This window comes from Panthera pardus, unplaced genomic scaffold (genome assembly GCF_024362965.1).
Source record: "Panthera pardus isolate Hobbes unplaced genomic scaffold, ASM2436296v1 HiC_scaffold_25, whole genome shotgun sequence".
NCBI classification, from domain to species: domain Eukaryota; kingdom Metazoa; phylum Chordata; class Mammalia; order Carnivora; family Felidae; genus Panthera; species Panthera pardus.
The window spans coordinates 27,950,862-28,020,770 of NW_026526821.1; the positions used below are offsets into that span (position 1 = coordinate 27,950,862).

General features: G+C 55.6%; 1 protein-coding gene across 2 annotated transcripts; it reads right to left on the reverse strand.

Moving 5' to 3' along the window:
- Nucleotides 1-6,230: 6,230 nt before the first annotated feature.
- Nucleotides 6,231-47,048, reverse strand: ANGPT4 (angiopoietin 4). Of its 2 annotated transcripts, XM_019458921.2 has the most exons (9): nt 46,615-47,048; nt 23,637-23,792; nt 22,084-22,205; nt 19,064-19,296; nt 16,866-16,981; nt 14,180-14,281; nt 12,496-12,662; nt 7,909-8,039; nt 6,231-7,068 (listed from the first exon to the last, which is right to left on the reverse strand). In XM_019458921.2, the coding sequence occupies exons 1-9, from the start codon at nt 46,924-46,926 to the stop codon at nt 6,908-6,910; spliced, it is 1,500 nt and encodes a 499-aa protein (XP_019314466.2). In that variant the 5' UTR covers nt 46,927-47,048; the 3' UTR covers nt 6,231-6,907. The 2 variants fall into 2 exon arrangements, with proteins under 2 accessions (XP_019314466.2, XP_053746348.1); XM_053890373.1 differs by lacking the exon at nt 23,637-23,792.
- Nucleotides 47,049-69,909: the final 22,861 nt, after the last annotated feature.

The following is a 69,909-nucleotide window of genomic DNA, read 5'->3' on the forward strand; positions in this document are numbered from 1 at the left end:
TTACTCCACGGCACTGGCTTCCTGCTGTTTAGACCATTATCTTCTGTGTGGTCACCCGTTGTCTCCGTCTGGCCCTCAAGGGCCCACCTACCTCAGTCCCTACCAGACCTCTGGCTTCTTCCCCTTCCTGAATGCTCTGGAGCTTTCCCCTGGGCCACCCCCAGGGCCTTTGCATGTGCTGTTGCCTCTGCCTGGAACCTTCTTTTTCTTCTTCACCTAACTCTTCCTCGTCCTATAAGGATGCCTTCCCCAACTAGTTGGTGTCGTTTTAACCCACATTCATTGTACTTTAGGTTGGTTAATTTTTGTTGAAGTTCTGTCTCTTTCCACCCACCCCAGACTATAAGCACCTTAGAGCAAGTGTCGTTCTGTCTTGTTCATGGCTGTGTTCCCAGTGCCTGGCACATAGTAGTTACTAAATACTTGTTGAGGGAAGGGACCATCTTACTTGAATCTTATGGCAACTTTGTGAAGCAAGCAGGGCCGGGAGGCTCATTCCCATTTTATGGTTGAGGAGAGTGAGGTCCAGAGAGGACAAGTCTTCTGATTTGTGGACACAGGCAGACCTGAGCGGATGTGGTCCTGACACCTCTCCCAGACACCAAGGGGCAGGTGAAGGTGGAGGGAAGAGGCCTCAGCCCGCCAGGAGGCTTCCAGGCTGCTCAGATTAAAGTGGCCTGTCCCTGTCCCTCCCCTGCCCAGGCCACAGTGGGGAGGCCAGGGAGGTTGACAAGGAAGAAAGCGAAGTCCTACTCAGAAAAGATTTGGGGGCGGTGGGCCTGTGGCCAAGTGTTCGGAAGCCAGGACATGGAGTTGGGAAGTCAGAAGCAGGAAGGAAGGTCCTGTCCCGGCCCTGGAGGGGGTCGAGCAGGGACGGCGGGCCTTTATTGTCCCTGTGTTGGATTCAAGCACTGGCTGGCTTCAGCTTGGCAACTGCTTATGTTTTTATGAATTTTCCTTTAACCTTGGTCACAGGGACCATAAGATCCAGGTGAAGCATGTTGTGGGGCAGGTGATCTGGGTCCAAAGCTACCTCTGTAAAATCTTACTGTGTGACTCTGGCCAAGTGACTTTACTTCCCGGGTCTCCGTTCCCCAGTTTGGAAAAGGGAGAGATGATAATGATACCTATTGGTACTTAATGACCCATAAGGTCATTAAGGGGCTTCTTTGGATAATCTAAGGGGCCTGGTATAGGGAAATAATCAGAGACAACATCACAGACAACTTACCATGAACAGGCTCTGTCCTAGGTGCCTTGCAATGTACTAGGCCCTCACAGGGACTTTGGAGGCTCTTACATGATCCTTGTAAGGAGCAGAAGGGCCCGGCTCTCTGCAGAACCAGAGGGCTGAACCAATACGCTATGTGACTTATAGAGAGTAGCCACCACAAGCTGGGCCCTGAGTTCCAGGCCAGAGGGACGTAAAAGTCCACTGGACATGGGCGATTCCTCCAGGAAGACTGATGGCCACCTGAGACCCTTTGCTCAGAAGGAATTCATCAGGCCCAAAGCCTCCGAACGCCTAAGAACAGAGCAGAGGCAGAGCTGGAGAAGGACTGAGCTAGGGGGTGACCAGCCGTGAGCACAGGGTACCGGGGAGCTACCGAAGGTTTCAGGCAGGGGAAATGGCATGACTGTAGGCCAGGAGGAAGCAAACCCGGAGATGGAGCCCTATAGGGAGACCGCTGGGATATTCTGAGCAAAAGAGAAGTCTGGGGTGAGAGGGGGAGGTTCTGGAGGGGAAGCGGTGCTGCACAGATGGTTTCCCTCCCTGCACCTTTGGGTGAAGCTCCCCTGGCCTGAGAGGGAAGCTGTGGTTGAGGTTGGCAGAGCTGATCCCCGGCCATGGACTGATCAGCTCGACTCACAGGGAGGAAAAATATTTAACTCACTGAATTTTGGGGTCTTTCTGCTACATCAGCCTGGCTTGTACCCTAAGTCACCGTATGACCATAGGCAAGGCATTTTACTTCCATGGGTCTCTGTTTCCACATCTGTAAAATGGGGTAATACCAGAACCCACCAGGATTCAGAGATGGTGCACGTAAAACCAGCATGGGGGAGGCAGGCAGTCAGCGCCCTGTGCTCCCACCCAAGTTCCCCCTGGTTGACCCTGTGTGGGAGACACTCCCAAGTTCCCATCTAGCCTGAGGGCAAGTCCCTTATTTTCTCTTCCTTCTTCTGACTCCCCCACTGGCACCCCGTGCAGGGCAGTGGACACAACCAGACCCTTGACTCAGATTTATACAATAACTGGGTCTGGGTGACTTTCAGACAGAGGTGATCCCGCTCCTGTATTTCACAGACTGGGAAACTGAGGTCTAGAGAGAGGCAGGAATTTGCGCCAGCTCCACAGAGACTCAGGCAGAGTGGTGGCTGGGTTCAGTCCTTGGTGGGCACTGCGGGGAGGAGTGATCTCTGATGTAAGTGCCGGCGGGGGGGAACTCAGCCCCACCCCGCTCCCCCTTGCTCACTGCGGTCTCAGCCACCCTGGCTCCCTTGCAGTTCCTCATGGTCACCTCAGGGCCTTTGCAATGACTGTTCCCCCTAGTGAACTTACCGTTCCCTGGCTGCCTCTTTCTCACTGTGTTAGTTAGTCCCCACTTTAGGCACTACCTCTTCAGAGAGGGCTTTCCCTGATCGCCGGAAGCTGGACCCTCTGCGATCTGTTTCTGCCTCCTGTTTATTTTCTTTACTTGCCATCTATTGTCAATTTAGTTTTACAAACTAAAAAAAAAAAAATTTGGGTTTGGGCCTGTCTCTCTCTCTAGGCTGTTCAGTTCTGTGAGCACATGACTGTCTTGTTTGGTCCACCCCCATCACGCAGGCTGGCCTTGACCCATACACGCTGTGTGCATAAATGAATCTATACATGAATGGATAAATACGTGAGCGAATATTCCAGGCCTGGGTGTCCACCATCACATGGAATTTGCACGATTTCCCTGTGTACCCGACTCTACTCTCCCCACTGTGCAGATGGGAGAAAGGGAGGCTCCAGGAGATCTCACGGGGTAAGGCAGGAATGTGTCCGATGCTAAAGGCCATTGGACATCCCTGACCTCAGGACCCACGAGAACCTCAGTTGAGCAACTCCTTGTGAATCTAACACAGGGAAGTGACACATTTATCCTGGACGTGGCCTGGACCAGACTCCATTCTCCAAAGCACTGCTCCATCAAAAGATGCCCATGCCGTTGTTGCCAACGCAATGCCGTTAGCTTTCTGAAGCATCTTTAAATGCAAGAGGTGAAGACTCACACAGACACCGGGGCGGGGGGTGGGGGTGGGGATCTGGGAAATGGGGTCAGTCCCCCCAGCCACCAAGACAAGCCATCCTGATGCTAGCTGTTCCCTTCCTCCCTGCAAAGGGCCACCTTTTACCTCGGCCATGGCTGTCATCTCTGGGGTGCCCAGTCAACTCTCTCCCTCAGCGTGGAAACTGCTTTCGCCGGGGACATGCAGAGATCTTGGGAACAATGCAATCTGCCTGTCTGGCTCCACCGGGACCTATCAGGTACCAGTGATAAAAGCTCTTGTCTTGGAGAGCTTTCCAGAAAGTTCCTTTGGTGCTTGACATAAGTGGAGGGGACACTCCCCCAGCAGTTTTGTGGTTGGTGTCAGGATGCCTCAGAGAGGCCTGGATGAGGGAGGCAGCTCATAGATGGAAGGTGCACTGGAGGTGGTGATTGGCTGTGCCACCTTGGATGAAATCCTTTCCCTCTCTGGGCTCTAATTTACTCATGACTAAGATGGGGAGAATGCCGATCTGATATAGGAAGAGGTGATTCTGGATATGATTCTGCATAGGCTCAGAATCTGAATTCAAGGGCCCTATGAATGCAGATTCAGGTATCCCTGAAGCCAGTTCCTATGGGTGGTGGCCCCCAGGAGACCCAGCCAGGGCCAGGGCCACACCAGCCATGCCCCCATAGGGCCCTTGGGCTGCCCAGTGTCCTTCCATTGGTCCCGTCTGCAGGACAGGACACTGTGGGTCAGCATCGCTGTCAGGGGACTTCTAGAGGTCGGCAGGTCCTCTGTCCTTATTGTACAAATGGGAAACAGAGGCTCAGAGAGGGCCAGAGACTCTGCTCCAGGGACACAGCCGGGACAGCGAACCAGGGTCTGACAACCCCGGGCGGGACACAGCTGTGTCCTGGGCCAACCCGGGGATGAGATGGAGCCTGGGACCAGGCGTTGGGGGGAGGGGGGCCAGGAGGGGGGCAGAGATGGAGAGAAGGGAAATGGGAGTCAGAGAGATGGATGGTGGAAAAGTGATTGCTGGTTCTAGCCTGTCCAGCATTGCTGCTTCCGGAAACAGTGCCTGGAAACTGCTAGTCCACATGACTTGGGTGGCACTGACCCCAGCCCTGGTTCCAGGCCTGATTGGGTGCCCCAGGTCTGGTCAATCAGACTCACAGTGATAAGTACAAAGATGGGCACTAAAGGACCAGTCCTGGCTGGAGAAAATCATGCCCTTGCTGGAATCACGGGGACAGGGAAACTGTCTTAGGGATGCTCAGCTGGGAGGCCACCAGCCCAGGGCTGCTGGAGCCACCTGTCAGGAGAAAACCTGACTGAGAGTAAAGTCAACGTAGCAGGTGCAGGACTGAACGGTGAAGAGACATCATTTGAGCTCCTAGATCTAGCCCTGCCTGAATCCATCCCTAGACTTCCCGGTATGAGAGTCAATCCCTTCCTTAGGATAAGCTTTCTATCCCTTGTGCTGGAGAGTCCTGGCATGGAGGAGGGAGGAAGGTAGGAAGGAAGCATGACTATTTAAGAACAGGTATCTGAGGGTAACCTAAATCAGCCTGGCCTTTTTCAGAAAGCGAGTGTAGACGGCGATGTGGGCCTTCACCACCCCAGAGTCTGTCCGTGGGGCTCACAGCTTTGCCTCCACCCCATCTCCAGCACACCTAGCCGCTAAGCTCAGCAGTACACAAATAAATGCCATGGATTCAGGAACACATGCTCACCTTGCCTGGGCCCGGAAGGAGCGGGGGCCCGCCCTAGGGGTGGATTTCCTCACCCCGTTTACCTCTCTGGGAACTAACGTTTATTAGGCACCTGCTCGTGCCAGGCTCTGTTACAGAGTTGACGTACATCCTTTCATCGCCTCCTTGCCACAGCCCAGCCAGGAGGGAGCTTCATCTCTGTTTCACAGACAAGATAACCGAGGCCTCGAGAGGCTGAGCCACTGGCCTCAAGTCCAAGAGCTGGAGCAGGTCCCTCCCACTCCAGAGCCCTGCCCACAGCGGATGTTAAACAAAGGCCTACCGAGCAAATGCGGTGTAAGGCCACGTGAGGCTTCTGAGCAGCACCCTGCCCGCCGTCCTTTCCCACCCTCGCCTGAAATGCCCCCATTGGCAACCATATCCTTTGTTGTTTCTAAAGAGATGAGCTTGCATCTGCGCGGGGTTTGCTCAGGGGCTCGGCTGAGCGGGGACCCAAGGGCAGGGGGACAAGGTGGGTTTTCCACCACCCCAGCCCCATCCAGCAGAAGACCTTCTGAAGACAGAGCATACCCTTAAGGGAAGAGCAGGTTGGTCTGGGCTGGCCTGGGTGTTGGCCAAAGATGGCAGGACTATGATGGCCTCGTCAGAACTGAGGAGGGTGACACAGTGAGGGGGTGGGTGGCCCCTCTCTGACCCTGTCCTCCGAAGGAAGTTCACGAGGAGCCCCTGGTCTCTCGGACCCAGGCGAAGGCTTGCTCTGCCCCCCACCCCCACCTCCCGCAACCCCCTAGCTGCGGGTGGCAGCACTGTTGGATCAGGTGGGAGGAGAGGGTTAGGGTCTCAGCTTGGAGGCTGGAAGGATCTGGACCTGAAGATTGGGGTCCTGCTCGAGGCGGAGTGGACGGTCCCCAACAGCCTGTGAACGTGAGCTGAGGTGAGCTAGGGTGACAGGGAGTGCTGAGAGGGCAGCCTCCGGGCAGAAATCTGGCTTTTCAGATTTCTGAAAAGGCTCCAGACGGAGCCTGGCAGGACCCCGGCCCAGAGCACAGATCGGAAACTTCGTTCTAGACCCTTCTTGAGGGGTGGAGTGTGTCTTCTTTGACCCAAAGCTGCTTCCGGTTGTTTTTAAGGGCTGTTCGGGGCCATCGCTGTGGCTCTTGTAGCCAGAAAGAGTGGGTGCAGGCGGGGGTGTAGCGGTGGAGCTCGGGGTCCCCATCCTGTCACATTTGACCAACTTTTCCCAAGGGCATCTGCAGCCCCGAGAGATGCTCTGCGATCAACAAGGCCTGTTTTCAAATAAGGACATTTGGAGAAAGCTGCCCATTCTAACTCCTTCACAGGCAGTCAAAAGGCATATGACCACATTAAAGGCCCTGACAGGTCCTGCAGCTAAGAATGCCTGTTCACGTTGATTTAACTGGGTGTTTCCCTCCCTCACTTGACCCCAGGTACTTTTTGAGGGGCGCCTGAGATATTCTCTCTGGAACATATTCGAGGACATGCTGGCGGTAAAGGAATGCCCCTTAGATCTTCTGAAGCCCCCGAGAGGCCAGGTCTGGCCTTCAGATGCTGGGGCCTGGGAGAAGTGGACTGTACTCGTATATTTCTTTGAGGACCTAAGTTAAGTTTGCTCTCCGCTCATTCAGGGTATTGGGACCCTCAAGCTGGCAGGGGACCCCTGCCGGAGACAGAAGGGAAGAGGAAAGAGGGATACTATAGAGTCAGATCCCCCCCCCTCCCCCGCCACCCACCATCATGTCACAACTTGAGGAGAACAGGGAGGCAGCAGATCCTCTGGACTCCCGGGCAAGGAGGCCTGGCCCAGGGGGGGCCCGGGTGTCCAGGATCATACCCTGGCACTGTGTCCCGTGTTTGGATCCAGCTCGTTCAGGGAATACCGAGTCCCGGCTCTTCGTGTGGGTCCAGCGTCCGGGTGTCGCTGCTTATTAGACGCCCACGGGACGCACCATCATGCGGGTGGCCCGCAGCGAGTAGCTGGGGCCTTGGAAGTAGTGCCAGCGGATGCCGTTGAGCTTGCGCACGTGATGGTGAGCCGGGTAGTAGATACCATTGAGATTTGAGAGGCCGCAGGCATCAAACCACCATCCTGGTGGAGGGAGAGGAAGACGCTTTGGGGAGGTAGGGGCCAGCCAGGGGGCCGAGGGCAGCCCTCTACCCTGGGGACCGATCAGGGCTGCTGCCTCCTCCAGGGAGCCAGCTGGCAGGAGATGGACAGGGTGGGAGGGGCACCAGGATGGGAGGGAGAGTCCCGGACCTTCCGCTCAGCCCGTGGCCTCTGGGGGACGGCACCTTGATGGTCCCTGAGCTTGTGTCCGTCTCTCTGTGGGGCCCTGGTGCCTCTGTCTCTCCCTTTGGTCTCTGTTGCCCTGCCTTTCGGGGTCTGTCTCTCACACAATGTGTCCATCTGTCTTTCTGTGGTCTGCACATCGTCTCTCCATGTCTCCCTCTGGACTTCTGTTCCCGTGGGACTCTCTGTGTTCACTGCTCTGTGTCTCTATGTCCTGATGTCTCTCTTATCTCTGTCTCTGTGTCTCAGGAGGTCTCTCCTCCTATCTCTGCCCCTCCTACTCACCCCATCTCCTGCTTTCTGACCTGTGTCCCCCACGCCCAGGAGCACTGCCTGAGCCAGGCCTTGGTGGGGAGCTGCCCCTCTTGTCCCTCTGCCCACGTCTCCCCATCTTGGTCCTGCTCGGCCTGGGGGGGAGTGGGTTCTCAGGCCTGGGGTTAGGACCCCACCCCCCAGTCTCAGGCGAAAACTGGTGGTGCCTGTGTCAGGATGAGGCAAGACCCTGAGGGAACCTTGAGGACTTGGTGGGGGAAGGGGCGGATAGGGCACAGCCAGGCCCGCCCGGGGGTGGGGAGGAAATGGGGGTGTCCAGCCAAGTGAGCCTGTGGGTGAGCGGGGCTTGAGCCCACTGGCACCCACCTCCAGACAGCATCTGGGCACACTTGCAGAGGCAGTTGTCGTTGTCTGCATCACGGGTGCTGAAGTTGGTGCCTTGCAGGACCAGGCTGCTCTGGCGCCCTGCTGAGCCGCTGTATCCGCTCAGAGAAAGCCTGGAGGCCACCGGGAGGTGGTGATGGGAGAGGGGTCCAGAGTGAGGATGGGGCTGGTTAAAGAACGACCTCCCCAGGAGGCTTGGTCCTAGGCGGGGGCACCTCTCCGGTTGTTCTGGGGTGAGGGGCACCCCAGCCTAGGGTGCTTCGGCCATCCCTGCCCCTGGATTACCCTCCCTGCCTGCTGTCTCCCCGGGAACAGCACCCACTGTGGGCCAGGCCTCCCTCATCTCACCGACCCTGAGTCTCGGACAAGAGTGAGAGGGATCAAAATGACGAGAATGAAGGTGATGGCTAACGTTTTTTTGAACGGCTACTGTGCCCTGGGCATCGTTCCAAGCGCTTCATATGGGTTAACTCATTCTTGCTCAGTCCTCGCAACACCCTATTGGTTCCAGTTTGCAGACGAAGAAACAGAGCCCAAGAACCTGAGGAGCCTGCCCCGGGCCTCAGAACGGAAGAGGGTGAGAGCCAGATGCCAGCCCGGTGCATTTCCCTCGCCAGCTGACCGCCCTGCCACCTTCAGGAAGCCTTCCCTGACCACACCAGCCCACACGGCTCTGTGCCCCGGGGCAGCCCCAGCCCTGTGACTTGCACATCCGCAGCCCGCTGGGGAGGGTTTCTATTTCTCTGCCAGGCTGTGAGATCCTCTTGGGCATGTTCAGGCCTGCATGGTGATTACGACCATGAGCTCTGGGGGACAGAATGCCTAGGTTCGAATCCCCGCTCTGTCATTCTGCGGCGGCATGACCTCGGGCAGCCTGCGTCACCTGTCAGCTTCAGTTTCGTCATCTGCTAAAATGCTAATAACGGTAATATTAACAGTGGCGCCCTGGTCTGGTTATTGCGGTGGCAAGACTTCGGCGTGTGATGAGTGCAGAGCAGGGCGGGCATGCAGTAAATACTCAGCACGTTGAGGGCTGGCTGTCATGTGTCCCTGTGTTCCCAGCCCTTGGCATGTGGCTGGCACGGGCTCCTGCTCAGCCTGGTTGGAGAGAGTGTTTCGTGCTTGTAGCACAGGCAACGCAGGTGGGGACCTGGTCTGAGGACGATGAAGAAGGTCCTACGGGTGGAGGAAAATGGACACCAGAGGCGGCCAGGGAAGCTCAGGGAAGCTCTGGTTCCCCCAGGGCAGGGCCTGGGAGATGCCCCCTTGTGGGATCAGGAGGAAATGTGGGGCTTGGGCACGTGGCCTGGCTCGGTCCCTGCACTTCCCACCATGGGCTCTGCCTGTCTGTGGTGAGGCAGGGGCATGGCCCTCGGGGCCAGATGCTCTAACCGTGAAGCTCTAACTGTGCCCTTAAACATGCAACCCAGGGCTCGCCTGACTGGTGTTGTAGCCCCCCCACCCCGGAAAGAGGCCCATCTGGCCAGGGCTCTCGGGGGTGGGGACAGACAGGTTGGCCCATGGCTTCATATAGTCCCAGCTTCTCTTTGTGGCTATTATAGGCTCCCCTTGAGGCTTCAGCGATGTCAGTTCAAGGTCAGGCTTGGGGCTCTGGCTGAGGTTCGGGGTGACATTCAGTCTGAGCTGGGTAGAATCGGGGCTGGACAAAGCCGATGGGCCTCACGGGGGTTACTCCAGCAGCACTGGCCTCCCTACTGTCTCCAAGTCCTCAGCTCAGTCTCTGCCTCCCTTCCCCTCCCCCGTGGGCGCCAGAATGGGGATCTCGTGACCCCCGGGGAATTCTCAAGTCGGGGACCAGGATGCCCCACGTGACTCAGTGCTGAGACCCATCTCGAACATGTGCATGGCTCAAGCCTGGGGAACTCAAACACACAGGCCTCCGGGTATCCCCAAGTTAGGCACACAAGGTGTGTTTTCCACGTGTCCGTGGATCTGTGGGTGGGTCTGTGCATCTACAGTTGTGAGCGTTTGGATACCGTTGTGCGTGCCTGCGCGCATATGTGTGCGTGTGTTCTGAGTCTGTGTGTCAGTATCTATGGTGGAATCTGCCTTTGTGTCTGGAATTGCGCGCGTGTTACCTGTGAGGGCTTCTGCAAAGCACCGCTGCACGTGTCTGTGCTTGCTTGTGTAGCGATGCGCTTGTGTGAGTCTGTGCGCTCTGTAGGCCTACGTGTGTGCCCCAGAGGTGTGGTGAGCCCCTCCACATGTGCACGTGTGTCTGTGCCCGCCCTTGCGTATCTCTGTGTATCTCGCACTTGTAATCAGATCTGGGTGTGTGGGCACCTTTGGGGGGCATGTGCCTGTGCCTTGGCCGTGCCTCCTGCTTCCTCCCTCCCTGTGGGCCACTTTCTCTTGCAGGCTTACGCATGTGCCTTAGTCAGGCTCTAGAAGGCCCTCATTATTGTGTCTGACAAATAAGGGTGGCCTTCCCGCCCCTGATGCCTATGCTTCCCTGCCTCTGGGCTTCCCTGTGGGGATCCTCCCCACCTCAGCCGCCAGCTGACCCTACGGTGGGGGCACGGGGACCAGCATCTGTTCTGTCACTCTCCCCTTGGCTCTTCTCTGGCAGTTTCCACATCTCCCTCTGTTTTCTAGGATCTCCGTGCCACCCCTCCCCCCCCCCCCCCGCTGCCCCCTTCGCTCCCCCCCCCCCCCAGACTCCCAAGCCTTTCCTGAAAGAGCAGGGACTCTTCCTTATGATCTTAAAAGAGACTTGCTCAGGTTTGGGGTATCCGTGGCCAGCTGGATGGGAGGAACCCCCTCTCTGCCTTTTTTCAAAACATCCCCACTGCCTGGGGGTGCCCTTCCTATTCTCTCTTTGTCTGGAGGATGCCCACCCTTTATAGGCATTATCTCCTCCAAGGAGTCCTCCCTGTTCGCACAAGCATCTCTATGCCCCTGTGTGTTCCCCACAGGCAGCTAGTGTCTTCCCAGGAGTGTGGGACTGCCTGTGGACATGCTCACCCCCCAGACACACAGGACCCACGACTGTGAACGAAGCAATGGGGATAGGAATAGCAGTGAACTCACACAGAGCAGGCGAGCCAAGTGTGTGAACAGCTGCCTCGGGGTCAGCAATTATATTCTTTGCTGAGCATTTACTAAGTACCAGGCACTGTGTTAATGCTCGGTGTGCAGTATCTCATTTGAGCTTCATAGCACTTTGAATAAGGTAGGTACACCTAGGGCACCCATTTTACAGATGAGAAAGTGGAGGCATTTCTTCGGGATCACTGAGGGAGATAGGGATGGAGTCAGGACTTAAGCCTTGGCTTTAGTGGCTTGACTAGGAGTCGGCAGCGTTTTGTGGTTACTCCCTGGTCAGCTCGAGGAGTAGCGGGGAGAGGACCATCCAGCTTAGCCCTTGCCTCGCCCAGACCCAGGGCATGGTTCATTCAGCTCTGAACCTGGCTGTTTAAGGAGGACTATTATCAGATTGGGGTGGGTCCCGTAAGGAGGATGTCAGAACAACTTAGCTGAAGGATCCAGGGCGTCTAATAAGAAGAGAAAGGAGTGGGTGGAGCATAGTATTGAAAAGCTGCCTGAGATGGAATTAGACCTAAAGTGCAGGAAGACGGAGAATCATCCGATTCCTTTGGAGGAAGTGACTTCCCCTGTCAGTGGAGGCATCCCAGCCTGGCTGGCTGGTGGCTGGGGCATATGTGCTAGCATCACATGAAGCCCCAGGTGACAGGTGATGTCCTTTGCAGACTTGTGAGTGGGAGTCTATGATTTCAATCCTGTCCTGGTTCAAAGATAGCCAGGACCCAGTCGTATCTTCAAGAACCCTGAGTTTCTCAGAGAGGCAACATCATGTAGTAGAAACACCCTGGGTGTTGGTAGCAGAGAGACCTGAGTTCAAATCTAAGCTCTACCTAACTTGTAACTTGGGGCAGGATACTTAAGCTGTGTGCCTCAGTTTCCACATCAGTAAAGCAGGTGCGGCAATGCTTACCTTAGCGTGTTGTGGGAGGATTAAATGGAGTAATATGCCTGGAACAGAGTAGGTGCTCAGTAAGTGCTCATTTCTTTTCCGAAATAGAGCCAAGAACCGAGCCGAGGGAGGTGTGGGAGACCTTGATGATTTCACATTACGCTCATATTTAAGCCCATCCCGCAGTTAAGCAGCGGAAGTCCAGACAAGCCAGAACATTGACTTGCCCAAATTGACAAAGCGAGCTGGAACAGAGCCAGAAGGAGCTCAGGTTCCCTGTTTCGTAGCCCAGGGACCTTTCTACCTTACCCCACAGCATGGGACAGGCTGGGCTCCCCGCTCTGGGCCTCAGGAATATGGCTGCCTCGGGGTGACTGACCTGAGAAGGCCCTTTCCTGCTCCTGGGATGGCAGCGTCAGCGACAGTCTCTCCACCCCACCCAGTGGCCGGGACGTGCTGAGTGTTAACCGCCCGCCTCCAGATCCCGTGACGTGCGCCCAAATGGGGGACAGATGGTAGGAACAGGAGACGCCCAGGGATTGACCCTTGGTGCGGACTCTACAGCCACTAGCCCGGGACCCCAGCCCGCCCACCAGCCTGGGCCCCGAGCCCACCTGTACAGCTGCCCCTCGCTGCCCAGCTGGAAATGCTCATACTGAGCGTAGGCTTCGTTGCCTTCCCAGTCTTGCAGCTCCACACGCAGAGAGTAGGCTGTGCGTCCAGTGAGCTGGTGCATCACCTCATTGCCCAGCCAGTGCTCCCCTGCCGGGTCGCCGAAGCCCTGTGGGGAGTGAAGGGTGGGGGTGGGCTTCATGCTGCGATGGGAGGCCGTGCCCCTGGCCGAGGAGCTGGGCTGGGCCGGGCTCCAGGGCCACTTAATCCAAAACCACTTTGCCTAATGACCAAGTCCATAAAGTACAGTGTGGGCAGGCCTGGGGATGGGAGTTCTCCACCTCCTAGAGCAAAAAAAAAAAAAAAAAAAAAAAAAAAACCCAAGATTTTTGTAAAACTGGGTAAATTCTGTTAAAAATAACTGAAATCACATTTCTGTGGAGTTTCAGAACAGGCAAAATGAATCCGTCGTGCTAGAAGTCAGAATGGCAACTACCTTTTGGGGGAGTATTGACTGGGGCACGAGGAGGCACAGGGGGGCACCAGAGGGGCTTCTGTGGTGCTGGCAGTGCTGTATATCCAGCTTTGAATGGTGGGCACGTCGGTGAACACACAGGTAAAAACCCACTGAGTATCTTCCGCTTTTAAGATTTGTGCACTTAGCTGCATGTGTGTTGGACCGCAACAAAACATTAAAAGATTTTAATCGGGGGCATAAATTGTAGAGCGACCTTTGTTGGGTGGCATGGCAACTCCTGCAAAATTTCAACAACACAGAAATGCAAAGCTAAGCGCGTTAGTGTCCCAGGGTGATGAGAAACCTGTCCTCGGCCCGAATAATAATTCAGCACCAAGGACAGGGGCACACCTAAACCCCACTCCCCACTTCCGTCCTGCCTCGCTGCCGATTAGTCTGTTAGTATTCAGTGCTCTTGTGTATTTCTGTGTCTGAGCATCCCCTTTCTTTTTTGCCATTTTAATACTTGTTTAAAACTCAATTGGCTCAAGGACACTCATATCTTAATTTGGTATTTATTTTTAAGTGCTGGTCAAATGAACAGTACGCAGCCACAACTAATGATATTGTTGCATTTCCACATACCTTCTTCTATTTCTTTTGCTTGTGGAAACTTTAAGAGCTTTTAAGCCAGCTTGCCAAAAGTTCTTTACTCAAAAGTTAATTTACAACTTGGAAGACACTAGGGCACTACTTCTCATCTTGTAAAATGCACTGGGTCTTTGAGCCAGCAATTCCACATTAAAGAATCTCTCCTGAAAATGTGATTATATATATGTGCAAAGATAAGGACATTCATTTAAGCAACGCAGTCAGGGGTAGGCAGGGGAGACTACTTTTTTCTGTTCCATTTTTGTATTCTTAAAAAAATTTTTTTAAAGCAATATGTATGTATAATCTTTACACAAATAAAAAAAATAAAGTTAAACTTTTATTTTTAGGATAGATGTCAGAACCTGCAAAAAGAAGGTTCAATTTCAGGTGACGGAGTCCTTGACAGTGAATGTGCACTAGGAAAATCTGTTTGAAGGTGGTTGGTTTTAGGTGGGTTGATTCCCCCTCCCCCCCCCCCCCCCGCCCGCCCGGGGAGGGTTGAAGGCAAACCAGTGCCCTGCCTACAACCCCCTTGCCCCAGTTTCAGGGCTGAAAAGCCCCTTCAGCAGTGTTACCTGTTTGTAATCTCTCCAGTTCCGCTGGAAATTCACACTGCCATTCTCACGGCGCTGGATGAGAGTCCACCCGCCTCCATTGGCCTCCATGTCACAGAACACCTGGAAGGAATTGGGTGGTAGTGGTGGTGGTTGGGGGGGGGGAGTTGGAAGCCCTTGGAAGATGTCAGAAGCAGCTCTGGACCAGCCCCATTTTGATTTGGCTGACAGTTTCACAGAGCAACAGGTGAGCCTGGTGGTCAAGGGCATCAGAAATATCCAGGTTCACATTTCCCACTTAGTGTCATCATTTTTTCTAAAGTCGTGGACAAGTGATTGTCCTCTCAGAGCCTTCCTTTCCTCGTTTGTAAAATGTAAGTGTTAAAACCTTAACCTCTTTGTGCCTCAGTTTCTCACCTGCAAGTTGGCTTGATGCAAGAACTATGTATAATGAGTCATCCAAAGAAAAGAGTCTGGGCATATTGGGAACTAAGTAAACGGAGGCTTTTCCCCCGCTATTATTGCGAGGTTGTGGTAAGGATTAAATGCTGACAGGTGTAACATGCTTGGCACACGGCGTAGACTCAGGAAATGTTATTACATTCAGCGGGCAAATGTTTTCTGAGCATCTGCTATATACCAAGCTCCATTCAAAGTATGGGAGGTGCCAGTATGGATAAGACAGAAAGAGTCTTTCTCTCAAAGAGCTCACCATCCATCATAATCTCTTCTTTCAGCCTAATCTTTGTTCGTATTATTCTTCCAGCCAGTTCAGTACATGTTCAATGTTCAGTGAAGACACACTTGGTCCCTGGTCCCATACTAGGTGACAGAGACGCGTCAGAGATCAATCAACCCTCAGGGCTGGCTTGGTCTGGAGGATATGCCTGGCTGCTATGATGGGGCAGGCAGACTATCGGTTATGAACATTTGGGCAGCCACAAGAAGAGCTCCTAAGAAGGAGTCACTGGGCAAACCCGGAAGGCTTCTCAGAGGAGGTAGCATTGGAACAGGGCTTTGGACGATGATGTGACAGGCAGACAAGTGGAAATGGCAGTGAAGGGAGCGGCTCTTAGAAAGTAGAAGCCTGCTCAGGGAGAGGCGACAGTGGCATTTGTTGTGGGAGTAGCGGAGGGTACAGTAAGGGAAACTGAGGTCCAGAGAGGAGAAGGGGCTTTCTCGAGGCAAGTGAGACTAAATTACGCTGAGATCTGAGCCCAGCTCTTTTGCCTCACAGAATTTCACCATAGCTGAATTTCATATAGAATGAACCTAATTTCATATAGAATATTTACCTAAAAAGTAGTGTCCCTTAAAAAAAAAAAACTTAAATACTTAGATGAAATGTATTTCAGAAGGAAATCTTATCAGTACCACAAATCGAACACTAGTAACACTTGCTTTTAGTCAAATAATTGTAAAAATAAATGTAACGAAAACATGAAATTCTAGCTAGACATCGAGGGCCTGATCTCTTTGTTAAAAGAGGAGTTTAGCAGGTGTGTGTGAAGTGTTAAAGACGGCCCGGAAACAAACATATATAAATGTATATAATATATATATATTATAGGAAGTCAAAGAAAATTGAAAAGGGAATTAGGAAGTGCAAAGACTGACTACTTGTTCTCCATACTCTTTTACTTCTGGGCCTGGCTTCCAAACCCTCCCTCCTGATATCCACACTTCCCCTCGACCCCTCATCCATCTCATAAGTGGACCTCCAAAGCCCAGGGCAACATTCACTGAAGACACTCACTGGAGATGGTGGGGTCTCTATTGGCCCTGGTCCCTCATTTCCCACGTGCAGCAGAGCCCCCACACCTGCATTCAACTGGACTATATGTAAATTAGAAATAAGCCTCTTTGTGGGGCGCTTGGGTGACTCAGTCAGTTAAGCGCCCGACTTCTGCTCAGGTCATGATCTCACGGTTTGTGGGTTGGAGCCCCACCCCGGGCTCTGTGCGGACAGCTCAGAGCCTGGAGCCTGCTTCGGATTCTGTGTCTCCCTCTCTCTCTGCCCCTCCCCTACCCCTGCTCGCTCTCGCTCTCTCTCTCAAAAATAAACATTAAAAAAATTTTTTTTTAAACTAGAAATAAACTTCTTTGTGTTAAGCCCCTGGATTTTCAACGTTTGTTTGCGGTTTCAGCCAGCATTACCTTTTTTTTTCAATTAAAAATTTTTTTGATGTTTGTTTATTTTTGAGAGAGAGAGACAGAGAGAGAGAGAGAGGGACAGAGTGCGAACGGGGACGTGGCAGAGAGAGAGAGAAGGAGACACAGAGTCCGAAGCAGGCTCCAGGCTCCGAGCTGTCCGCACAGAGCCCGACGTGGGGCTTGAACTCAGAACTGTGAGATCGTGACCTGAGCTGAAGTCAGATGCTTATAACCAGCTGAGCCACCCAGGCGCCCCACAGCCAGCATGACCTTAACCAACACAGAACTGTTTTCTGCCATTCCAACTAAAAGCGTCTCTGGAGAAGATGCAGAAGGATGTACTTCCAGCTCTGGGAACTTCTGCTTTAACCCCCACATTCTGACCTCTGACTCCCTTGGAGGCTCCCGAAGGTAGGGTCATCCCACCTTCTCTGGTATCTCAGATGTTGGACAAGGCCTGAAGCTGACTGGGGCGGGGGGAGGCGGTGACCTGTCAGGGAGCCCCTTGGCTCAACACCCTCCGCTAACCTCAGCCCCCAGGGAGTCCCCTAACCTTCCTGGGCTCCGTCATATTGGCCACGTGGATGGTGTAGACGCCACTGGCGTTGGCCCCGAAGCGTTGGATCTCTGCACAGTCCTGGAACACCTGCTCAGCTGCCCTCACGGAGGCTGCAATGTGACAACGCAAAAGCAATTGGAGGTAAGCTAAGGAGAGAGGGAAGGGGCCAGGTGAGCCCTACTTCCTGCCGGGTTCCGGGTTGGGAGATGCTGGGGACAGGGAGAGGTATCAGACCTGAGAAAGTTTCCTAGAGGAGGGGAGCGAGCTGGGGTCTGGATAAGGAGCAGGATCACCTAGGAGAAGGGGAAAATGTTCCAGGCAGAGGGAACAGCGCGTGGGGGGGCTCCAAGGTGGGAACAGTCCTGGCGTGTGCCAGGGATGGGGTGATGTGGGAAGGTGGTGGAGGCCAGGGAGGCGAAATGACCCACACCATGAGACCAGAGCTGAGCCAGAGAGAGCTCTGGCTGTCTGACGAACTTGACGGGAGCAGGGCGAGGCTGGCACAGGGACGTTCAGAGAGGAACGAGAAATGCGGTTGAGTTTCAGCAGGCGCCAGGTCAGCCTCAGATGCCAGGGTGAGGAAGGAACCCAGACTGTGCGGAGGAAGAGGGCTCCGGCTAAAGCGTGGAACGGAGACTGCAGGGGATAAGACTCAAACCAGGGAGGCCGCAGATGAGGCTGCTAGGGTCTTCCGGGAGAGGTAACTGGGGTCGGAACCCCGGTGAGGCACGTCCCCCTCAACCGAGGGCTAAGGGAAAGGTAACTGGGTCAAGGGCACATAGCTGGGGGCATGGGCAGAGCCTTCCCTGTCTCTAGGTCTTACGAAGGAGTCCTTAGAGCGCCCTTCGGTAGGAGGCACAACCCCACGGTGCCCTTCTCTGGTGACAGCAGGGCAGGGGCACAGGGCGTTTGGGCAAAGGGTGCCTGAGGTCAGGCGCCCAGCACAACCTCCTACCCAGCCTGGCAAGCAGACACCGGATCACAGCTGGAGACTGGGTTAGCGGTGAGCCCGCGGGCAGAGGCGCCGGGCCCGGGCCTGTATCTGGGGCTGAGCTACAACAGACCCACACGTGGGACTAATTTAGGCAGTGTCACTGCCAGGGCTATGGCACAAGCCAGTGATGCGTTCGGGTCCCTCCACATCTCATGGTTTGGAAGGACTCCACTTCTGCCCGTGGCTTCCTTGGGGCCTCACATCCCTCAAACCCAGCAGGGCCTGCCCCACTTAGAGCCCTGGTGCCATCCTCTGGTCCTAAATCGCTGCCAGCCTTAGTGCCTGGAACGCGTCACTCCGGCTGGATTCCTTGTGCCTTAAAGGTTCCCCGGCCTCCTGCCGTGCTGATCCTGCAAGGAGTAGAAACACGTTCCTCCGTCTTTCCCTCCCACCCAGCCGTTCTCCACTGCCCGGTTCCAACTGAGCTTCCTAAAACATAGTCCCGCTGGGTGTAAAAACCTTCCCACGGCTCCTGACTGTCCTCAGGTTGGTGTTCTTTCTCCTCAGCCCTGCCTTTTAGGTTTTCTGTGGTCTGGAAATGTCAGCTGCATTGCTGGCACACAGTGGGTGCTCAGTTAGGGTTCTGCTGACTGAGTGACTCAAGCTGAAACCAGCAGGGTCTCGGCCACCCCAAGCGGGCCCCCTCAGAAGGAGTCAGTGAGAACCGACCCCGGCCTTGATCTCCCCTCTCAGCAGCCAGGGCCAGAGATGCCTCCTCACTTCTGTGGGGCTCTCCTGGGTTTAGGGACGAGGGCAACAGGGCGAGAGAAGGCCTTGGGGAACACTGAGTCCAATCTGTCCACTCTACAGATAGGGAAACTGAGGCTGGGGGAAGGGTGGGGCAAGCCGAAGCAAGTGAGGGTGTCGGGTGGATCCTGGAACCCAAACTTATGCGTCTGGGCTGGGGGAATCCTTATTATTGTTATCACTTTCACAAATAGATGGCGAAACTGAGGCCAAGAGAGGGACATGCCCAAGGTCACTCATGGAGTTAGGGGGTGGCATCTGCCTTGGCTCCTCCTAGGACTCTCGTGCTCCTCGTTCGTTGTTAGTCTTCGTTGTCATTTCTATCTCCCAGGTGCCGGGAGAGGGGACGGGCCTTGCCCGCAGTGGCTTCCAGCGAAGCGGGAGGGTAAGCAGGATCTCCCTCCCCTCCCCTGCCCTCCTCCCGCACCGCACCAGGCGCCCCCTCGCTCACCCGGGCCCTGGGCCACGACTCGCACCAGGCGCTGCACGGACTCCAGCAGTTGGCGCTGTTGGCGCTGCAGGAGGCTCGAGTTGCTGCTGGCGGCGCGCAGGCTGCGCTCCAGGCCCGCGAGGGCGCCGCTCTGGCGGCCCAGCAGCCGCCGCAGCCGCTCCTTCTCGCCGCGGAGAGAAGCCAGCTCCGCCTGCTGTTGCGTCTCCAGGGCCTGCACCCTCGTCTCCAGCGCGCTGCGGGGCGGGGGCGCACGCGCGTCAGCCCGCTGTCCCCGCCACGAGGTCACACTCGAGGGCTCGTCCCCGGGGCCCTGGGGGCGGGGGGCACTCCCCTAACAGATCGGTAAGGAGGCTCAGAGAGGTGGGGCGCCTGCCCAGAGTTACACAGCCCCGGGGAGGTGGGGGGGGGGGGCGTGCCCCCCCCCCCCCCCCCCCCCCCCCCCCCCCCCCCCCCCCCCCCGGCAGCAGAGAGCGAGGAGGGGAGGAAAGAGAGACCGGAGACCTGGCTCTGGAAGAAGATGGATGGATCGGGGTCCAGAGAAGAAAGGGGTGGTGGTGGCGGGGGCGCCTGGGTGGCTCAGTCCTTAAGCCCCTGACTCTTGATCTCTGCTCTGGTCACGATTACCGGGTTCCTGGGATCCAGCCCCTCGTGGGGCTCTGCACTGCGCTGGAGCCTGCTTGGGATTCCCTCTCTCTCCCTGTCTGTCTGCCCCTCCCCTGCTCTCTCTCTCAAAATAAAATACGAAATAAAATTGAAATAAAGAGAGAGAGAGAGAGAGGTGGGGGTGGAAGGAAGTGCCAGGAATGATAGCTTTGATATCAAAGCTTTTGATATCAATGCCAGCCTTGATAAGGATGTCCTTATCAAGTCCACAGTATGCCTGCCCTTTGACCTAGCAGTCCACTCCCAGGAGGTAACCTCTAGGGAGCATGGGCAGGAGTGCCCCTTGGGGGATCGGTTATAATAGAGAAAAACGAAGGGCCTGAATGCCCAGCAGCCAGGGCCGGCTGGGCCTGTGCTGTCTCCGTCCCTGGAAATGCTCTGGAGGCAGAGCGCATCTGGGCGGAATTGGAAAGATGCCCAGGACCTGAGCGGGACTGCGCTCTGGACACGAGTGCATCTCGTCCAGCCCCACGTGTGGGTGACCAAACAGAGGAAGGAAAAAGGTATTGCTGTAAATGCAGAGGGAGACCCGTGAACTTATAGGAAAAGGCTTAGAGAGGCACGTGGAAGGACACGGTGGTGCCTGTGTTTGCAGAGAAAGTGAAAGAAAATCCACGAAGCCTCGTTACTCCTGCCAAGCGAGAGAGCTAGCTGGAGCGGATGGTGATGGAGAGGAGGAAGAGAGGAGGCGGGTGGAGGGAACCGACTTTCCCTTTCATTTTATACGGGTCTCTATTGTCTGGCGATATAACAAGCGTGGAGCGTTTTTGGCACGGGTTTAAAAAAAAAAAGAAGAGTTTTAAAAAAATAAAAACGCTTTTGACTCAACTCTTCCACTTCTGGCATTTTCGCCTGCAGGCTGGCTCACGTGTGTGTGTGCAGCGAGGTACGGGGACATTATTCACCGCCTCACATTGAAGAGTAGAGAAAGACAGGAAACAACAACCTTACTGCCCATTCGCTGGGGATGCGGGAAAATTAGGGTGGGCACAGCCATGAGGTGGAACGTTATCCAGTTGGAGAAAAGAACGAGCAACATGCAATGAGGGAACGGTTTCCGGGATACTTGGAAAAAAGAGCTGGACGCTCCATTTGGGATCAAGAAGGATAAAAAAAAGGGATATATTTGTTTACATATCCATAAGAAACCCCCGAATGTCAGCTTACAGAATGTCCGCTGGGGGACAGGGATTTCTGTCTGGTGTTCACTTCTGTACCCCCCAGTGTCTGGAACAGTGTCTCACATGTGGTAAGAGCTCAAAAAATGACTGGTGATTGAATGAATGAAAGGATGCACACACACACACACACACACACACACACAAAGCCAGGGAGAGCGGTTACCTCTGCCATGGGTGGGTGGCTGGCTAAGGGATGGGGATAGGAGGGAGACATTCTCCTATCTGTAAGGTTATGCCAACCCATTCTCCAGACTAGCACAATGAGTCTAGCCGAGGCAGAAGGAATTCCCCCCCGCCGAACCCCAAAGTATGCCATAGGAAGAGAAAAAAACGGGGGCACACTCGGGTTCTAGAAATTTAGCTGTCTCCATGGGCCAATATAGCATATTGGTGATATCCTCCCTCTACACGGATTTCTAGACAGTGCCCATTCAGACTGTCCCAGTCCCTGGCCTGCCCCACCTTGGAGTGGCAGAGTAGGAATAAGAAAGTGGACAAACTAGCATTAGCTGTACGCAGATCAGAGAGACCCGGATGAGCCTTAGGTCCTTATTGTGACCGGCGTGCAAGCAACTGTAACACTGTAACATCTCCCCCTGTACAGAAGCGGGTGGCTGCGTCAGTGTGTGGGTTTTGCCTCCTCCGGCACCCTGACCTTGACAGTTTTTCTCCACTCAGTTCGAAACCAAGATGAAATCAGCCTCAGATGCCAGTTTCTCTGCCTAAGGAAGGAAGGAAGAAAGGAAGGGAGAAGGAAAGGAAAAAAAGGAAGGAATGGAGAAAGAATCAGGGCGTCCTGAGCCCCCAGGGAAATGCCTGTCTCCCGTCTCCACCCAGGGGTGCCTGCTGGGCCCCCAGCCCAACCTCAGCCCAGCCCCAGGGCCCAGCTTTTCTCCCAGCTTCAGTCTGGACTCCAACCCTGGTTTCCATCCTTACCCCAGCTCTGGCTCCAGCCTGAGCCGCCCAAGTGTTCCCTCATGTCAGTCCTAACCCCGGGGCCCCAGCTCTGGCCCCCGCCCCTGTCCAAGGTACTAGCCCAAGTCCAGCTTCCAACCCTGGCCCCCGCCCCGGCCCCGGCCCCGGCGCCCACCCTGGGTCCCAACCCCATGTGGGTCCCGGGCTGGCCCTCGCCCCCCAGCCCTGTCCCCCGCCCCGTGCCAGGATGCTGGTGCCCACTTGTTGCGGCCCTGCAGCCGGTGCAGCTCGTGACCCTGCAGTAGCAGCTGTTTCTCCAGCTTGTTGGTGGACAGCGAAGTCTCCAGGAGCTGGATCTCCATTCGCGACGTCTGGTTCAGGACCTGTCCCGGCAAACAGGAAGGGGTAGGGGGCTACGCGAGCCCTGCGGGAACGCGCCTCGGCCGCCGTCCACCTGCCCGGGGGCTCTGCCATTCCAGAAACTCGCTGACCTATTTCTATCCTCCCTGCAGTTAGTTTCTACGGTCGCTCACTTCGCTCACTCACAGGCCCTGAGTTTATGATCTGCCTTCTGAGTTTGCTCTTCCCCATCACTGCACATGACAGTTCCGTTCTTCTGGCTGCTCAGGGCCCAGGAGGAGTCGCCCTTGAGCACCCCCTCCCCACCCCAATCTAATCTATCACCAAGTCCTGTCAGATCCACCTTCCAGATGGCCATCTGACCATTCCCTGCCCCTCCACGGCCCCCACTCCGGTCTTGGCCTTTGTCGTCTCTCACCCTGCGTCCTGTGCCAACCTCCTCACAGGGCTCCCTGTTCCCACCCAATGTCCCATAGTGTCCTTTCTCTGCTGAGCAGCCCAAGGCGGCCTTTTAAAAATGCGACCCACCTGCTCCGAATCTTCCTGTGGCTCCCACAGCACACAGTGGAACAGTCCCAGTCCTCGCCATGGCCTTCAGTGCCCCGCGATGTCGTCTGCCCCCGGTGCCTCTCTCTGAACCCTTGCCCACCCCTCTCCCCCTGGTCGTTCCAGCCACACTGACCACCCTGATGTTCCTGGAGCTTGCCGGCCCCGTCCCCCCGCTGGGCCTTCTCTGAGTAAGCCTGGCTCCCATCCTACCTTCTCCGCAGTGCCTTCCTGGCTTCACCGTCTAAACTCGCAAGCCATCCCTGCACCCTAGCGCGCCCTCCCTCTCTCCTGCCCAGGCTGTTTTCTCCTGGACACGGTCACCCCCTGACACATGCAAGTTATTCTTCCTGTTCATTTCCCTGGTGGTCATTGGAAAGGGAGGTCCACAAGGGTCGGGATGCATGCCTGTTTCATTTACTGCTATAACCCGGAACCGGGCATCTCCAACAGTGCCTGCGCATAGTAGGGATTCAACGGACACATGCCTATTTGTCATTCGATCTTTTTATCCATTCACTTACTCTCCCGTTTATGTGTTTGCTCCCTCCCTCCCCTTCCTTTGCTCTTGAGGTTGAGTGAATTGTTTATTAGCCATCTCTCCCCGGAGCCCTCTGAGCCCCCTGAGGGCTCATCCCAGTGCCCAGCGCAGACCTGGAGTGTCCCTGGAGTCACAGAGGCAGAAGCACCACACCCGGTGTCTGCCCCCAGGGCTCGTGGCCTGGTGCTCAGAGTGTTTTGTAACCGGCTCATCAGGGAAGGGGCCCAGGGTGCTACAGGCCCAGAGGAGGCCCAGACCTGAGCCAGGGAAAGAGGCCGAGGCAAGATGACCTGGGCTGTGAGCCGGCCCGGCTGGCCACAGCCTCCCCCCTCCCCCTCCCCCCACGCCACCTGCTCGCCCTCCATACCTGAGCCTCCACATCAGTCAGCTTGCGGGTCTGGGCCGTGGTCTGGTTCAAGAGGCTGGTGCCTAGCTCCAGCATGGTGGCCGTCTGGTTCTGGACCATGTGCTGTTGGACCTGTGCCAGCTCTGACCTCAAGTTCATCTGGATGTACCTTTCTAGCTGTGGGGAGACCGTGGGCTGGGGTCATGGGTAAGGGCTGGAGGAAGGCTCCTGTCCCTTCCTGCGTCTCCGTGAAGGGCAAAGAGCAACCATGGGAGGCCTCTCTGCCAGGCCGGGCCACCCTAACCTCTCACCTGGACCATCCCAGGAGCTTCCTCCCTGGCCTCTCTGCCTCCATCCAGGTCCCATGCACAAGCCATCCTCTACTCAGCAGCCAGAGGGATCTTGTTAAACCTAAGTCAAGTCCAATTCCTCCTCTGCTAGAAAGAAACCCTCCCAGAATTCCTATCTTAGAGGAAAAGCCAAAGTCCTCCCTATGACTTCAGCTTCCTCCATGATCCAGCCTTCTGTTGCCGCTCTGATTTCGTCTCCCAGTCCTCTCCCTCACCCTGCTCCAGATCACTGGCCTCTGTGACATCCCTCCAACACAGCAAGCATACCACTGCCTCAGGGCCTTTGCACATGCTGTTCCCTCTGCCTGGAAACTCCCTCCATCTCATCCCCATCTACATGCCTCACTCCCTCGTGTCACTTCAGGTCTCTTCCTACCACTTATGACTCCCCGACTTTGTATTACATATTTATCTGTCAATTGTCTGCTTTACCCTTGGAATGTCAATTCCATGAAGCCGGAGACTTGGTCTTCCTCAACCATTATCTCTGTGTCTAGCACAATGCTTAGTGCACAGTAGGCACTCAATAAATATGTGTTCAATGAATTGGTAGAAAAAGGGGAGCTACAAGGGTCAGAGAATAGCCCCCAATGTCATGCCCATTACCCAGCCATCAGGGAGTGGGGATGTATCCTTCCCTGCAGGAGAGTTTGCAGGTCTATCCATCAAGTTGGACTTTTCTATTTTCTGCTCCCCTCCATCTGCCAAATGGACTGAACCGGACAGTCTCCAAGGGTTCTCTCAGCTAGGATGTTCTGGGATCCCACGGGCTAATCTCTTTCCCAAGAGCAGTTGAAGCTGGTCTGGCATGAGACCAGGATCAAGTTGCAAAGGTGAACAGCGTGTTCTCAGGGCTCGGTGCCCGCAGGCAGAGAGCTGGCGCCCCTCCTCTATTCTCTCTTCATTCTGCACACATCCTGGCCTCTGGCCATCATCCCTACCCCCTGGCCCTGGCTGCGTCCCTTGCCCTCTCACTTAGTCTTCCAGGAGGTCTGGCAGGGCAGCTCCCAGGATCCCTGGGAAGACAGGCATTCCCCAGGGAGGGGTGGTGACCTTGGCTGGAGTGGGGGCAGGCAGGCTCTGGCTGCTTCCTCCTCGGTCTCTTCTCCCCTCTTGCATCTTAACAGTCTGCCCCTTTCCCTGCCCCCAGCCCCCTGCCGCCCCCCTCTCCTGCTCTCCCCCCCTTCCCAATCCCCCCCTCCCCACTGTGATTTTGGAGTGCGTGCCCTTGTAGTGCAACATCAGATCCTGGAGGGGGCGCATGTGGGTGGTGCTGGTATTGACTACCGCAGGGGTTCTCAAAGTGTGGCCCTTGGAGCTTGTTAAAAATGCAAATTTCTAGGTCCCACCCCAGACCTACCGAGTCAGACATTCTGGGGTGGCGCCCAGCCGCCCAGGTGAATCTGCTGCTCAAGTGTGAGAACTGGGGTGGCAGTCACAAAAGGGACTGAGGACCAGGGAGACGGGCACATGGGAGCCTCTCAAGTCTTCGTCATATTGGCCCGTTCCTTCCTTCCCTGCATCATCAGCACCCCACCCCCACCCTGCCCCGCCCCACTGTTCCCTGTAACACACAAGCGTGATCCAACCGCTTCCATCTAAAAACAAATTCTTGACCCCACAGTCCCTCCAACTGCGTCTCCAATTTCTCCGGTCCCCTCAACAGCAAAACTTCTTCAACAAGCTCCTCCGTTTCCTTGCCTCCATGACCACCCTCGCCTCTAAAAACATTAACAATATTATTATGGTGTGCATACAAGAAAGCTTAAGGAATAATACAAGGCAGTCTGTGTATTTGCCATGTTCAAGAAAAACAAATATAACCCAGACTGTTGAATTCGGTGCTCTCTGCCCTCCCTCCCCCTTCCCTCCTTAACCCGCCTGGTCATCATCTCCTGGATGGAGGGACCCTTCCATGGCCTCTTACTCTCCCCCTCAGCAGCAGTTAGCCTAGATGGCCACACCCGCGTTCTGGAAACACTTTTCAGATGCTCCTTTCTTCTAGCTGTCCTATCCGTGGTCACCCCCGCTCTGCCCCCTCCTTTACCAGGCTTCTACATGCTGGGGGCTCTCAGCCCAGTTCTGGGCCTTAGTCTCTCTGCATGTTCTCTCCCTAGGTCAGGGGTCCTTAGTGGGGACCACAGGGTCTGCAAAGAGAATTCAGGGGGGCCCACGAACTTTGCTAACCTGTAAGTAAAATTTGGCATTTCCTTCGATGACAAACATGGGCCACAAACCATAGCACTCTTAGCTCATCCCGCCCCTCCATTAACCCCTAGAAATCACCAATATTTCCATACCACAGTGCAGGCGGTACAGTATCTTAAATTCTGTTTCTGCTCATTGGGACCTCAGAAAGACGGACATCCTCGGGCCCACCACTGGACAAAGCTACAACCGTAGCACAGATCTAATATTGAGTATTTTGACCGCAATGGCAAGATCGCTGGGCGTTCGGATGCTTTTATTTTATGCATTTAAAAGTATCGCTCTGGGGGCGCCTGGGTGGCTCAGTCGGTTGAGCGTCCGACTTCAGCACAGGTCATGACCTCACGGTCTGTGAGTTCGAGCCCCGCGTCGGGCTCTGTGCTGATGGCTCAGAGCCTGGAGCCTGCTTCGGAGTCTGTGTCTCCCTCTCTCTCTCTGCCCCTCCCCTGCTCATGCTCTGTCTCTGTCTCTCTCAAAACTAAATAAACATTAAAAAAAAATTAAAAATAAACAAACAAATAAATAAATAAATAAAAGTATCGCTCTGAAAAGGGATCCGTTAGCTTCACCCAAGACCGGATGTCAAAGCGGACGGGGGCCCAGGCGCCTCAGTGCCTGCTGCAGGTGCTCTGGCTGGGCCCGGGACGGTCACGTGCCGACGACACTGGCTCCGTCTCCCCCCCCAGACTTCTCCCCTCCGTGTGCCACCAGCTCACCGTCCCCACGTGGGCTTCTAACGAGCATCTCAAGCAAAAACACCCGCCATGGAACCCTCGGTCCCTCAACCCCCACTGCCCTGTCTCGGCATCCCCCACCACTCCCCTCTGCAAGCCAGCCTCCCTGCCCCCCACCCCCCTTCTCCATCTTTCCCATCTTGGCAGCTGGCCTCAAACCCAGACCTCCTCCTCCTCGCTTCTCTTTTTCTTGTCTGCTGCAGTCAGTCCCCTAGTGGGTTCTGGCTACCGAGATCCCGATGCGAGTTTGGAATCTGCTCACTTCCCCACCAGTCAGCTTCCCCGCCCTGCCTCTATCGCCTGGGATTGCTGATGCATGGCTGCTGGGGCACCCCAGGGTGCGTAGACGAGGCCGAGCTATCCTGAGGCTGCTCTCACACGCACTCTCCCATGAGTCACAGACCTCGGGGACCCTGGTTTCAAACGCAGACGACCAGACCCTGAGCTTCAGCTCCAGGCAGATAAAGAGCCCGTTCAGACTTTCTCGGGAGTCTCCCCTCAAGCCTCTCATTTGCAGACGGACAAACTGAGGCCCGGAACACTGGCCCAAGGTCACTACCTGGTGGTCTAGGTTCCCTGACTCCTGGCCCAGGGCCTTCTTCGGGCCTGCAGAGCTGAGCTGGGGACTCACGGTAGCTTGGGGTCATCTCAAGTGACAGGAGTTCCCTAAGTACCCGCACTGGTCCCACACTTGTCCTGTGGCTGCGAGTGGCTGGGTGGGGCAAAGGCCACCCACAGCTGGGGCCCATCACCCAATTTACCACACCCACCCACCAGCATGGGTCCTAGGATGGGTAATGTGGGCCAGATGGGCCCATTATGGCCATGCTGGACTCTGGTGAGTAATGTTGGCATGTGTGGTGGGGACAGCCCCTTTGCAGGCTGGAAGGATGGGGGAGGGGTCCCAATGAAGGAGTCCCCCACGTCCCCCCATAGGATTGGACCTGCCCCTTCCTTGTCACCCTCATGCTGCAGATTCTCAGGGTTGAGATGGGGGGGGGGCAGGGGCCTGACCTGCCACCACCTCTCCAGCCTGCAAAGGGGCTGATCTCTGGCCTTCGGGCTATCAACCCTCTCCCTTTGGCCCCGGGTTTGAGTTTTGGCTCTATGACACTCCGACTGTGGGTCTTTAGTACTCGAGGGCTACGTGCCTCTGAGCCTCACTTTATTGATCTGTGACACGAGGACAGGAAACCTTGCTCCTTGTTGGGGAGAGGGCGGCTGAAAAGGGACTCGAGGGAAAGGAAAGGAGTTTAGACGGGCAGTGGGCCGGTTGAGGAAGGAGGGTATTCTGGACAGACCACAGATGAGCATCGAAAGGGATGAACAGTCTTCGTGGCCCAGGAGGTCCCCTCAAGCCTGCTTTTCTCCCACATCATTTACATAAAAAAAGACTGCAGCTGGGGAATGGATAAGCAACCATGGTCCGTCCATCCAGTGGACTCTACTCAACAAAGAAAAGAAAGGAGTTAGTGATCCACACAATAATAAGACGCTAAGAGAGTCTGCAGGATTCCATTTATGTGACCATCTGGAAAAGCCAGAACCCATGGTTTGCCAAGGACTGGGTCTGTGGTGGGAATGGACAGCGAAGGGTCATAGGGGAACTTTCTGAGGGTGTTGGCAATGTTCTGTGTCATGACTGAGCGTGTATATTTGTCAGTGTTCACAGAAACGCCCCGGGTGGCTCAGTCCATTGAGCGCCTGACTCTCGGTTTCAGCCCGGGTCATGATCTCAGGGTTCACGAGATCGAGCCCCACATCGGGCTCTGGGCTGGCAGCGTGGAGCCTGCTTGGGATTCTCCCTCTCCCTCTCTCCGCCCCTCCCCTGCTCAATCTCTCTCTTGCTCTCGCGCTCCTCTCTCTCTCTCTCTCTCAAAATAAATAAATAACAAGCGTAAATAAACGTTAACAAAACAAAACCAAACCTGTAGATTAGAGGTAAAAAACACACACAGTAAAAAACAAACCCGCCAAAACCAGATTCTATAAAATAGCCCATATAAAAGTATGTATTATAACGACAAATATATTTTCTTACGCTAATCCCTCACCCTCGGAGTGTCATTTGTGTATCCACTCAGGGTTTTCTTTTCTTTTTTTTTAAGTTTATTTTTATTTATTTTGAGAGAGAGAGACAGAGAGAGTGTGCTGACTGGGGAGGGGCAGAGAGAGAGGGAGAGAAGAGAGAGAATTCCAAGCAAGCTCTGGGCTGTCACTCTAGAGCTTGGCCCGGGGCTTGATCTCATGACCTGTGAGATCATGACCTGAGCTGAAATCAAGAGTTGGACGCTTCACTGACTGAGCCACCCAGGCGCGCCTCACCCCCACCCCACTCAGGAATTTCTTGAGCACCTATTATGTGCTAGGCGCTCTACTAGGGACTGGGAAATCAAGAGTGAACAAAATTGGCAAGTTTTCTGATTCCAGGGCAGTTCCACGAACTCATTAGTTAAATCCCAATAGTGATGAGTGCCATGCAGGGAAATGAGACACGGTAGTGAGTGGGGTCAGAGGCAAGTGTGGCCAGAGTGGCAGGGAAACCCTCACCGGAGGGAGCTGCCTGAGCTGAGAGGGTGCGAAGGAGCCAGCTGTGGGAAAGACAGGAGGACGGGAGTTCTAGACAAAGGGAAAGGCAAATGCAAACGCTCTAAGACGTGAGTGTGTCTGGTGTATTTGAGAATCAGGGAGAAGATCAATACCGGTGATAGGCCCTGCCTGTCTCTTCCTTGGAAAATGGTGCGTATAGTTCATATTTGGAAAGAGCGTTTTGTCAACTACGGATAGAAACCAACGAGGAAAGAGTAGTTAGTGTCTTGTATCGGACGAGCCTGGGTTCACATCAAAACTCTTAGCTTAGGGGCTGTGTGACCTTGGGCAGATACCTCTGCCTGTCTGGGCCTGTCCTCTAGAAAGGGGGTGATCATGGCTCCTATCTCTGGGTCGCAGGGAAGATTCCTGGCGCTATCTACGTAAAGCGCCTGAGATGCTGTTATTTAATGTATTAACGCAGGAGCACTATGCGATTGCATCGCAAATCTGTTTTTAAAAAAACTCGGTATCTAGGGGCGCCTGGGTGGCTCAGTCGGTTAAACGTCTGTCTTCGGCTCGGGTCATGATCTTGCGGTCCGTGAGTTCGAGCCCCATGTCTGGGTCTGTGCTCAAGGCGTTAGCTTCCTTTGCAAATCCGTGCATTTAATTCCGTGTTTGAAATCATCTTTTTTCTGAGAGAGGCTCCAGAGCTTTGACGGATGCCGGAGAGACCGAGGGCGCAGGCCTCTGAAAATCCCTCCTCACTGGTGCTCCCTCGGTGAACCATCCGCTCCAAGAGGGCGGGGGCCTCGCCTGCCTTTTCTTCTGGAGCCTGGAAGGGTGTCTGGCAATTCTCGGGTGCTCCGTGGATATTCGTTTCGTTGAACGAACGGACGGATTCGAACACCTCCCCTCCTGGAAGAATTAGCTTTGAGATACAGGACACCAGATGGTTCTATGCTGCAGCCACTGGGAAACGGAGCAACAGGTGAGGAAAGAAACGCGCTTACAAAAAAATGAAGTCCAGCCCAAGCTGCCGAGTGGGCTTGTCACTTCCAGCCTTTGTGCCTCCGTTTCCCCCATCTACAGGTGGGGGTGACGGTGCCACTCTGTGGGGTTGAGGTGAGAAGGGGTGGAGGTGGAGGTGCTTGGAGCATGTCCGGTCAAGGATGCTGGGGGAGGTGGGGAGGCCAGCAGGGCAGAGCCCACGGTCATGACCCCCGTTGGCTGGAGCCACACTGGAGAGGGTGGCTGGGGTCCCCACCACATTTGTGGGACCCTCTGGGAGTCAAGGGCATGTCTTCACAGCGTCTAGCTCTGGATCACTGCAGGTGGGACCTCATCAAGAGGGTGCGGGCCTGGCCCCCCTGGGTGGGAAGAACGAACACCGGAGGAGAAAGAGACTTGGCGGGAATCCCCCCAGAGGCTGGCAAGGCTTCTAGCACAAGAACTCGAGGCTCTGGGTTTAAATCCCAACGTCTCCACTAACCGGCCGCAGGACCCGAGTCCGACATCTTTGCTCCAAGCCTCGATTTCCTTAGCTGTCAGATGGGGCCCCAGGGGCCCCAGGGCACATGAACCCACTCTTTTGGGATTAGTGCGAAGGACACTTGGATAAAGATCCAGAGGGGGCGCCTGGCACGGAGCAGGTGTCCCCTGCATCACCCCTGAAGAGGTTCTGGAAAGTTCATCTGGCTTTAACGGTACCTGTTTTCTGGGGGCCTGGAGAGGGCCTCTGTTTTATACCCAGCTGTGAGGCCTCCTGGAGGTGTGGTCTCTCAGAGTGTCCGTTTCCCCAGCTGTAAGATGGGCACAGTAGTAGGGACTAGACCCACCGTTAGTCAGATTTTGTTACTTAATGCATGAATGCCACAGCAATACACGATTGTATTGCCAACCTGTTTGAAAAAAATTTGGTATCTGCAGCTCAAGGCATTTGCTCCTTGAGGTTGTCGCAGGGTTCAACGGGACCACGGCTGTTCAGTGAGGCCGTGCCTGGCGCATGCCGGGTGCACAGTAACTTTGGCAATTGTTATTGTTGTTGCTGCTGGGACGGCTGTAAGTTCTGCCACACAACTCCGCCTGCAGCGCAGGGCAGGGCTGGCACGCCTTGGAAAGCCGAGGCTCTGTCCTGGTGTAGAACGTTTGTCCTGGCCTCTGGTCCCTCTGTCCTTTGCTGGTGGGACTTTGCCAGGAGTGAGAGTGGGGGCAGACGTTGCGGGCCCTTGGGGGATGGCTGTTGTCCTGGTAACTCCTTATGGCACCCCATGATGGCCAGGTGTCCTTGGGTGCCTTAGAGAGAGCCTCTTAGCGGGGCGCCTGGGTGGCTCAGTCGGTTAAGCATCCGACTCTTGGTTTCGGCTCGGGTCACAATCTCGTGGTTCGTGAGTTCGAGCCCTGCACCGGGTTCTGCACTGATGGTGCAGAGCCTGTTTGGGATTCTCTCTCTTCTCTCTATGTCCTTCGCCACCCCCCCCCCCCACTAAATAAATACATAACACTTAAGAAAAGAAAAGAAAAAAAGAAATAGCCACTTATCCCCTGCATGGAGGCTCTGCCATTGATCCCATTTTATGGATAAGCAAATGAAGGCTCAGACACAGAGTGGCTTCCCTGAGGTCCCTCATCAAGCTGGCAGATCCTAGATTCCTACCCAGGTCTGCTGATTTTGGAGACCAGAAGGTCAGGTCCAGTGGGCACAGGAGGGTCAGGGCAGGAGCTAAGCAGGTGGAAACCGTGTCCCCCTCACCCCACGCGGGACAGGGTTTCAGCCTTCCAGCCCGTGAGCCCAGAGACCGAGTGAGCCCAGGTGAGCCCTCATGTTGGCTTCTACCTGTTGCTTGCATTTCTGGGTCCCCTGCCCAGGCTTGTGCCTGAATCAGACCGAAGGAGAACCAGGGGTTTCCGCAAGCTGGGGTGGTGTCGAGGTACAGAAAGGCCAAGGATTCCCCCCAAAACAACCCCCATGAAACCGCAACGAGGCAGCGGGGAGCACGGTTTCTGGTCTCTGCTCCCCAGCTCCGAGCTCTGTGGCTTTGGGTAAATGATTTCATCTCTGAGCTAACACCATCCTTCTAATGGCTCAGGCCCAAACTCTTGGAAACCTTCTTCCCTCCCCCTTCACCCCTCCCCCACATCCAATCTGTGGTCTCTACTCTGGGGCCATGTGCAGAATCCGACCACTTTCCCTCCCCCAGCCCCATCACTTCCACCCATCGAAGCCTCCCCAGCCCCCATCATCTCTTGTGGGCTTCCCAGATGCCCCCCACCTCCCCGCCACCCCCCCACCCCTGCTGTGCCTTCAGCTTCTGCACATGCTCCCCAGCCCCAGTCCGTGCCCCACACAGCAGCCAGAGAGAACCCAGCACACCTAAGCCCGGTCATAGCACCTTCTGCTCCAGACTCTGCTGTCACTTACAGCCCAGGCTTTTTGGTAAATTCCTTTCCAGGAGAGAAAAAACAAAGTCTTTGGAAATGGGCAAAACTGCCCCATAGAGCAGGGTCCAAACTGCGCCGCACTGGAGGTGGGGTGGGAATTAGGGCAAAGCCAGCCAGGCTGAAACCAGGCTCCAGGGTGCAGGGTGGGGGAAATCAGAGCCTGGCCTGATGATGAAGGGGAAAGCAGCCCCCCTCCCCCCCACAGGGACCCAAGCCTGGGCAGGAGGGATATGGGAGCTCAAAAGACCAGCAGGGACCACACAGCCAGCCCTGGTTCCCACAAGGGGAAACTGAGGCCCCGATCTGGAAAGCCATTTGTAGGAGGCTGCACACAGGAGCTGGTGGCCCAGTGTGGCCGGCCCCGTGAAAATCTGGAAGAACAGACCTCCGATAGCTTTGCGCGCGTGTTTCCATTTAGACGTAAATTTTTGTACTTTAAAATTTTTTGGGAACGGGTGACGCGAGCACATGGTTCGGAAGTCCAAGGAATCAAAGGCTGTGGAGCGCTAACCCAGACCTGCCCCGGTTCCCGTCCCCACGGGCCACTGAAGGATGTGCTGGGTTTACTTCCAGGGAAACGACGCGTGTGCCAGCAGTGAGTGTGCTCATACCCCCCCCTTCTCCCCCCAGCCCTTCTTTGGCAAACACAAGGTCAGCGCCCCATTCCGCACCTTGCTGCTTCTCGCGTAGCGTCAACTTTGGAGGTCACTCCACATTCAGCCCGACAGACCGGCCTCGCTGCTTTAATAGCCACATGGGATTCTGTCTGTGGCCGTCACTGTTTGCCCAGCGGGTCCCCAATAGCTGAGCTCATTTCCAGCTATGGCCATCACACCAGGGCTGCTGGGAATACGCTCGCCCACGTGTCACTTAGCTCTCCTGCAAGGCTGCGTCAGGGATAAACCTCTTGACGCAGAACTGCCTGGTTCAGGGGTGTGTACCCTCGTGATGTGTCTGCGGTTTCCACACTGGTTTGGGAGGAGGGGCCCTGGGGGCTGCAGCAGGGGCCACGGGAGCCAGAGCGCTGCCTACCCGAATCCTCCCCCCACACACCCACACCCCTGATCTCAGGACCACTTCATCGGCCTCTTTCTGACTTTTGGATCTCCCCACGAACGTCACCTCCCCCGGGAAGCGTTCCCTGGCCACCCCGCAGAGGGTAGACACCAAGCCCCCTGCCCTACTCCTCCCACTGTGACTGCCGGAGGTTTTGTTTTGTTTTGTTTTGTTTTTCCCACAGCCCTTCACCCATCTGAAACCTCCGTTTTCTCCCCAGGAGAAATGCAGGAATGCAGGGCCGCCATTCAGGAGCAGCTTAGCAAGGTAGCTCTGGGCCACCAAGTTCTCAGCCACGTCCTCCAGGCCTCGAGGCAGCGGTCCCAGGCGCAGGAGAGGTACTCAGGAAAGATTTGTTGAAACTGGGGTGTCTTCAGGAGAAACGTGCTAGAAATGACCACGACAGGGTCTCAGCACTCCTTCATCCACTCAACAGACTTGCTCAGATGTAGCCCGGCCCCCGGGGAGAGAGCAGGCCTCCGAAGGGGCATGGCCCTGAGGGCCTTACAAATGTAGCCCATTTAGTCCTTGGCTCGCTCATCATCCCCATTTTACAGATGAGGGAAAGAAGCACAGAGAAGCTGAGCCTGTTGCCCACGTCACACAGCTGGTGAGCACGACCGGCTTGGAACTCGGGCCTTCGGGCTCCCAAGACCACACCCTTCACCCTCAGTGGGCGCCTTGAGGCAGCCAGACTCCAAGATGGCCCCAAGGATCCCATCTCCTGGTCTGCATGCCACGCATAGTCTGTCCCCATAGTCTGTCCCTCGCTGGGCTGAGATCGGCCACCGTGACTGTGGCACATCGTAGAAATGTTGGAGTGTGACTCTCATGGCCACGTCATTACGTTTCGGCTCCTGCTTTGTCCCCTCTTGGCCCTCTTGCTTGACAGGAACTGGCCACCACGTCCTGAGGACCCTCGAGCAGCCCTGCAGAGGGGCCCATCGGGAAAGAAACGGAGCCCGTCACCCCCGCCGCCAGCCAGCACCTGCCTACCAGCCCCGGGAGCGGGTCGCCGAGAGGCTGATCCTTCAGCCCCGGGTGGAGCCTACAGACGACCACAGCCCCCGGCTGATATCCGAGAACAACCACGTGAGAAAACCCGAGTCAGAGCTACCTTGCTAAGCTGCTCCTGAATTCCGGACTCTCAGAAACTGAGACAGAATTGTTTGTGGCTATTAGAAGCTGCTAAATGTTCTGGGGTCATTTGTTATGCCACAGCAGATAAGACTTTTGTGGGGGTTACAGAGGCCAGACCCTCTTGCTTCCAGGTCCCGCCCCCCTCCCCCAGACACACCGCATCCCTGCCACACCCTCCCCATGCCTCAGTTTCCCCACCTCTCCAACGGGGCTGACTCTGTGGCCAAGGGTTGGCCCTGCCTCCTCTGCCTGGTCCCAGCCCCCTTCCCACCCGCTCCGGGCCCACCCAGGCCCTGACCCCGCGGCTCTGAGCTGCCAGGCCCAGCCTTCCTGGCTCTTTGCCCCGCTGTTGCTCTCCTTTTGGGTCAGTGCTCAGAGAGAGCCGAGCAAGTGGGCAGGGAGCCAGGGGTGGAGCGTGTCAGGGACCAGCGGGCTGTTGTGGAGGGGTGTGCCGTTCAGCTCTCAGCTCGGCCCACGATTCCCGGCACAGGCCGGGCTTCTCCCAACCTCAGCGGCAGCCCCGAGTCTAGCGGGGGCCTCGCGCACCGAGTCAGGCACTGGTTCGGTCACAGCTTCGCCACTCCCTTTCTGTGCCAGCGACGGGGCTTCTCTGGGCCTCGGGGGCCTCGATGGAAAAACGGGGCGCATTGGTTCCTCTTGGCACAGGGGCCAGGGGCATAAAGGAAGCGACTGCTGGAATCTGTGCTTCCCCGGAGGCTGGGATTCTTCCGTCTTGTTTACTGGCGTAGCCCCGGGGCCTAGCGCAGTGCCCGGCACATAGTAGGTGCACCGTTATCTGTGGAACGTTTGTGGCTGTCTTACCCTCTGAGCCTCACCTTGTCTGAGGGTGTGTGTGTGTGTGTGTGTGTGTGTTGGTATCGGGTGGCGGGTGTCTGTCCAAGGCAAAGAAGCCACAGGAAGATGAGGGGTATGGGGAATAGAGTGGGGGGAGCTAGGCCTGCATTTTCTGTCCGAATTTGGGGTGCTTCTCGGATGTGAACCGGCTACCAGGGCCTTCGGCCTCCCAAGGCCCTGCTATCCCTTTGTAGTCGTCTGCGTCTCAGCCTTGATCTTGGAAGGTGTGTCTGCAACGGGGCCTATGTGATGAGCCCTTATTCTCCCCCGGCGTAGAGATCGAGAAGCAAATCGGGAGAAAGTGAAGAAGAAGCACGTTTCTCGTGACGGCACACCTTCCTGCCACCTGCGTGCCGGCCCTCTCGCACGTGTGTCCCCGTTGCTTGGTGAATGTGTATTCAGCACCCGCGATGTGCTAGGCGCCGTTCTCGCCACTCTGCGCATGAAGGCTTTGTTGCCACTCTCTGTGGTAGGAGCTATCACCAGCCCATTTTACAGATGAGGCACAGAGTGGTTAAGCGACTCGTCCAAGGACAGGCCGCTCGTCACGGGCAAACCCAGGCTGTCCGGGAGCAGATCGACCAGGCCACGCTTCTGCCAAGTCTCCTTGGCTGATCATTTGACACCACCCCGCCTTGCCCCCCACCCCAGCTCTACCTCGGAGAATAGAGCCAAGCGCGTTCTGGACGGAGTGCGGCCTCGCCGTGCGGCACCAGGCTTTCCCGCCCGCGCGACTCTGGCGTGTAACCGCTCTTGTCTGATTTCTAGCAGTCTGGGGGAAAAGGGTGATTGTTCCCCACTTGACAACGGAGTCAACTGAGGCCTGGAGAGGCCAAGCATTGCCCAGAGCTGGTAAGGGAGGATTTGAATCCCACGGCTGAGCTCTTGCCCGCCCTCTTGCACCTTTGGTGTCTGAGGCTGACCCTGAAAACAGGGTGACGCCGATGGGGTCAAGGTCAGGCAAGAAGGGCAGAAGCAGGCCCAGATGTCCACAGTAGAGCAACCGTCCCTGGGCACAGGGCAGAAAAGGGGCTACGTTGGTTCCCAGCACCCAAGATCCCTGAGAGCAGGGTCAGGCCCAGAGAGGTCTGGTATGGCCCCTGATGAGCACTCCAGTCTCAGCCTGGCCACACTCTCCTGGCTCTCCAGGCTTCGGCCACAAGGAACGCTTCTCACTTCCTCCAAATCACCTCGTTCGTTCTCCCCCGGGGCCTTCCCACTTGCCGTTCCCTATGCCTGGAATGTTTTTCCTTTCCCTTCTTTGCCTGAGAAGGACCAGTCTACCTTTCAGAGCTCAGCTCCGTCCTTCCTCCTGGTGCCTTTCTTCCATCACGGTCAAGTCTCCTTGCCCCCCACCCCCGGTCCCCGTTATCTATCCCTAGAACAGGCGGGGACTTCCTCACAGTGCGTATCATGGTTGATCATGACACATGAGAAATCACCAGGTTGGTGTCTCTCCCGCTGCTCCTGGAGGGGAGGGATTGAGCCTCTCTCGCTCACTGCTGAATTCTCAGCCCCGCGCAGTGCCTAACACCACAAGTTCTCAATAGACGTCGGTGGGAGGGGTGATGGGGTAAATGGAGACATGAATGTTCTCACCTGTGTGTGTGTGTGTGTGTGTGTGTGTGTGTGTGCATGTGTGTGCCTGCTCATAGCTGCCTGCATGCAACCCCAGAACTTAACCGTAAGGAATGCGTTAATTTTCCATGAGGTTCGTGACACACGGTGCATCCTGTTGCTACAGGGGAGGAGACACAGATGCCTTCAGCTGGGATTCAGGAACCCCGAGTTCTGACCCGACCCCTGCCACGGGCTCTGGGGTGAATGTAGTTGAGTCACTCCCTGCGCCCAGGGTCAGGGTACCCGTCTGTACAATCGGGAAGGGGCACAGAGAGGCAGTCCGTGTGGTGGTTAAGTATGGGGTCTGGACCCAGCCCCTGCCTGGGTTCGAAGCCACCTCCCTCGCTTCCTAGCCCCGTGAACTCTCTGGGCCTCAGTTTCCCCATAACAAAAGGGGATCACAACAGTCCTCACCTTTTAGGATGTTGTGAAATCTCAGGGACCGATGTTTGTAGGACATGCATAGCAGTGCCTGGCACACAGAAAGCCCCAGCAGCACATTCACCCCAGAAGAGAGAAGAAACCGAAACGGCACCTCCTACTTCCCCGTGAGTTGAAGCAGCACCAGATACACGCGCAGACCTTGGCGGGCACTCGTCATTTGGGCCTCACGGCCAACCCAGGCATGAGCGTACCTCTGCCCCCAGTTTACAGAGGGAAAAGCTGAGGCTCTGGCCTTTCCCGCCTTTGCAGAGCTACAAACCTCACAGCTATAGGATTGGGTGAACAGAAGCAAACCGCAGAAAAATGAAGATAGCATTTCATATAGGAAACCAATATTATGCATTGGTTGGGGAGGGATAGACACGGGGTAAAAGGCTATCAACACCGAACTCACGGTAGCTGTCTCTCCTGGGGGAAGGAAACAGGAGAGGGGCAGGAGCTAAACGGTCTCTTCAGCTGGGTTGTGGGAACAAGGAATTTTACTAGATTTGTTTCTATCTCTTCATACCTCCAAACCATTTCAGTAAAATTTTAAAACGCACAGAACAGGGGCGCCTGGGTGGCTCGGTCAGTTATGCGTCCGACTCTTGGATTCCGCTCAGGTCACGATCTCGAGGTTCGTGGGTTCGGGCCCCGCATCGGACGCCGCACTGACAGTGTGGAGCCTGCTTGGGATTCTCTCTCTCTCCCTCCCTCTCTCCGTCTGCCCCTCCCCCTGCTCCCGCTCCCAATTGTGCCTGCACTTCCTCACTCCTTCTCTGAAAACAGATAAATAAACTAAAGAAAGGAAGGCAAAATTAAAAAAAAATAAAATAAAATGCATAGAACGAATTGCAAGGAAGTTAACTGGGAGATGACCAGGGAACTGGGAAGACCAGTGATTTCTTTTCCCCCTCCGTGTCTTCACGCACTTCCCCAATTCCCAGCGTCTGCACCAAACGTCGGGAAAGCCCCAAGAGTGATGGACTGGAGACGGGAATGAAGGGTCACGAGGCTCTGCTGGCTTAAGCTTCGGAAGCTCTGCTCCTCTGTAGGGGAGGAGAGGGGAGGGAGGGGAGCCTCCTCCAGGGTCTGTGGGCACCCCCTCGCTCACCACGTCACTGCATACGTTTTGCCCTATTTTGTCCTCATCCGAGGTCGTTGTTTCCATGATCCCTATTTTGCAGATGAGGACACTGAGGCCGGGGCAGGAGGCAAAGGGACTTTGCTGAGCTCACACGAGGCAAGGTGTGGAGAAGCCGCTGTCGAATTCCCGGGCTGCCACCACGGCGGATTCCCTTGCTGGGCCACGCGTCCCAAGTATGCCATCCCTCCCTGACACTCAGCCGGACGCTGTGCCCCGCCCTGCGCGCACTAACTCGTCGAATCACCCTAACCTGCAAAGCGGCTTCTATCCCTTTCCTCGCCTCTCAGATAAGAAAACCGAGGCACAGAGCGGCCCAGCGATTGAGGCCACACAGCCCACAAGCAGCGGAGCCACTGGGAGTCGAGTTGAGTCGGGTGGGCTCCACGGCCCGTGCTCTCCCTCTGTGGGATTCACCCCAGTCTCTGGCCAAGGGCGGGGGGGCGGGGGGACATAATGATGAGGACACTCAAGTGGGGGCTCTGGGTCCCCTCAACTTTTCAAGAGCTGCCCATGCTGGCGGAAGAGGCTTCAAGAAGACTCATTGGCTAAAGGCCCCGTGGGGGAAGGGAAAAATCTAGCATCCGTGAGTTTCCCTTTCGCTGGCCAGCGTTCTGTCTGTTCTGCAGGTCCCGGCTGGGTCTCCAGGGACCAGGCCACAAGGGACACGTCTTGCTTATTAGCCAGGAGACTGGCCTCAGGGCTGAGAGCGTGGGTTCTGGCAGCAGCCAGCCTGAGAGTAAACCTCACCTCACCCTTTCTGGCCATGAGACCTATCTTTCTTTTATCCTACACGCTCTCTAGGAGGCAGCGAGTGTTTTGAGTTCCGCTTTACAGAGGAACCAGTTGACGCAGGTGGCTTCCCCAGCTGGTCAATGGCACCGCTGGGACGTGACGCCCCCCCCACCCCACCCCCGACTCTGGGTCCATTCCAGAAATTTCAGAGCTGACTCTGAGGTTAAGCAAACGCTCCGAGGCCAGAGTCTGGGTGGAGGTGCAGACTTAGGGGGCAGGCCTGGGGTCTGTTTTCTCACATTTCCTGCCCTAGAAGACAAGGAGGAGAGGGTCTGGGTACATCCCAGCCCAGCTGAGCTGTGGGCCCTAGGAAGAAAGAGCCAGAAACTCAGGGCCCTGCCCCCATGGGCTGGCCTGGTCGAGGTGCTTGAAAAAATAAACCTGTCCCTCTGGGGGATGCCTCTTGCGGGGCTGCTGGCCCTGGGGCTCCCTGGGTCATCCCTAGGTCAAGGGCATCTGTGCCAGCCATTTCTAGGCTCCTTTCTTGGGAAAATAACCCCATTTCTCTAAGAAGCATATGCTCTTCTCCCCACCCAACCCCCTCAGCCCCAAACTGCTTAGAAAGCAGCCAGCGGTGAGGTTAGGAAATCAAACCCCAAGACGTTCTGTTCGGCAACTGAGATTCATTTCTTGTTTGGATAGCCGAAGGCTGAAAATGCCAAGAATTTACGGGCAGCCTGGGGGGGCTGGGGCAGCTGGGAGTCCCAGGCCAGTTTGGGAGGGTCCCGGGCTGGGCCAGGACCCCACGCTGCGCTCCGCTGGATGCGCTGTTGACCCGCATCCAACCGCTGGGCTGAGGGCTTGAGTTGTTCTGAGGTCTGGCGTCAGGGGCCTGGAGCGAGCAGCAGAAGCCGGGGGCAGGGCCAGGTTGAGAGGATCCTATCCGGCCCCTCACCCCTGCTGGCTTGGCTTTGGGTGCAGAAAGGGAAGAGAGAGGGGCCCCGGCTGAGCACCCCGGCTGGGGAGTGGGCCCTGGGCATCTGGCTTGTGTGTCCTGAGTCGTCTGGGGTGGACAGAGTGTTGTGGACACCCAGGGAGGTAGATATGGGAGGGCTAGCTGGCCCGGGGCCGGGGCGGGGGGCTGGGGGGGGGTTGGGGACAGACAGGGAGAGACCTCAGGGACATGCCGCCAGACAGGAGAGAGAGTCACAGAGCGGCAGAGGGACACAGAGATAGAAAGGGGGAGGCAGAGACACATGAGGAGATGGGCAGAGACGGCCGACTGTCACTGGTACAGGAAGGAGAGTGGAGGTCCCCACGTTTCTGGAGTTTGAAGCTGGGCTGCCCTCAGGTGCTGGGGGTGGGTCGGGGAGCCTGCGTCCTTGCCTGTGGCCCCGGGGTTTCCTACTCTCCTCATCTGTAGAATGGGTCCTGCGTGGGAGACGGCAGAGTAGGGCACCTCCTGGCGGGGACCGGGGCCACCGCTCAAGGGGTGACAGCAGCCCAGAGTGACCCTTCGCTGGGCACCTGCTGGGGGCAGACGCTTGCCCGGTCCTGCCACTCTGAAGCCCACGTCAGACTCTCATCACACAGACGAGGCCCTGAGCGCATCACACACACCGGGTCACACAGGCCACACGACTCACCACTGTGCTGCACGGCCTGCTGGGGAGCCTGCCCCCCTGCTGGCTCTGTCCGCCTGTCCGCCCGCCCCCTCGACAGTCCTGGCTGCAGCTTTCCACCCAGATGAGGGGGTGGGGCAGAGCCAGGAGCGGCCCACAGATAGCAGACTCCAGACGTGAGTCATTAGTGCAGAGGCTTTCCAGGGGGAGGGGGGAGGAGGGGAGGGGAGAGAGGTGGAGGAAGGGGGGAAGAGTAGAAAGAAGGAGAGGGGTGGGGTAAGGGGGGGTGGAGAAGCGAGGAAGGGGGAGAGGGAGCAGACCTTCCCGCAAACACCCGCCCCCCCCCCCCCCGCCACCCCCTGCGCTCTGAGTTTAGAAGGACACGGGCCAGCTGGCCAGCTCCATGCTGGGAGAAGACAACTGGGTGTCTGGGATTCGGGAATCCTTGCCTCCCTCACTTCCTTGACACCCTCCAGAGTCAGGAGAAAGGACCTGGAGCTTGGAGGGCCTGGGCTGGCTGTCACGGCTGGGTGACTCTGGCAGGTCCCTTCCCCTCCCTGGCCTGTGTCTTCTCCTGTGCACTGGGGGGACAGGGGCAGGAGTCAGGGGCATGGGCTGAGCAGGGGCTGGCCGCTGGCCGCTTGCAGCAAAGAAGGTCTCCTCTGCGGCTACCCCGATGATGGGAATCTGGCCAAGAGCTTGGTCTGGGGAAGCCGGTCATCTCTGCTCATCCCCAGGAATCCCTAATGGTGGTAGTGGTAATTAGTGATGCTTCTAGATCAGAGTGTTTTGAGACTCGTTTTTTTTTTTTTTTCCTCTCTTGGGATGTTACCGCAGAAGCCAAGAAGAGGCCTTTGAGTTTCAAAGACTCTGAGATACTCCCAGCCCAAGGGGCATGAAGGGGGCATTCAACCCAAGGAGCCCTTACCCAGGGGAGGGCAGAGCAGATACCTGCTTGGACCCCAGCAGAGACCAGGCAGGACTGGGGGCCCCCTGGGGCCCACCAGCATGGACAAGTGACGTTCCTAGCCTCAAGGCTATCGGACGGGGACCATTGGACTGACTCGTTCCCAAGTGCGCTGCCCTCACCCAGCAGTGCGGGGCTCACACTGGAGATACGGCTGAGTTAAATAAAACCCCATCGGTCCACTGCATCCCGGCGCAGGTAGGCTACCCCGTGTCCTCACGAAACACCTGCTCTAGTTGGGCAGCAGGCTGAGAGCGGCGTGGGAGCGGTCGCCGTGGTCGTCCCAGCCATCCCCCGACACGTTCCCATTTTGCAGATAGGGAAACTGAGGCTTGCTCATCCACAGCCATGTGGCAAGTAAATGCCAGACCGGGATGTGAACTCAGGTCAGCCTGCCTCCTGAAACAGAGCTCTTTGCCCCACGGCGCCCCATGGACATCTGGAGAGGGCGTTGTGCCACAGGTGGAAGAGGTGGGCTGGGTGCCCTTCTGATCTGAAAGTCACCAGTTTAAATTCTTCCTTTGGCTCAGCCAGTGATGCCTGAGCACCAGGCACCCGGGGGAGTCAAAGATGGATGGGAGGGTGAGGCTTGGGGTAGAGAAGCCGGAGGGAGGTGATGGGGTCGCACGAGGTAGGGAGGCAGCTGGGGAGACAGGAGGATACACCACGAGGAGAGAAGCGGAGGCCACAGGATGGACGGGTCCTTCTGCCTAGGGGCCGGTGGGCATGAAGGATACCCCGGGGCCACAGGAGGCCTTAAACAGAGACAGGTGGGCAGGGAGGGAAGAGCTGAGTGTCAGGCAGCTTCAGGATTGAGGCACCATGGGCTCTCGGAGGGGAGACATCTGCAGGGTCCGGGTCACGGATTTGGGGCTCAGGAACCCATCAGATGCCGGTTTGGCATCATCATGGGGCAGGTGGGAAAGGGTGCTGCAGGAGCCCTGGGGGCAGTGCCATGAAGGGTGAGTGGAAAGGAGGAGCAGGGACAGAGTCCTGGGAGACACTGGCATTTCAGGGTGGGGGAGGGCCTGAGCGACTGGAGGGACTCACGGACGGTCACGCACCCATATGTTCATGCATTCCGCAGCCGTGTTTGGAACACCTACCCTGTGCCAGGCACTGTTCTGGGCTCCGGGAACTCAGTAGTGAACAAAGAATATGTGATCCTTCCCTCCTGGAGGGCACAGACCAACAGAAATGCTCTAAGAATGGGTAGTGATAAGTGCTAAGAGAGAAAACCAAATCCAGGTTGAGGGGATACAGAGTGACAGAGGGTTATTTTAAATGGAGTGGACAGGGAGGGCCTCTCTAAAGAGGTGACATTTAAGGAGAGACCTGAGGGAGGTTGGGTGAGCCATGTAGGCATCTGGGAGAGGAGTGTTCCAGGGACTAAGGATTTTCTTTTTATTCCAAAGAGATGGGAGTCCCAGGATGGTTTTAAGCAGAGGAGGGACAGGATCTAACTTAGGACCCCTCTGTCTGCTGAATGAATGAACTGTGGGGGCCAGGGTGGAAACAGGGAGCCCAGGGTGGCTGCCATGATGACCGCCCAGGTAGGAGATGGAGGTGGTCCAGAGTGGGGCAAGGTAGGGAAAGGGGTAGGGAGGTAGGTCAGATCAGGCATGTTTGGTGGATGAGGGCTTGCTGATGGAGACAGTTTCTGGAAGGATGGTGGTGGTCAGCAACATTGAATTTGTCAGGAGATCAAGTATGATGAAGACCGAGCCATGGCCATTGGATGCGGGAGGTGACATTTGGGGGAAGGAGTAAGTGGGATGTGAGGAAGTGGAGGCAGACTGTGTGGACTTCTGAGACCCAGGCCAGAAGTCAGATAGTGTAGGTTGGATAAGAGGCTTGTTTGCTCTATTCTTCCTTCTCTCTCTCTCTCTCTCTCTCTCTCTCTTTTTTTACCATGGAAGATACTTATATGGGACTAAACACTGAAGGGGGAAGAATCAGCAGAGGAGGAGTACAGAAGGGGACAGCTGTCTTGGGGAGGTTCAGGGGCTGCAGGGGGATGGGATCTACATCCTAGAAAGGAAAAGAGACGTTGGCCCATAGAGGAACCCCTACCCTCTGAGCTGGAGAAAGGCTCTGGGGACTGGTGGATGTACGGGTGAATCTGCAGGTGTGGGGCAGGCAGCTGAAAAGTGGCTCTCCCTTTGTCCTCATTTCTCATTGAAGCAGGGGGTCATTGGTCTGGTGGGAGGGTGGGGGACAATAAAAACGGAGGCTTGAGGAGGAGGTGAGGTTTGAAATGGCCCTCGTGGAACCAGAAACACACAGATTTCAGAGCAGCACGGAGCCCCCACTGGGTTGGCTCCAGTGCGTGAGGCCAAGAACTCCCTCGGGAGGGATCTAGGGATGAGATGTGGCAAGCCGACAGGGCAGGCGAGAGGGAGGGCAAGTGGGCAAGGGACAAGGAGAAGATGGTGAGTTGGGGGCTGAGGAGCTAGATGGTTAGGGCAAGAATAAGACAGGAGGTTAAGTGTGGGTGCACACAAGTGTATATGTGAGTATGCACAAAGCAGTTTGGTTGGATACGTGTAGGGTAGTCTCTCCACCTTGGGGATGGATAAACCCAGGGTGTGCTCAAGGCAACCCTTCGGAAAGCAGGGGAAACTATCAGAACTTCAACGAACGTGATTTCGTACATCATCTTTTTGAAAATGGAAGGTTCCATTTCCTTTTGTTTTATGCCCTGGACGTATATTAATATGGGTACATGCGCAAAAATATTAAGTAAATATGCACGTATCAGGGGAGTGGACATTGTTTGCTGCTTGGGCACATGCTTTGAACAATTTAGACACCAAGGAGTAAGAAAGCACTGATGCTTGGAGAGGCACCGTGTACTGTTGAATCCGTTTGAAGGCTCTAGGAAGCAGTCTACCTCCCTCCACCCCGTGCCACTGCTCAGACCGTCTTCTGCACCTGCGGCCCAGGGCTCATTCTTTCCCTTCCTTGCCGCCACTTAGAGGCTCCTGCCAACCTGATCTTGGAACCCACGGGACGCCTTTCCCTCCCCCATGCCTGTGCAGGGCCAAACCTGCCTCATTCATCTCTGTACTCGGTGCCTTGTTGAAGGCTTGGCACACGGCGGGTGCTGAGTGTCGACCTAAAGCACGAAGGCAGAAGGCCCTAGAGTGGCCCTGACCTCGGGCCAAAACAGCGAGGGGTGTCCTCAGCTCCTCACGCTCTGCCACCCAGCACCCAATCCATCAGCAGGACCGATGTTCCTCCGTCAGAATAAATCCTCATCTTCCCGGCCCGGTCCTGCTCCAGGCCCCTCTTGCCTCTTGCCCGGTGGCTAAGCAGCCTTCTCCTCCCGATGCACCCTGCCCCCTGCCCCCTACAGTGTATTTTGTTCAAAGCAAATCAGGGGTGTCTCCCCTGCTCAAAGCCATGCACTTGGCTCTGATGCTCAGAGCAAGAGAGGGCCAGAGTCCCCCCCGTGGCTCCCAAGGCCCGACACGACCTGCCTCCCCTCCCCTCTCAGATCTCCTGGTGCACCCCTTTCTCCCGTCCTTCTCTGCTCCAGCAGCACTGGTCCCCCCGGTTCCCCAGGCACCCTGACAGCGTTCCCACTTCACAGCCTTTGCTGCTCCCTTTGTAGCAAACGCCCTCCCCGCAGGTACCTGCATGAGCTGCTCCCTTACCTTACTTTGCTTTCTGGATTCAAACGCCACCCCCTCCGAGAAGTCCTCTGGAATTACCTGACCTCAAATAGCCACCCCACCACTGCTTGCCGTCTTCCCTCCTTCATTTTCCTTCACCGTCTCACATAGCAGATTTTTATTGCACATCTCTTTCTGGCCTCTTTCCCCCACCAGTCCAGCAGGGGACGTATTGTTCTGTTTACTGTTACATGCCTCGCACCCAGGATGCGCCAGGCCTGTGATCGGAGCTCCGTGGATTTCTATTGGATGAGCGAATGAATGGCTGTGAGGGAGCCAGGTTTCCAGCTCTGACCCTGCCTAGCCTTGCTGTGCGGCACCAGGGCCATCCCTGCCCCTCTCTGTTCCTCACTACCCCAATCTGTACACTTCAGAGACAAGGGCTGCCTGGGCCTGGCCTTTGTGCCGGGGAAGGCCTCCGGGGAGGACGCTCCCCCCGTCCGTGGGGACAGGCCCCCGTGCCGCCCACCGCCCCCTGGGTAGGCCCCCCGCCCTTACCTTCTGCAGCCACTGCGTGTTGTTCTCCAGCACCTTCTCCAGCTGTCGCACTCGCTGGGCCGGCCAGTCCCCTAGGTTCAGTGCAGCGGCAGCGGGCGAGTCCCTCTGGAGGCTGTTGGAGCCCCCGAAGGCCTCGGGTTCGGGTGGGCAGGGTTCAGGCTCGGGCAGCACGAAGGTGTAGCTGCACTGGCCGTGCTGGACGCGGTGCGCCCGGCGGCGCCCGGCCGCCTCCTGCCCCCTCCGCTGGGCCACAGTCACGGCGGCCGCGGCGAGGAGGAGGCCGCCCAGCAGCATGGCTGGCCGGGGTAGCATCCGGAGATGCGGCGATGGTGAGGGGTGTCGGGTCAGGGCCCCCCCACCCCGGTGCTCCCCCCTGGCTCCAGGCCCGGGATGCCTGCCCACCGAGCCTCCACAGCTGCAAACCCCTGTTTTGGCCGAGCTCTGTCCAGGGCAGCTATTTATACTTGCTCCAAATACCACGGCTGCTTCCTCCCACCGCCTCTGTTCCCCGCCCCCGCAGACACCCCCTAACCCTTTCCCTTCCTTCCTCCTCACTCCTGCCAGAGGCTGCCCGGTCCCCGTGCACCGGGCCTGCTCTCCCCGCTTGGCCTCCCCTCTGAGTTATCTACTATCCAGGGGAGGCCTGGCCTCCCTGTGAGAAAGAAAACAACACACACACACACACACACACACACGCACACACGCACAGACACAAACACCAAACCCCCAAAGCTGCCTGCTTCGGAAAACCAAACCCGAGTGAACCCTCTCTTCCTGTCTCTGTCTGTCTCTCTGTCTCTCTCCAACCTCCCCCCCCCCCCCCGCCCCCAAGGCTGGGATCTCAAGTTTCAGCTCCCCTTCCCCTTCCCTCTCCCCCTCTACCTTCCCCCCCCCACACACACACACACACTCCGATTCCATGTTAGTGCTTGGAACATGAGCAAAGTGACCCCCGGAGAGAGCAAAAGGAGGGGCGCAGAGGGGTGAGGCTTGGAAGGAGGCAGAGAGTCCAATCTGTTTCTAGAGAAAGAGAAAATCCTTGCGAGGCCAGGGAAGTGGGCGCTCCCAGCAGGGAGCTGGCTCCCTTCCTCCCTTCTCCCGTGGGGCCTGGGGGATGTTGTGCCCTGGGGTGGCCCTGCTCAGCAGATGTGACAGCAATGAGGGGTTGTCCTGTCCCGGGGCACGCTGTTCTAGGACTGCCTCTGGCTGGAGGGGGGGAAATGGATTGCTTGGAGAATAGCTTCTGGTGAAGAAGTGTCTCTCCTAGCCCTGGGGTCAGAGGTGGCTGGCTTCCCCGCCCCGGCTCCTGGGTGGCCAGCTGACGATGTTATGCATCCACATCCTGCCCCAGCGGGGTAGACCCCATCTCTTGCACGATGAATGTATGTGAGTCCTCAGCCTGGAAACTGAGGACCTTCTGATTCGCTTGTTTACCTGTTTCCTGGTTTAAATCCTGGCTAGACCAGCTGCGTGACTTTGGGCGAGTCGCTTAACCTCTCTGTGCTTCTGTTTCCTCTTGGCGAACTGAGGAAAATAACACCACCCACTTCACAGAGTGTGAAAATTAAGTGAGTTTGAGCAGGGATGGCGGAGGGTGAGTGCTACATAAATACTTTCTATTGCTGTTATCAGCGTCATAGTTACTGTGTACTTCCCCTCCCTCGACCCACTAGCATGTACCGCCCACGAGAGCAGGACAGGACTTGTTTTGTGGGGACGTGGCGGGGGTGGGGGGGTGAGGGGGGCAAGAGGTACCCAGCAGTGGCTGCATTTCTCTCCAGGGCACCGCCTTCCGCCTTTCTCTGCTGCTTTTCCCAGAGTGGACCCCCCCCACCAGCTGTTTGCTATTGTTTTTTCCCCTTTGTTTTCCCAAATCCTAGGGAGTTTTGAATGGGGCAGGCTGCTTGGGGGCAGGGGGAACCAGGAGCGCATCCGGGGGACTGAGGACATTAAACCAGGTGTGTGGGGCTTTGGCAGGAAAAGGAAAGGCCGCTGGTTATCAGCCACCAGCATTCACTGAACTTCCTGCGTGCTCCAGACCCTGCTTGCCCACCTCTGCCTCAGTTGTCTCGGCTGTAAATGGGGTCATACCACCCCCGACCTTGCGAGGAAGACGCATGTCAATGCCGGCCATGGGTTTATCCTGGCGTCTGGCACCGATGAGCCCAGAGTGCAGGGCGACTGTCTTGTGTTGGTGGAGCCCCGCGGTGCGAGCCCAAGGAGGCCGGTGCCGCGATCGTCCCCATTTTACAGAGCAGGAGAGTGGTTTGCCCGAAGTCACACAGCGTGGAGATGCGTGGCCTGGAGCTGGGGCAGGAGGGCAGGCTCGTGCATTTAATCTTCCTGATGGAGAGAATGAATGACTGCATGAGATGTAATTTTCTTCCCATGGTCCCGTTATTACGCTCATGGATCTCTGTACAGAAGAGGAAACAGGATTACCTGTTTGCTGGAGAAATGTGGGTAGGATCAAAGGAAGAGTCTGGAAAGCTTGGGAGATGGCCCTGGCAGCCTCTGCACCTTCATTTCAGTGCTTCCTTCTCACCTCGGGGCCTTTGCACATGCTGCTGTCTCTGTCCAGAGCACTTTGGTCCACCCACCCTCACCCCCACCTTTCAGCAGTGTTCCAGTTACCGTGGCCCTCAACCAATTACACCAACACTCAGTGGCTTAAAACAAAAATAACCATTGGGGGGGGGATGCCTGGGTGGCTCAGTCGGTTAAGCGACTGACTTTTCGGCTCAAGTCATGATCTCGCAGTTTGTGAGTTCGAGCCCTGCGTCGGGCTCTGTGCTGACAGCTCGGAGCCTGGAGCCTGCTTCAGAGTCTGTGTCTCCCCCTCTCTCTACCCCTCCCCTGCTCATGCTCTGTGTCCCTCTGTCTCTCAATAATAAATAAACATTAAAAAAAACCATTTATTACCTCTCAGGGTTTCTATGGGTCAGGAATTCAGGACCAGCTCAGCTGGGCCGTCTGCTTGGGTCTCTCATGACGTTGCAGTTGGCTGGTGGCCAAGTTAGGGTCATCCCAAAGGCTTCTTCCATGTTCTGTCAGCACCTGGGCATGCCCCCTCTCCCCCACCCCTCCAGCTCCCTCATGGTCCAGCAGAGTGGCTTCAGGCAGCCAGGCTTTTACACCGCCACTCAGGGCTACAAAGGCCCTCAGGGACAAAGGTCCCCAGAGGGCCAGGTGGAAGTCACATTGCACTACAAGACCTAGGCTTGGGTAAGTCATTGAGCGGAGCTCAATGGCGTATTCTATTGGTCAGTGTCTGTCCAGTTCAAGGCAGGGAACATAGACCACACCCTTTGACGGAGGTCACTGTCCCAAGAAGAGCACACAGGACGGGAGGTGCATTGATGTAGCCACGGCTGGGAAACGCTACAGCCAAGGGGACTGCCACACGCTCCCCACCCCGGCCCCTGAGCCCCCTTTCACAGTCCCACCCTTTGTCTTAGCCCTTCTCAAGGTGCTAAGCAGTTAATTACTTGCGTCACCAACCACTCATCTCTCTCCGTTCGCCCCCAGTGTTTGTTGCGTAGTATGTTCTTAGGAAATATCTGCCGAATGAAGGAACAGGGTGAGTGAATGAACGAAGGCAGTGCTTGGGCCAGGTTCTCCGGGTCCGGCCGACGTGGAGCAGGAGGCTGGGACGCTGGGGAGCCTCCTCGGGGCTGCGCTGACACAGCAAGCCCGGCTGACACGGACACGGGGGCAGGTGGCTGACCGCTTTGGGCTGCAGATTCCTCCTCACGGTGAGAGTGTGCAACGGACCCTACCCGCGTCTCCCGGAGATCTCGCAGAGGTGAGCTCCAGGGAAAGCTTACACACTGCCAGGCTGCTGAGGATCTTTCTTTTTTTTTTTTTAACGTTTATTTATTTTTGAGACAGAGAGACAGAGCATGAATAGGGGAGGGTCAGAGAGAGGGAGACACAGAATCCGAAACAGGCTCCAGGCTCTGAGCTGTGCAGGCTCCAGGCTCTGAGCTGTGAGCGCAGAGCCAGACGCGGGGCTCGAACTCACGGACCGCGAGATCATGACCTGAGCCAAAGTCGGCCGCTTAACCGACTGAGCCACCCAGGCGCCCCTGCTGAGGATCTTTCAACACAGGTCCTCAAGGCCGGTGTCTGAGGGAGGTTGGACACAAATCTAGCCTGGAGGCCGAGGGTTTACAAAAGGAACCTCCAGCCCTCAGGAAAATGGGAGCCAGCCATCCCCGGGAGAAGCAGCTGGTGCCAGCGTGGCTGCAGGAAGGAGCTGGTGGCAGGACCCAGAAAGGGAACCGGAAAGACATCATCCGGGGTCCGTTGGCAACGGAACTTTGTAGCCGGAGGGGCCTTTGGTATCCTGGGCGCTCTGCGCTCGGACCCGTGGCCCCCACCTCACCTGTGAGCGCCAGACCCAGAGCCATCCGCCTTCCGGACTTGGACCTCAAGGCCTCAAACAGAACTCCCCATTTTCTATTCCCCCCCACGGTGCCCCAGACGGACTTCTGGACTCTTCAGTCACTGGTAACCGCCCAACCTTCGCCAGGCACCCGGGACGGAAACCTGGAAGCAGGGCTGGTTTCGTGGGCGTGTGACCCCAGCGGTCACACAGGGCCCAAGCTTGGAAGGGTAATGTTCTGTGTAATGTTCTGCTGTTACTGTCTGGAGATTCTTAGGAAATTCTGAATGAAGGATCTGGCACTTTCGTTCTGCGCTGGACCCCTCAAACTAGGTTGCCAGTCTTGCCGGGGGGACAGGAGCCTCCCGTAACCCCTGCCCCACCGCACCCCCTCTCTTCCCCCCCAACCACACTTGCTCTTCCAGGGTGATCCTGTAACTCACTCTCCCCCTGCCCCCTCTTCGCTATTCTGGACATTCCAGAGCCAGCCTGTCTCGGTTGGAATGTTGGCTTTCTCGCCTCCAAACGTGTGCTCAATCTGCCTGTCGCTCAGTTTCTGCTTCCGTCAAATGCGGTGGATGCTAGTAATTACCCGATAGGGTTGTTAAAAGGATGAAAAAGCTGATCCCCACAAAAGACTTAACACAGAGCCTGGCACATGCTAAGTGCTCCATCCATGGCAGCCCAATAATGTCATCATGTCCCTGCCATCACTCTCCAGGTTGCCTCTGCTTGGACAACCCTTTCCACCTTTAGTCGCTGGTTTTCCTTCTGCCTGTCTTTTGGGTCTTACCTCAGGCTTCACCACCTCCTCCGGGAAGCCTTCCTTCATGGCCTCCCTACGTCAGTAGGAATAGGCCCTCTACCTCTGGGATCCCCATGCTCCTTGCCTGTGTGTCCCCCGTCAAAGCGTCACCCTGCATTATGAAGGCTTGTTTGCAGACTTTTGTCCCCCTCTAGTCTGAAAACCCTTCCAGGTCACTGACCACCTTTCCATTTCTGTGTCTGTTGCCTGGCCTAGGGTCAGGTTCATAGTGGGTTCTCACGAGCGTTTGTTGAATGAATAGTCACCACTCTAGGGTGGGGGCTGGAGCTGGAGTCCCAAAGTGGAGGCTAAGGAAGTCACCCTTTCCAGGGCAGGGGCAACAGGAAGTTTCTGTCTCGGGTATGTCTGTTTGGGTCTTGTCTCCAAATATGTGCAACAACCACCCCCTCTCCCCAGTTTATTTTCCCTCTGCTAGCCTGTCGTCATCATGGAGCCAGAGCATGGAGAAAGTACTTCAACCCACCTGGAGAATTTGGCTTTTGCTCAAATGGCTTAGGCAAAAAGAGAACTTGTTGGCCGACGTAACTGAAAAGCACAGGGGTTTCTAGCTTCAGGCATAGCTGGATCCAGATGCTCAGATGTTATCAGGAATCCTCCTTTTTTCTTCTTCCTCAGCTCTAGGCCCTTGTTTTCCTGTTGGCTTAATCCTCTGACAGTTCCCACCACCTTTACCCCCGTCAGTGGTGGCAACAGTTCCAGTCTCTCGACTTAGCAATCCCTCTGCCCTGAGGCAGAATGCCCCTTTCCTGATAGCTCTTGGGAAAGTTCTGGCTTGGGTCACACAGACATTCCTGAACCAAATACTGTAGCCAGAGGGTTGAGATGCTCTGGTTGGTCAGGCTGGGCCATGTGCCCAGCCCTGGTGCCCTTGGGTGGGGTCAACCTCATGGGACCGAAAGGGATTGAGGGAGGGGTAGGGTGCTTCTCAAGGGACTCTGGGGTAGAGGGACTAGAGGAGGCGGGTGCTGGCCACTCATCGAGTGAATTGGTTTCCTCTGCCACCACTGTCCCCCACCCCGGGGGGGCCAGTGGAGCCTTCGCATAACTGGGACGCCATGCGTCCTTACCTCCCATTTAGTTTGTGAGAAAACACACCCAGAGGGGGAGGCAACTTGCCCCAAGTCGAGCCCTGGAATCTCTTTTCCTGGAAGCACTGATCTTCCCGCTCCTGGGAACAAAGACAGGGGGAACGAGATCATTCCTGGAGAATCACGTGCTGAATTGGGGCTCCCCGAGTGCTTGGATCCGAAGAAGATGAAGCCACCAGCCTGAGTCTCCCACTCTGGGCCTCATCCCCACAACCCAGCTCTTTCCCAGCCCCCTTCCTTTTCTGCTCCCTGCATGTCAACACCTAGGGTGATAACCGAGGGTGGAAAGTGGGGCAGCCTGGGGGTGCTCCCCAAGCCTCTCGCACTGTGCTGTGCACAGCCCCGAGGACATCACCTGGGCGCCTCGTGGGGGCCACTATGGCAGTGCGGCAAGTCCTGGCAGGGGGCTCGGGGGCTGCTGGCTACCTCGGGGGCGGCCTGTCAGCGTCCCCAGGGGTCGAGGGGCGAATCTCGTGCAGCAAGAATCGCGGTGTCTCTGTGAGACTTTCCACTCAAGACAATGGTCTGTTTGTCACCTGCTTCCTGCCTCCGCTTTCTGCCACCCCGGACCCAGAACCACAACACAGCTGATGAATCGGAAGGGACCTGAGGCTGGGTTTTGAGGTCACTCCTGTGACCCAGGCCTATCAGTTACGAGCCCCTCACTCCTGGCACTGGATCTTGATTCTCCTTTCGGTTGAGAGACTCCATTTCCCCAACTTTGAAAAGGGAGAACAGTCCCTCCTTAGCAAGGTGGGGGTGGTTTGGGGGCGGGGCCGAGGCTGTGTTCCAGTTACCAGCAGTTTCTAAACCACGCAGCTAACGCTTGCGGTTTTAAACAATGGCAGTGCGATTTTATTCACATATGTACATTTTTTTAGAGTGACTTAATTTTGAGAGAGAGAGAGAGAGAGAGAGAGTGTGTGTGTGTGTGTGTGTGAGAGCAGGGGAGGGGCAGAGAGAGAGAGAGAGGGAGAGAGAGAGAATCCCAAGCAGGCTCTGTCTATACTGTTGTCGCAGAGCCTGACGCGGAGCTCAATCCCGCAAACCGCGAGATCATGACCTTGAGCCCAAATCAAGAGTCAGATGCTTAACCGGACGAGTCACCCAGGCGCCCCTCATATATGTACAATTTTGGCCGGGTTCAGTGGGGACGGCTTGACTCGACTCCATTCGACAGCAGCTGCAGGGGTAGGATGAGAAAACGCCATTTAAGTAATTGGCACGTCAGTGCCCAAGCGTAGGTAGCTGTTATCATCCTTGCTATCGTTGGAAAGATCCAGCATCTCTTGGCATGAAAATGTCCTTTAGACCCTCTGATGGCTCAGAGCGGCCGACTCCCGATTTCGGGGTTTGTGAGTTCGAGCCCAGCATCGGGCTCTGCTCTGACAGTGCGGAGCCTGCTTGGGATTCTCTCTCTCTCCCTCTCTCTCTGTCCCTCTCCCGTCCTTTCTCTCTCTCTGTCTCAAAATAAATAAACTTTAAATATATATATTTATGGATTATTTCCACTGAGGCAGCCAAAGAAATTGGCCCAGACATGTTTCAGGATTTGTCCAAAGTCACCTAGCGGGGTCCTGGCAAGATGGGGTCAGATACAGCTACATCTGTGGTTAGCAACGCTTGTCCCTCCGGGGGCAACCACCAGGGCCTCAGTTTCCCCTCTGAACAAGGGGAGTGTCCTGGTTCGGCCGCCCCAGAGGCTGACGGGCCCAGGGTAGAGGACAGGCCTCCTTGTGGCCGAGCTGCTCAGCCGGGGCCACCACCCTGCCCGTCTTTTCTCAGGCTGCCTCTGAGCCTGCGTCTGGCACTCACTCCAGGATGTGAAGAATGAGCCTGCCAGGTCAGAGGGCAGATCTATTTTTGAACCTGGGACCCCGCGGAGGTCCAGAAAAGCCTGTGACCCAGAGAACCAACAGGCCCCTATATATTTTGTTTGTTTTTCCTAGACAAGCACAGCACGTCCTTTATAGAAAAGTCAGAAAATACATGTTAGCAAAAGGAAAAAAATAAACAGCTTGTGCTGTCATCAGCTAGAGGCAAAAACCATAGCTCACGTTTTGGAGTATTTCCCACTTAACCATTTCCCTCTCCACATAGATGCGTGTATTTTGGGGATGGGTTTTCTAGCACACACACACGCACACGCGCACACACACACACACAAACACACACACACACTGGAATCTTCTTTAAATTGTGTTTCATTGTATTTTACTTATTTTGGATTTATCTTTTGAAAAAAGAAATCAGAAACGTGCACAGGGTAATATAATACAACCCCATATATCCATCACTGGGAGTGGGCACATGCCAGCATTTTGCGTGCTTGTTCCGGATTTTTTAAAGAAGCAAAATACTAGGGCGCCTCGGTGGCTCAGTCGGTTAAGCGTCTGGGTCTTGATTTCCGCTCAGATCATAATCCCACAGTTTCTGAGTTCGAGCCTCGCATCTGACTCCGTGCTGACAGCACATATATACGTGTCCATAAATAATATACACTCTGTGCCTTCAGAACTAAAATATATGGTATTAAGATGTACGTAGTCTTCCGCCTGCACCTTAAGGTTTCCAGATCTATCCAAATTAAATTACACATACAGATCTTCTGACTAGGTCATTTTCTTTTCACTGCTGTGCAGCTTTGCAGCCTAGAATTGTATCACTTTTTATTTCCCCAGCCCCTGGCGGATGGACATTTGGGTCCATTCGATTCTCTGTCACTCCTAACCAGTCTCCTGCCGCTATCTTACCCACCAGCCCGTGTGCCTACGAAGAGATCGCCAAATTGTGCTTTCAATCCGCTGCACCGGGTTACCTCCCCGCTCGCAGGACATGAGGGTTTCTTTGCTCCACACTCTTGCCACCCCTTGGTGTCATCAGGCTTCACTCTGTAGAATCCGAGGGCTGTGAAATGTTACACCTGGTTTATAGCCGGCTTTTCCGGCTAACAGCACAATATGAACTACTTTCCTCTGCAGACATTTCTCTTATAAGCACATGTTTAATGGTAGCAAAAGCCGCTGCTGGAGCGCTGCCAGGATTTTCTTAACCGATTCCTTGTTGTTGGGACACTGGGCTTTGTTTTCACCGTAGATTGCAAAACTGACCGTAGATTCCTCCCACCCCAGGAGCGAGCATGCTCCTTTGCAATGTGACTTTGCAGCTCCTCCCGCAAAGAGGCGGAGTCTATTTCTCCGTCCCTTGAATCTGGGTTTGCCCATGTGACTTGCTTTGGCCAATGCAACCCTTTCCCATGTGAGGCAGCTGGAAAGGGGCCGTGGGCTGGGGCTTGCTCTCTGGCTCACCTGGGACCCCGGGGGACCCGGGTGGGAACAAGCCTTGCTAGCCTGCGGGGCGATGAGACCTAGGTGGTCGTGTCATCCTGGCACTCCAGCTGACCTGGGAGCAACCGCGGATGCCTGGTCAGGCCATCCTAGACCACCCAGCCCAAAGGAGAAGAATCATCTGGTCGACCCACCGAAAGATGGGGAATAATCCAGGTTTGCTGCTTGAAGCCGCTGAAGCTCGAGAATGGTTTGTTACACAGGAAAAGCTGATGCAGCTTCAGGTCGGCTCTTTTCTTTCGCTCAGCTAATTGCTACGAACGTTGGGCTATTTATCCCTCAAAGTCATTGCCAAGACGCAGGGAGATGTTATGTCAGCATCCCAGGCAGGACTCAATATCCAGGGGATCCCCTTTCACATCCTGGTGGTCGCAATGTGACTTGTGACTCATCCTGTTTCCCCTTGGTTCTCCCTCCCGTCCCTCCGTATCCCAAGTGGACTCATCCTTCAGGTTTTCTGGAACTATCAGCATTTAAATGTAAACATAATCGTGCGGACTCAAGTATGTAAAGTTGTATGAAGACCTCTAGTGCTTGGATTCCAGGTCTCTGGTCCCTCCAGACACTCCTTCGTGAAGTCAGGCATGGCCACGTGACTCGTTTTGACCACTCAAATGTGAATGGTAACTTTGAAGAACGGTCGCGTGGCGCCGTGTGCTTCCCTCCCCTACCGCAGAGAACCCGGAGCTTTGTGCTAAGAGCGCGGCAACCTCACGTGGTCCTGAAATTCTGGGTCCCCCGTGAAGTTTCGATGGGCTTCCCTGATGACTCACGTTGGACTAGATGTATGAGAAAGAAAAAAACTTTCCGTCTTGTATCGTGCTGGCCGTTGTCACAGCAGCAGAGCCCCACTGTTCTGGGTTGAGCTCTGTTCCCCCAAACACATGCGGAAATCCTAACCCCCAGAATGCGGCCTTGTCTGGAGAAAGGGTAATTAGTTAAGCTGAGATCATCCAACACGCCTGGTATCCTTGCAGCAAGATGTCATGACGATTCGAGGGCAGAGCGCCATGTGAGGACAGAGGCAGGGATCGGAGCAAAGCAGGCACGAGCCAAGGAGCTGCAAGATTGGGGGCGATCACCAGAAGCCAGGGAGGGCCAAGGGAGCCTTCTACCCAGAGTCTCAGAGGGCACATGCCCACACCGATGCCTCCGGAGCTGTGAGAGAATCCATTTCTGTTGTTGTGAGCCACCCAGTCTTCCGGACTTGGTGACGGCAGCCCCAGGAAACGAATACCCTGACTGTACCTTGGCTGATGCAACAGTCGACCACGGCAACCTCTTTCGGTCACCCCGGTGTCGTTTAGTGACACTCTGCACGCACCAGGCTCAATGCCCAGCGCTCCACGTACAATATCGTTTCACTCATTTTTGTTCTTTATTGTTTACCTCTACTTTATTTATTGTGTTCCAACCACGTGCCCCGGCACTTTCCTCTCAAGCCCTGGGGAAGCACAGGGAACCAAATGGCCCCCTGGCAGGCTGGCAAGGCTAGAGGGATAGACACTGAACAAGATGGCCACGTGGATGTGTGTTTGGCTTTACCGAGGAGGTGGGATTTGGACAGAGACTGGAAGGAGGCCCCACAGGTCCAGCCTTGAAGATTTAGTGGCCCTCTGCCTGGACTCCTCTTCCAGAAGGGGAATGGGAAACCAAGTCCCAAGTACCAAGTTCATGGACTGGAAAATCAAGGCGCTATTAAAAATGAAACTGCAGGGGAAAGAGATTTGTGATATGTTGTTGAGTTTAAAAAAACAGCTTTAGGGGCGCCTGGTTGGCTCAGTCGGTTAAGCGTCCGACTTCGGCTCAGGTCATGATCTCACGGTTCATGGGCTCGAGCCCCGCATCGGGCTCTGTGCTGACAGCTCAGAGCCTGGAGCCTGCTTCCGATTCTGTGTCTCCCTCTCTCTCTGACCCTCCCCCATTCATGCTCTGTCTCTCTCTGTCTCAAAAATAAATAAACATTAAAAAAAATTAAAACAGCTTTAGCCAAGATTTCTCAGAGAGGACACAAGTACAGAAATCGTAAGAGAAAATACTGGCAAATTGAACTTCATCGAGATGCATGGCTTTTATTCTTCCAAAGGCACGATTAAGATAATGAGAAGGCTCTTAAATGCAGAGAGCAAACTGAGGGTTGATGGGAGGTGGGCGGGGGAGGGGGGGAAATGGGTGATGGGCAGTGAGGAGGGCACTTGTTGGGATACTCACTGGGTGTTGTATGGGAGCGATGAATCATGGGAATCTACCCCCAAAACCAAGATCACACTGTATACACTGTATGTTAGCCAACTTGACAATAAATTATATTTAAAAAAAAAAGATAATGAGAAGGCAAGTCACAGACTAGGAGAAAATGTCTGCAAAACATATCTAGGGACCCCTGACTGGCTCTGTCTGAGGAGCGTGCTACTCTTGGTCTCGGGGTTGTGAGTTTGAGCCTCATGTTGGATGTAGACATTACTTAAAAATAATAAAAATCTTAAAAAAATATGCATATCTAACCAAGGACTTCTATCCACAATATATAGAGAAGCTCTCAAATTACCCAATAAAAACATGGGCAAAAATTGTGAATCAGTTCTCACCAAAAGAAAAGACAGAAGGGGCGCCTGGGTGGCTCAGTCAGCTGAGCGTCCAACTTCGGCTCAGATCATGATCTCACAGCTTGTGAGTTCAAGCCCCGCGTCGGGCTCTGTGCTGACAGCTCAGCGCCTGGAGCCCGCTTCGGATTCTGTGTCTCCCTCTTTCTCTGCCCCTCCCCAACCCGTGCCATGTCTCTGTCTCTCAAAAAATAAATAAACATTAAAAAATTAAAAAATAATAAGAAAATACAAAAATGCCACAGAAGCACACGAAAAGGTATTCAGAATCATCGGTCATCAGGGAAATGTAAAAGGAGTGAGATAGCAACATTCACCGAAATGACTATGATAAGAAAGATTGACAACAAGTACGGTGAGGATTCGAAGCAGCTAAAACTCTCATTCGGGGGCGTCTGGATGGATCAGTTGGTTAAGTGTCCAACTTTGGCTCAGGTCATGATCTCGCGGTTTGTGAGTTCGAGCCCCGCATCGGGCTCTGTGCTGACAGCTCAGAGCCTGGAGCCTGCTTCCGATTCTGTGTCTCCATCTGTCTCTGCCCCTCCCCGGTTCATGCTCTGTCTCTCTCTGTCTCAAAAATAAACAAAACATTAAAAAAAAATAAAATAAAAATAAAACTCTCATTCATTGCGGGTGGGAATACAGAATGCTACAGCCATTTTGGAAACCCGTGTGGCAGTGTCTTATGAAATTAAATGTATATTTACCATACAACTCAGTGATTCTCTTCCTAGGTATTTATCCAAAAGAAATGAAAGATGTATGTCCATCTGTATGTGTGCGCACATTCTTATGAACAGCATTGTTCCTAATTGTCCCAATCAGGAAACAACCCAAATGCCCATCGACAGGTGAATGGATAAACAAAGTGGATGGAATACTACTCAGCCGTAAAAAGGAGTGAGTGATAGATGCAAAGAACAACATAGATGAGTCTCAAAAACCTTATACTAAGTAAAGGAAGCAAGAGTTCCTCCTGAGTGGTTCCATCATACGAAACTCTAGAAGAGGCAAATCTAATCTATAGTGACAGAGAGCAGACCAGTGGGTACCTGGGCCGGGAAGCTGAAGGGAAGGGTTTGACTGGGAAGAGACACAAAGGAAGTTTTTGGAGGGTGACGGAAGCCAGCGTCCTCTGCCGGACCAGAGGGGTAGCTACATGGGTGTGTTAAATTTGTTACAATGCAACAAATTATAAACATAAAATGGATGAATTATGTTGTATTCAGTACAACAATAACAGATTAAACTGATTAAAACAATAACAGATCTGGGGCCCCTCAGTCAGTTAAATGATCCGACTCTTGATTTTGGAGCAGGTCATGATCTTGAGGTTCCGTGGGTTCAAGCCCCACGTCGGCTCTACGCGGTCCGTGTGGAGCCTGCTTGGGATTCTCCCTCCCTCTCTCTCTCTCTCTCTCTCTCTCAAAATAAAGAAATAAAAACTTTAAAACAACAACAACAACATCAGGTCTTAGGGAAATGGTTGACTCTTGGTGATCACCAAAGTATCAGACCACTGCCTGCCTGTGAGACTAGGTCCAAGTCATTATACCTCCTCACCAAGTAAGAATCACCACCCGCCTCATTGTGCGATCCCTTGTGAGCATTAGAAGTGATTCAGGGAGAGACCCCAAAAGATCATAGTACATGACGGTAATGATTGTTACTTTTAATAATCATAAAGAAGGGTAAGTTTCCTTAAGCGTTCTTAGTGTCCTCTCTCCATCTACTGAGAATTCATCCACGCACCCATCCGTGCATCCATGCACCCATCCACGCACCCATTCATCCATCCATGCACCCATCCATGCATCCATGCATCCATCCATGCACCCATCCATGCACCCATGCACCCATGCACCCATCCATGCACCCATGCATCCATCCATGCACCCATCCACGCACCCATTCATTCATCCATGCACCCATGCACCCATCCATGCACCCATTCATCCATCCACGCGCCCATCCATGCACCCAAGCATCCATCCACGCACCCATCCATGCACCCATCCATGCACCCATGCACCCATCCACGTACCCATTCATCCAACCATGCACCCATGCATCCATCCATGCACTCATCCACGCACCCATTCATTCATCCATGCACCCATCCATGCACCCATGCACCCATGCACCCATCCATGCACCCATTCATCCATCCATGCACCCATCCATGCACCCATGCATCCATCCATGCACCCATCCACGCACCCATTCATTCATCCATGCACCCATGCACCCATCCATGCACCCATTCATCCATCCACGCGCCCATCCATGCACCCAAGCATCCATCCACGCACCCATCCATGCACCCATTCACCCATCCATGCACCCATCCATGCATCCATGCATCCATCCATGCACCCATCCACGCACCCATTCATTCATCCATCCATCCACACGCCCATCCACGCACCCAAGCATCCATCCACGCACCCATCCATGCACCCAAGCATCTATCCACGCACCCATCCATGCACCCATCCATCCATCCATCCATCCACACGCCCATCCACGAACCCAAGCATCCATCCACGCACCCATCCATGCACCCAAGCACCCATCCATGCACCCATTCACCCATCCGCGCACCCATGCACCCATCCACACACCCATCCACGCACCCAAGCACCCATCCACGCACCCATCCACGCATCCAGCACCTGTCTATGTGATCAGCACTGTGCTTCACCCTATGAATTCAGCAATAGAGAAGAAGAAGTGCTATCCTGTGGGCTTACATTTTAGGGCAAGAAAAGGATACCAAGCAAACAGTAGACAGAAGATGAATTCCAGTGTGACAAATGCTGGGAAGGGGGCTCCAGGGAACCATGGGCCAGTGTAACAGGGTCTTAAGCCAGTCAGGGTCAGGAGACCCTTCCTTGGTAAAGGACCGTTTGAGGTGGCCCTCAGGGGTGGTGCGGAGTCACTCAGGCCCAGGGTCATGGCACAGGCAAAGGCCCGGAGCAGGGAAGGGCCATGGAGAAGGAACACTTTGCTGGCTGCACAGTCTCTTCCAGCTCTGTTCACCTTGCATGAATGACTTTCCCTCCTGGTCCGGGAGCTGGGGTTGAGAGCAGGGGGAGCCCAGCCTGGACTGCAAGCCACAGGTGTTTGGTCATCTTGGCCACAGGAGACCCCACCTCACCCCCCCTCTCCTAGGCCCTGGCCTTCCCCACCGCCCCACACTGAAAACTGAAACTTTCTCTTAGAAACCTGTCCAGACCTCTGAACAGCCCAATTCAAATCCCTTTTGTCTGAGGCCTTCCTCACGCCCAAGGGTATGTTGTACTTCCTGACACGGAGCTTCCTGCCTCCGGCTCAGGTAAACTTGGCAGCTGCCCTTGGCCGGAAACCTGCTTTTCACAAGTTCATTGGCCCTGTGATGCTGCTGCCTTTGTGATGGGGGGTGGGGGCAGCAGCTGACCAGGAGGTGGTGAGCAGGGGGATCTCCTTCAAGAGGCCGTTCCTGACCCCCTCTCTGCAGCACCCTCTCTCCAGTAATCGTGACATTGGCAGGGAGATAGAGAGGCGTGGGAAACAGACTCTGGAGTTAGTTGCATCCGGCCTCTCGAGCCTCAGTTTCCTCATCTGCAAAATGGGTTTAATATGGCGTCGACCTACTTCATGCAGTTGCTGGGGGATGATCTCAGACCAACACACATCATCCTTAGCGCTCAGAGCAAGGGCTTAATCCGGGGCATGAATTGTCGCTATTCTTCCTGTTGCTGCTACAAGGGCCATTGAGCAAGGACTCACCCCAAGGCCAGGCCGCTGCCTCCGGGACCACACGAGCGACAAGGTGTTCTAGCGCCCTTTTTGCGGGTTGGGACAACGGAGTGTCAGCAAAGCCACGGGATGGGCTCCAGGTCCCACAGGTGGGGCAGGCAAAGCTAGCAGTGAACTGAAGATGCGGGGACACCGAGGCCTGGGCCCTCACCGAGCGGACTCTGAGCCCCCAAGGGTGCACGGCTGCGCACACTGATGGTGGGGGAGGGGCGCCAGGCTCACCGGGCTGTGGCCTTGGACCTCCGGGGCTCATTCCTCCTTCCCACCGAGAGATCCTGGGCCAGCCACTTCACCTTCTTGAGCTCAGCGTCTGCCTTTGGAAGCCGAGATCATACATAGTCCCTGCCCCACAGGGGCCATGGGGGCATCGATGAGGAAGGGGGTGGGAAGCCAGAGCCCAAGGCCTAGTGCCCCGTGGAGCTGACGGGGCAGGTAGAGGCAAGAAGGCCAAGCCTGGAAGTTCTGGAGGGCAAGCACGTTTCCCTACCCGCCCCCCGGCCCCCGATTTCACATCCTTGGCAGAAACCTTTCGCAGAGGGTTGGCAGCAAGATGAAGTTCGACGGGTGACAGAAAAATCTCAAATCGGCCTATTTTTCTAAGTGGGGTATTTTTTCATTTCACACTGGTGTGAGAGGAATGTTCTTGGCCCAGGAGTTGCTGTATTCGGCTCATTCATTTATTCAGGCATTTCCCGCACACGGGTCACGTAAGGCCAGCCTGAGCTGAGGGTCTTTGTATTTGCTGTTCCCTCCGTCTGGATCACTGTTCGCCCGGTGGCCACCTTCTTAGCATTCTAGCTAGGCGCAAACACCTGCCCTCAGAGAGGTCTTCCCGGGGCACCCTGTAAAATAAACTCCATCCCCTTCCCCACTGTGGTTTCTTCGTGGCGCTTTGACTATCTGACATTGTGTTTTAAAGGTGCCTGTGTGCTCTCTGTCTCTCCCATTAGATTGTGAGCCCCTGAGGTCACTGACGGTCTCCAAGCCATTCACATCCCTGTTGCCTAAAACGTACCTGGCACACAGAAGGTGCTCAATAAGTACTCGTTAAGTGAATGAGTGAAGTGCTCTATGCTCTAACTCAGACGTTTCCTGAGCACCTATGGTCTGTGAGCTGTGGATATGGAAATAAATCAGACACCGTCCTTGGCCTCAAAGAGAACTCGGCGTAAAGGAAGGAGAGGTTTGACCAAAGCCACAGCAAGCCATCGCTGGGGAGTCCGTGTCTGGCTTCTTCAAACTTCATGTACGTGAGAGGAAGGAAGGAGGAAGGCAGTGAGTGTGTGTGGAGGGCCTACGCCGTGATAGGACCTTTTGCATCTCACATCTGGCTCGGTCCTCACAAGAGCCCATTTTGCAGATGAATCATAGGGTGAGATGCCTCGCCCCCAAATCAAACTCGTGGCGGCAGCGGGATGGGAACCTGGGCGGCCCGATACTAAGCTGAGTTCTATTTCCTCTTCCATGAGGCCCCTCTTGCTCAAGAGAAGGAAGTTCAGTCTGGCCTAGGGGGGCCCAAACAAAAATCTATATCTATAGCTTTGTATAAAATAAAATTATAGACATTTTATATATAAGATACTCCATAAAGTATTTAATACAATATATAGTTGTATTTAACGTTTTATATTTATAGAAAATGTAAAATATAAATGGAACAGTCTATTATTATTATTATTATTATTTGCTCATTATGAGCTATAGCCAAGAAGATCAGTCTTCAGGCACTGCTGGATTTAGGATCTCAAGCAACATCGTAGAATTGGCTCCATGACCAGAGGACCTCTCAAGTCATGGTGGCAAGAGGTTGCCTTTAATGCCTACCCTCCCCTCCTCTCCCCTCCCTATTAGCCTCAAAAAACCAAGTCTTGTGGGCAAAAAGAATGTCCTAGTGCAGGCCTTGGGGTTGCCTAATCCAGCCCCCATTTGCATCAGCCTCCTCCCGCAATTGAGTCTGTATGGCCAAATACTGACCGAGATTTCCAGGCTCTTCTACAACCGGGGACGGGGGACTCCTGACCCAGCACTAGCTGAGGAGACAAACTAAAGTCATCCGGCAGGAGAGTTTCGTTCCAGCTGTGGCTGGAGCTGCCCCCCCTCCTCACTTCATCTCGTCTTGAACACAGCATGGTGGTGGAGAGTCTTGCAAACCACGAGGGAGCGGGGGGTGCGGTGGGGTGGGGGTCATCATCCCTGACCCGGGGAAGCTGCTGAACCCCCATCTTTGGACTCCTTCCTAAGAGAGAAAAATAAGCCTCTGCTGTTTAAGCCCAGGCGTTCACTCTCGCGTTACTTGTAGCCGAAAGCATTCCTGCTTCTACACATCTCTGTCAAGTCCCCACGAAAACCCTGCGGAGGCACCACATTGTCATTTGCCTTGTTCATCTTTTGGGCTTTTCACGGGGGAGGCGGAGGGGAGGCTCGGGGAACTGTCCAGCTAGGGGACCTTCCTGGGCATCAGGGACAAGCCGCAAAGACTGCTTTAAATGCAGTGTGCACAGGGTCCTTGAGGCCACGAGCTTGCCTAAGCTCATCCTGTCACCTCTCAGTCCTCGCCGCCCTGAACAGGAAGGCAGACCTCTCCTCCCCCTTCTCCGTCCTCTCCTCTCCTATAAGACTTTGGCTCCGCACAGGTTTGAGTTCGAACCCACCTCCGTCCCGTCAAGCAGGTGGGCGGCTTCAGACTGTTATCTTGGTTCCGTAGGCCTGCGTCTCTAACAGAGGGGACACAAGGACCCTCCACGGGGGAGGACGGTGCAAGAAAGAGCGGGCCAAGCGTCTGGCCCACACCTTCTCTGCAAACCCTTCCCGGACGATCCGAGGATCCCAGGTAGAAAGTCCGCTCCCACCTGAGGCGTGAACCACCCGGTGGTGAGCAAACCCAGACCTGTGGCTGGGCCATAGTCCTCAGCCTCCCTGGCGGGTAGGAGTGGTCATGTGACTGAGTTCCACTCCACGGCGCACCTCCCTCTTCCCTGGGCTTGGCGCACACAGGCGTGGAGGTCTCGGAGCCACAGGGCAAGATGGCGGGGCTGTGGGATGGAAGGAGCTTGGGTCTTGGGATCATTGCTTGAGAAGCGAGCTTCTCGCTTCCTGAGCGCCCCTGTGTCGGACTTTGGGTGAGTGAGGAGTGAACTTCCATGGTGTTGGGTGCGTTCACCTTTTGGGCTTGCTAACGTTGCCCCAACTTAACCACTGCCCGGGGGTGGCTCACAGGATGGGTAAGGGATGTCCGGTCAGGGAAGGCACTCCATATGGGCGTCAGCAAAGGCAGACGGTGGGGGGTGAGGATACCGTCCTTGAACCCTCCTCATTGGACCACCGGACGGCGGCCGTGACATCAATCCTGGAGTCAGGGTAAGAGACTAATAACAACAATAATCCTAACAGGGGCGCCTGGGTGGCTCCGTCGGTTAAGCGTCTGACTCTTGATTCTGGCTCAGGTCGTGATCTCACAGTCGGTCGTCAGATCGAGCCCCACATCGGGCTCCAGGCTCAGCCTGGAGCCTGCTTCAGATTCTCTCTCTCCGTCTCTCTCTGCCCCTCCCCGCACTTGCACGTGCGTTCTCTCTCTCTCTCTCTCTCTGTCAAAATAAATAAACATTAAAAAAGGTTTAACAAGCGATCATAATAATGCGAGTTGCTGCTAATATTCAAGAGCACTTACCACTTGGCAGGCACTGGGCTGATCCCTGCAGAGGCCTGGTCTCTCTCACCGAATCCTCATGATGACCCAGCAAGGAAGGCACTGCTGGTTTTGGCCCCATTTTACGGATGAAAAAACTGAGGGTGCTTCCCAAAGGGTGGAATCTTTTTTTTTTTTTTAATGTTTATTTATGAGAGAGAGAGAGAGAGAGTGCATGAGCAGGGGAGGGGCAGAGAGAGAGGGAGACACAGCATCCGAAGCAGGCTCCAGACTCCGAGCTGTCAGCACAGAGCCCGACGCGGGGCTCGAACCCACAGACTGTGAGATCATGACCTGAGCCAAAGTCGCGCGGCCTAACGGACTGGGCCACCCAGGCGCCCCGAGGGCAGAATCTTTGGGGGAACAGCATTTCCCTGAGAACAGCCTCTGCCGTTTCTTGGGCTGTGCCTTCATATGTCACTATGCGGCCGGCATCACGGTGGGGGCTGCAGGGACAGCAGCCAACAGAGGAGAAGGAAATCCCCAGCCTCGTGGAGCTGATGTTCTAGCGGGGAACGTGGGCACCGGACCCTTGGGCACATAAACACGAGGGGTTCAGATGAGGACCAGTAACGTGAAGACAGTAAGTCAGGAAGCTGCGGGTGGGCCAGGGGACTGGGTGGTGCCTTGAATTGGGGTGTCGGAGGAACCCCCCTGACGCTAAGCTGAGAGGGGAAGGAAGTGAGCCACACGAGGGTCTGACGAAGGCTGCTCCTGGCAGAGGGAATAGCACGTGCCACGTGTGAGAACAAAGGTGCCGAGGCTGGAATGAGCTTGTCACCCGGGAACGGAGCAGGGCAGGGCAGGGGGGAGGGGCGGGGCGTGACGGCTGCAGAGGGGACCGGGATGGGACAAAGGACAGGTTTGGGTGGGCAACGGCGGGAGGGGTGGAGGACTTCCTTACCAGGATTCATCCGAGCGCCAGTTCTGAAGGCACCAGGACAGAGTGTCCAAAGGAGGAAAGAAGACAGGGTCTCAGCCCAAATTTAACTCCCGTGCTTCTCTTCGCTCGTCTCGTCGCTCTCTTTTCTTTGGCACAAGGGGAGGCTGTATCCCTTGGGAGAATGAGGCCCAGGCTTGAGTCCACAGGCCCTTGGAAGGACGGAGGCACACCCCTGCCCTCCTGGAGAGCCTGACGTGGAGCAGAATCAAGGGACAGACAGCGCTGAGAGAAAGGGCCCCGTGCAGCCCCTGCCCTGCCTCGAATTTGCTGTGTGACCTGGGGCTGGTCCCGGCCCGTCTCTGGGCCTCCCTTTTCTCTTCTGTTTGAGGAAGGGGCTGGTCTGGCTCCCCTGCTTTCCAGCTCGCTGTCCTTGGACAAGCTACTTAACCTCCTGTGCCTCAGTTTCCTCATCTGCACAGTGAAGATGGCCCAGTCCCGGGGTTATGGTGTGGACCAGAGGTACCGCACGCAGCTGGTGCTCATAACTGCTAGCGGTCACTGCCATTACCATCATTTTACCATTCGATTGCTTTTGTTACTGTTGCTGTTAGCATTGACCCAGTATCTGTCTCGAGGCCCCTTCCGGCTTTCAGCTTGGCCTGGTTGTTGCCTAAACCTCTACCCCTTGGCCAGCGCGAAGGACAGTATTCACCGACCTCACTGATGCCCTGCCTGGAGCGGGGCTGGGGACTGGGCTGGATGTCCCCTCCCGTGGATGGACCCAATCCCCCTCTGCCTTGCGGCTCTCCTGGTCCGACCCCCTTCAGCAGGGACCCGAGCTTTCCTCCCTTGAAAAGGATGGCTTCCCACGGGAGGAGAAGACAGGAGCAGAAATCATCACGGAGGCCTGAATGACTACTTGGGCGGAATTTTTGGAGAGCCTGGGGAGAGCGGGAAGGGGGCGGGGTGGGGGGCATGGAGATGATCTCCAAGGCCAGCTGCTACCCCTGGCCTTCACCAGGGTCCAGGAGGGGACCAGCCTCCCCCACATTCTTTGTGCTTCCCCGCCTCATCCTGGCTCCCATCCCATCCTTATCCCTTCCCACTGCTCTCCCGAGAGGATGCTCCTTCTCCCCCTCCCATCTTGCCCCGGCCACGGGAGAACAGCACCCTGGGCAGGTCTCCTGATGCCCCACTTGACGAAAATGCAGAAGGCGCCCTTGTCTGAAACACGTGGCTGGGCCTTAATCGCTCCCAGCCTTCTTGGCTGAACAGCCACTGGCTGCTGGCTGTCCTCACCCAAGATCGAACCGGACTTACAGACAAGGGAGCTGAGGCCAGAGTGGATCACCAGCCAGGCTTCAGGCTCCTGGTCCGGTGCTCAGGCTGGGTGTGAGGGGCGGTGGGGGGTGGGTGGGCAGCCCATTGGTCCCTCCTCAGGCTCCCATTCCTCCATCTGCAAAATGGGGGTGGTAATGGGAGATGTCACGCTTAGACTAGTGCCTGGCTCACCTTGACAGACCCTCCCTAAGACTTTGGCCTTCAGACTCCCACCACCCCCTCACGTGGCTCTCCTGCTGCTCGTCCTGCCACATCCACAGAAACCACGGAGGGCACTTGAGGCCACGGCCATCGTCACAGGCACCCCCAGGAATCAGAAATCAGGCTGAAGAGGTTCGGGTCCACAGAGGCAGGGTAGGGAGAGCTTTGGAGTGGGGGTGCTGGAGACAGGTAGCCCGGGTTCGAATCCTGGCTGTGCCCTTCCCTGGCTGTGTGACTGCGGGCAAGTTAGTCGACCTCTCTGAGTCTCAGCCGGGCTATCAGAAAAGCCGAACCAATAGGAACATCTAGCTCCGAAAGTTGTGACGTTTGGATGAGCTAATCTATACTCAGTGCTTCAGACAGTGCTGGGCACATGAGCTGTTGACGGTATTTGGGCACCTATCCGTGCGGCCTGGAGGGACACCAGAAGATCACAGCAGTTCGTGTCTGTCCAGTGCTAACTGTGCCAAGCCATCTGCATGAACTGGCCTGTTAAATCCTTACAACCGGGGAAACCTGAAACTCTGAGAGGTAAAGGGACTTCGAGCCGGAAACTGGAAACCCACCGCCTGCCGTTCTGGGGACCTTGCTCAGGTCCCAGTGGGGAGGGTGGCCGGTGGGGGGGGGGGGGTGGCCGGCCCGGCTGGGAAATGAGATTTCCAGGGCTGGAGCCGGGTCCGGAGCACCAGTCTTGATGAGGAACAGCTGCACCCAGAGTCGGGGGCCCTGCCCACCCCTCCTCTGCAGCCCAGGACGAGGGGCCGAGATAGCTTCCAGATGGGCTTGGCCGTGAGTAACACCTTGAGTGGTTCCGTCTGCGGATCCCTGCGGGGGCGGCTCTGCGGGGCTCCTCCCTGGTTCTCAGTCCTTCTCGTGTCCCGGCAGATACCCGACAGGGTACCTTGGTTTCCAGCCAGGTGACCTGGGCAATGTCGACCTCGCTCCGAGCCTCAGTGTCCCCATCTAAGAAACAAGCATTTCTCTACCCGGCTGGCCCCGCAGAGCTGTTGCATACTGGGAAAGCTGAGGAGGAACATGGGAGGATTTCCCAAACCGTGGAGGGCTGTGCGCATGGGGCGCAATCTCCTAGACCAGGCACGCCTGGAAATGGAGGGCTTTTTTAAGCTGGTTTT

What these genes read in the sequence shown, in the direction of transcription:
- ANGPT4 (XM_019458921.2), bottom strand. Translation starts at nt 46,926, where the DNA reads ATGCTACCCCGGCCAGCCATGCTGCTGGGCGGCCTCCTCCTCGCCGCG. An exon ending in CGGCTGCAGGGCCGCAACAA is followed by an intron (nt 19,297 to 22,083) that starts GTGGGCACCAGC and finishes CCCGCCCCGCAG; the next exon opens with CGCGCTGGAGACGAGGGTGC. An exon ending in TGCCCAGATGCTGTCTGGAG is followed by an intron (nt 7,069 to 7,908) that starts GTGGGTGCCAGT and finishes TCCCTCCACCAG; the next exon opens with GATGGTGGTTTGATGCCTGC.